Here is a 72,089-nt window from a genome sequence, read left to right as displayed (position 1 = left end):
GAGTTCAAATTATATTTTGTCACAAGGGGCCTGTCGCAAAAAGTCTAAGAAAGTTAAATGTGCCACGTTTTGGCGTGTACCTGGAGATGACATAATAAAGGCATTAAATATTTTCACTGTGGAAAGTACTGAAGTAGACAAGTTAGATGTAGCAGCTATTTCAAAAGTACTGTGGACTTAGAAAAAAACCCGATATACTGAAGACATTTGTTTTTTTAGAAGAGTTCAAGATAAAATTGAGTCAATTGCCACAATGTAAAAGTCCTAAAAACAGAGCAAATGAATGTGAATTTGGAACAACATTTTGAGTTGTTGATCAGGGGCAGAGTTGTATGCCACTGCTGTACTGCCAAGTTGTTTGCCTGCCATGGAAAAGTCATCTCAGATAAAGGAGCACTAGAATCATCGAGTAGAAAGGTCCTTTCATCAGATTTGCTGGTGCAGCAGTAACTCAGCTGCAGAATGGCCAATAGGGGTGAGGTGGCTAGTTGGCCGAGGTCTCTAGGACTCTAACTGTGTCTGGATTCCCTGACTCCTTTTCTACAATCTGGCAGTGGTTCTACAATTAGATGAAGGAGTGGTATTTTTCTTTTTCATTTATGTTAAATAGTGTCTGCTTTGTTTTGTGATAGTTCTGTATTTTGGTGTGTGGTATGATCTTTTTTTCCATCTTGACTTCAAAGTTGTTGTGGTGCTCTGCGCCTGCACTTGGTGAGGAGTGCTGTGCAGGTAGTTTCTACTATTGTATTGTATTTCTGAGATGGCAATGACAATTTGGCCATCTGAGTATTTGAAGAGGATAACTTGTGTTCTGTTTTGTGTGTTGTATTTACCCCATTTTTTGACACCCATTGCACACCCAACCTACCTCTCTCTGAATTGCCTTTCCAAGATTTCTCCTATTTTTTTCTCTTTTTTCATCTTTTTAGAGAATCAGGTCTGGGAGGCTGTCAAAAAGCATGGCCTGTTAAAGTCCATTGAGGCCTTCCTTGTGTGATTTTTGGGCTATACAAGAAATAAATTTTTGTTGCTGTTGTTTCACAAACATTCACTTACAAGGACGATTCGTTAGAGAACCAAACCTCACCTTGTCCAGAGCTAGCTGAAATCATTATACAACAAAGCAGAGGTTTCCATCCACAAGATTAACAACCAAAATAAACTAGTTAAACAGCAATAAGGGATAAACACACATTGAATGTAGTAGGTGTGGAAGGGACACATGCCAAAAAGGTGTCGGGTATTCAGTCAGACTTGCGGAGTGTGCAAACATCTTGCAAACATGTGCAAGACTCCCATTCAAAAGGGCAAGAAATGAAAGATTCATAGACTAGAGAATGTAAGTGCCAGGATTGATGACATGTTCATTAGCACGATTGAAGTAGTACAAAAGGAAAAGTATTATTGCAGTTAAACTAAATGGAGTGGAATCAAATAAGAACCAAACAGAAAATAAACAATAGGAAACTTCCATTTAAACAGGATACGAGTCAAAGCAAACGTGATATACAAGATAGTCTTGAAGATGTTAAAATCAAATACAACTTGCAAATCAGTTACAAATTCTGGCCACAAGATGTCACCAAAATGAAAGCAAACATCCATCCATCCATCCATCATCCAACCCGCTATATCCTAACTACAGGGTCACAGAGTCTGCTGGAGCCAATCCCAACTAACATAGGGCGCAAGGCAGGAAACAACTCCTGGGATAGGCACCAGCCCACCGCAGGGCACAAACACACATCAAGCACACACTAGGGACAATTTAGAATCGCCAATGCACCTAACCTGTATGTCTTTGGACTGTGGGAGGAAACTCCATGCAGGAGGACCCAGGAAGCGAACCCAGGTCTACTAGTTGTGAGGCAGCAGTGCTACCCACTGCGCCACCGTGCCACCCTGAAAGCAAACATTCAAATGTCAATGCAAAATATGCTGAACAATCTAGAATTTCAAATAATTATGCAAAGTGCATGTGCAATATTGGAATAGGATCTGAATTTGTGCCCAAGTACACATCACATAAAAATAGGTCCAAAAATAGCCCATTAGTCCATTCTCAGAGAAAGGTCACAATAGAAATGTAAGGAAAAATTAAAAAAAAGAACTGAAATGTTTGGAAAATATTTGCCTTATTGAGAAATAGGTTTGAACCTACAAAATGGGTAAATAGTAGTGTGAAGGAAAACATGATTACGATTTGTAGTGATCCTTAGAATGTAAACAGAGGTATCAAAAGGACATCATACTCTGAAAACTGTAGTAGCAGTAGTTGTTGAGATGGTGAACACAAAAATATTTACAGTTGTGGATTGAAATCAAGGATTTTGACAAATCTAGCTAGACCAAAAACCTATGCACATTTAATATCTCATAGAGGACAAACAAGTTTCAGAAACAATTTTTTGGAATTTTGTCAGCTCCTTAATTATGTCAAAAATGTCTGTCAAGGCATTTAAAAGGATTAGGAGGAATTGTGAATATCATGGATGATGTTCAATTATAGGGTGAGGACACAGAGTTCCCTGATTTCAAGTTAGAAGCATTGCTGACCAGGCTCAGAAATATACAGTACATCTAAAGCTGAACAAAGACAAATGCAAATTTGGACTGACAGAAATCTGACACACAAAGATAAAGGCAAAGCAATTCAGGAAATGTCAGAACCAGAAGAGAAGGTACAAAGATTCATGGAAATGGCGCAGTGTTCGGCAACATTTGTACCAAACCTCTCAAAAATTACAACTCCTCATAACCTGCTGAAGGGAGAAATAAAAATGTACTATGGAGCTGAATAAAGAGTGTTGAGATGTTGACATTACTGGTATGTAATGCGCAAATGTCAATGTTTTATGATGTGAGGAAACCAGTAACATTATAAGTAGATGCAAGCTCTGAAGATCAGCAGCCAGTAAATAGCTTTATGTGTCAAGGTTTCTTGCACAGTGTGAACAAAGCTACACTTACCTTGAAAAATAGCTCATGTTAATAGTATATGGCTGTGAAAGATTACAGTAGTACTTGTACGGTAAAATATTTCAAGTAGATTCAGATCACAAGCCAGCAGAGGTAATATTTTAGAAGTCATTGCAATTGGCACCAGCAGACCGCAAAAAAATTTAATGAAACTGCAGACATACAGCTTTCTAGTCAAGTACAATTTGGGTAAGGAAATGCACGTTGTTAATGTCCTGAGCAGAACAAATGCTAGAGAAAACCAAACAAATACTGAAGATGAGCTGGATATGAACTATATTGTTCATCAGTTCCCAATTTCTGCTGCAGAAGTTCAAAACAACTACTTGTCAGAATGAGGAGCTGAAACTTATTATTGATGCAGCACATAGAAGATTCATGATATCAAGTTCCCAAGAAAATACAACAACACTGGACTTGTGAAGGGAGTCATCTTTTTGTGGGCTCAGGACTAGTTATTCTAGGAATAATGAGGGGTGAGATGTTAGAAAAGATCCATCAAGTGCATGAAAGAGAACCACTTATGCCTTATCCAGTTCCAGAAAGAGCTTGAGCAAAAGTAAAAGCAGGTCTGTCTCATTGCCGTCATGCATAATATTTACTGTGTGTTGACTATTACTCCAAATACCCAGAGATCTCCACATCTAGTCCTACCACAAGCAAGAATGTGATTATGTCACTTCATATAATGGGAGACAGCTGGCGAATGAAGAAATGCACCAGTTCCCATCCAAATGGGAGTCCACACGTATACAGGTAATATAAAGCCCTGGGTAACTTACAGCCAAATGGTCAAGCTGAAAGAATAGTTCACACCACAAAGAATTTAATGAAAAAAGCACAAGAAGTAAGAATCTCACATAGCAAAACGTGAATACAGAAACACACATTTGGAGGAAGATGGCTGTTCACCTGCACAACTACTTATGGGTAGGAGATTAAAGACAAACCTATCTGTATCTAAGAGATTGTTAAGACCAAGAGTGTATACACACGTAAGAAACAGAAAGGCAACAACTCTATTACAATTGTGGAAACAGAAAATTACTCGAAATGAAAGTAGAAGAAAAAGTTAGGATAAGACAAGACAACAGGTGGAAACCAGCAGTCACTTGGTTTAAACATGATCAAAATCTTATATATTGCAGACACCACATGAACAAATATACCAAAAAACAAAAGGCATCTTTTAGAAACAAATTAAATGTAATTTCCAGGAAATCTGTAACTATCGAAGATTTAACTGATTTCCAACCTCCTACTGAGAAGGAACATGAACAAGAGAAACCAAACAGGTTAGGTTCCAGTATCATTCGCATTGAAATGACCCAACTGAAATGAATGCAAATACTCAAGGACTCATGAAAGGTCCAGATTTGGAAGACCTGTAACAGTTCCACTTAATTATTAAAATAAAATAACAATGTGTAATTTAGTGGATCAGATAATGTGAATAATTTCAAATGTGGGTTATGCATTAGTAAAAGGAGATATCATGTATTTTAAAGATCTTAGTGTACTGTATATGTTGATACCTACAGGACACAGTAGATGGTGATGTCACAATAATTGATGTTACGTCTAGTATGCTTTACATATATTACACCATGGTTTGTTCATTCGCCTCATGCAGAAGTGACTGTTGTAGGCTGTTCAAATTGTTAACATGCTAGTCTTCAGTTAATTCAGACCACGGTAACAGGGGCCATTTTTGATCCTTTGCCTGTAGCCTCAGGAGGGCCTGTCAGAACCTTTGCCTGTAGGTTAAGCTGCTCCAGAGTGGACATCAGAAACCAGTGAGCACTCCAAACTCTAGGTCTGACTTTGTTAAGAGTTTCTTTTTGGACTTATCATCTTTGGACCTACCCCACCCCAATTTCGAAATGAAGCTAAGGTCCACTCCAAACTTGCCTCCACAAACTAGACTAAATCAAGCTCTTCAAAGTCTTTGTTCTCCAACATGCCAAGCAGCATAGCACATCCAAAACAAATGATTCAGCTCAGTGAAATTACCAATTAGCTGCCATAAATAAATGTGCATATTAATACTTGTGAAAATGCCTAGTGAACCAATCATATAGCATGGGTGTCAAAGTCCAGGCCTGGAGGGCCACAGAGGCTGTAGGTTTCTATTCTAAGCCATTTCCTATTACTGACCAAGTTTCAACGATAATTCACTTCTTTTCACTTCAATTTAATAACCCTGTTTTTAAAGATTAAGTCCTCTGAAGTGATTCTCTTCTTCATTAAGTGAGGGCCAAACAGAAATGAGACGTGAAACGAGCCGACAGATGACCAGCTAAATTGTGGCTTCAAACTCTGACCAATTTCAGTCCAACCACTTTCTTAATGAGAAGCCAATTCTTGCTGTTAATTAAACCTGTTATTTAATTCCATAACTTGTTCCTGCTATCATTCTGCCACAGCAGACATCTCCAAAATTGTTGATCTTCTGTTTTTTTTCTAAGAACATCATCAAAAGTTTGACCTGAGAGATCAACTTTAATGAGACCTTCACCTTTCTTTATTTTCAGATATTGTGGTCATGTGGCCGCTTGTTTTGTGTCTCATTATTGTTTGGCTGCTAATTAAAGCAAAAGAAACTACTAAGGGGGCTGAGTCAAGGTAATTTAAAATTAAGGCAAAATAAGTTAATTAGAAGCAAAAACTGGTCACTAATTAAGAAGATGGTTAGAATGAAAACCTGCAGCTACTGTGGCTCTCCAGGTCCGGAGTTCAATACCCCTGATTTATAGGATTACATGAATGTTATAAAAGGAAATGATACTGAAGTTAGACATAGTTAGTCTTGTCCATTGTCAGACATGGATACCTGAGACAGCCTCTTTCAAGTGTCAGTGTCTTTTTATGTTATTTTAACCTTAGAATTTTTATTTATGTAATACAGTGCCTGCCCACTTGAGATTCAGGGCATAATATGCATTCAAAAAATCCGCCAAAACAGAGAAACAAGTCAAAGAGGATGACACGTTACAGTATGCAGCAGTCTTTAGCGGATCTGCAGAAGCATCTCAATCATGATGTCGGTAGTCGCTGTACTCTGACTCTGACGTCTGATGAAAGTAAAGCTAGTAAACCTTGTAACAGTGATTTCTCAGAAATGACTGTTAATGGTTAGACACCTGATCAACCTAAATAACTAGAAATTAAGAAAGTTAATAATACGTGGGGTTGATCAGCCCTAGGCCCCGCACACCCCTAAGACCACCTCTGCTGTACAAATTACATTCAACAAGAAATGTAGGACAAGACCTGCTCAGATAAACATTAAGTGCTTAGGGAACAAAACTGAAAAAAAGGAAAATGGTATTGAGAAATAATTGTGAGTATAATGAAAGAATTTAAGAGAATTATGAATGAAATAATAAGTGAACTCAATTCATTTGGTGCTTAACTTGATGTTCTGAAAGATATATTAACATCTCATGCAGAACAACTTGAACATTTGCTGGCCTCTATGGATGTAGTAATAGCAGCCCCTGAAAATGCAAATCCCTTCAGAATTAATTAACAGAATCAGGAATATGATAAGAAGGAGAAGCATTTGTTTCCTTGGTACAGTATATCAGAAGGCTCAGTGAATGTATTTCTTAGTTCTGTTAAATTTCTTTTTGACTTTTAACAAAAAGATTGGTGATGTAAAGAACTTAATGCTTACCTGAATGCAATTATCATAAACTTTAAATAGTCATATAACGTACTTTTGGAGAATGAAGGACAGTTATCCCATCCTAGAGAGAAGGTGGAAATCATTTAAGAGAATAATCAAATGTATATCTTTCAGAACTTTTCTTTTCAGCTAAATTAGGGCCTCTTCCAATTCAAGTTCAAGTACTTTATTGTCATTGTGTAACACAACGAAATTACTTTTTGTGACAGCCCCAATGTGCATTTAAAGAAAAGTCAAATAATTCCAAATATGTCGTATACAGTGTTAAGTGATCAAGTAACCAGAGCAAATTATTATTGCTCAAAGTACAGCAGCATAAATTGTTATTGCACCTGTTAATGAATAGTACATTGCATATTTTATATTGTAATACATTAGTATATTGCACATTACCAACATAGCTTATTGCACGTGTTCAATTAAAAATAATCTCAGACTGAGGAGATTCAGAGTTCAGAAAGTTTATGGCAGATGGGAAAAAGCTATTTTTTAGTCTGTTTGTGCGTACACGGATTAACCAAAAGCATCTTCCTGACGGGAGGAGCTCAAACAAAGAATTTCCAGGATGAGTTTTATCCTTGAGAATGTTTTTGGCCCTTCTCACACAGCGAGACTTATACAAGAGTTCGAGTGATGGCAGTTCAGTCCCAATAATGACCACTGCTGTTTTTACGACCCGTTGCAGCGCTTCTTTAGCAGCCTTGGTGCACCAGGCCATCATGCAGTTAGTTAAGATGCTCTTTATAGTGCATCTATAGAAATTAACCAGCAGCTTCTGGGGGTTGGGGGGTCAGCTTTCCTCAGCTTCCTGATAAAATAGAGGAGTTGTTGTGCTTTGCCTATTACAGCCAAGTTGTTGTCTGCCCAGGACAGGTCCTCTGAGATGGTGACTCCTAGAAACTTAAAGCTGGAAACTCTCTCCACAGCATCTGCGTTGATTGTTATCGGACAGTGATTGGTCTTTTTAGTGGTCCCAAAGTCGAGAATAGCTTCTTTGGTCTTTTTGGTATTTAAGACCAGGTTTTTGGTGTTGCAACATGTTGTCAGATTCTGAACCTCTTCCCTATATGCAGCTTCATTGTTGTCTGTTACAAGCCCAATTACAGTTGTATCACCTGCACATTTAACAATAATGTTTGATTGGTGGATGGGTTGACAGTCATGGGTGAAGAGTGCATTGAGAAGGGGACTTAGTACACATTCTTGCGGCACACCAGTGCTCAGGGTAAGGGTGGAGGATGTGTGTTTGCCCATCCTGACAGACTGGGGATGGTTGGTGAGAAATTGGGGGCGGTTAGTGAGAAAATCAGAGTAGTTTGCCCAGAGGGAACTGGGCAGTCTCGCGGCCTAGAACCCCTACAGATTTTATTTTTTTCTCCAGCAGTCCGGAGTTTTTTTTTTTTTTTTTCTGTCCCCCCTTGCCTTTGGACCTTACTCTTTTTCTATGTTAACTAATGTTGTCTTATTTTAATTTCTTATTTTGTCTTTTATTTTTATTTTTTCATTATGTAAAGCACTTTGAGCTACTTTTTTGTATGAAAATGTGCTATATAAATAAATGTTGTTGTTGTTGTTGTTGTAGATTGGAAACTGAATGCAGCTGGTATAAGGCACAGCCTGCTTTTCCTTGCCAACGAGAGTCATGCACACTGGCCTAAACACCTACATATTTAGTATTTCTGAAGAAGCCAAGAGAAAATTAAGCGACCTGTTCTCTGCTCTTTCCAAATCTTGAACAGTATCCGAAAATGAACTCATTTGGATTGGAAATTAATTTATTGGTGAAGCTTGCAAGGTTATAATTAATATATAATGATTTATATGTAGGATTTCTGATTAATGGAAAACAGAATTTAAATCAAACTTGGCAAATGTACTGTACACTTTGTCTATTCTTATTTATATACACTATTTCTATTTTTAATAAGCTTTATTAATAATAAAACTGGATAGTAATAAGGGTAAACACAAATTAATAAAATACAAAGGTTTATTTCCACAAAAGTGCTCTGAAAATAAGGCAAACTCTGCAGAGCACAAAGGGTAATCCAGGCGAATAAGTTCCCAACACACAAATCCAGAGCAAGGTCAAAAAACAAAGCAAACTGTTTGATAATCCAGTGATTCACAAAATCACAGGAAAAATCCATAAGTAAACTCACCACTCCCTGGCACACTCAAAATGGACCACCAGCAACTGTGAAAGACCCTCCTAATTTATGGGGTGGAGGGCAGTTTCTGGCTGATAACTGACAGGTGGTCTCGCTTCTTGGGAGGACTACTCACAAAATACATGGGAGTGGTGGCTCTGAGGTTAGAGTTCTGCACTGGCAATCGGAAGGTTGCCGGTTCGAATCCCATAGATAGATACTTTATTAATCCCAAGGGGAAATTCACAATTCAAAATGCCAATAGGGACTCTGCTCTGTTGGGCCCTTGAGCAAAGCCCTTAACCTGCAATTGCTGAGCGCTTTGAGTAGTGAGAAAAGCACTATATAAATGCAAAGAATTATTATTATAACACAGGCAACTTAAACACAAGATCAAAAACAAGGAACAATGCACATAATCAACAAAAGCAACATTAATATAAATAAATGACACAAAAATAAACAAAATAACATGAAATAAGACTTTGAACTACAGCCCTTAAACCAGGGTTCTCAAACTCCGGACCTGGAGGACCACAGTGGCTGCAAGTTTTCATTCTAACTGTTTTTCTTAATTAGTGATCTGGTTTTGCTGCTAATTAACTTCTTTTGAATTAATTTTAATTGATTTGCTCTTGAAGACTCAGACCCCTTAATTGTTTCTTTTTTCTTAATTAGCTGCCAAACAATAATGAGATACAAAATGAACCAAAAACATGACCAGAAAACTGTGTCCATCATACAATATCTGAAAATAAAGAAAGATGAAGGTCTCAGGAATGTTGATCTGCTCAGGTCCCCAAAACATTTTAATAGTGCTCTTAGAAAACAGAAAATCAACAATTTCAGAAATGTCTGCTATTACACAATGAGAGCAGCAACAAGCCATGGAATTAAACAACGGGTTTAATTAACAACAAGAATCAGAGCCTAATTAAGCAATTGGTTGGAGTGAAATTGGTTGGAGTTTGTGGCCCTGACTTAGTTGGTCTTCTGTTGGCTCACTCACTTCACATTTCATTTCTGTTTGGGTGCCATTTAAGGAAAGAAATAAAGAAATTCAGAGGAACAAATCTTAAAAAACAAGTCAATGAAAATTAATTCAAAAGAAGTTATTTAGCAGCAAAACAGGTCACTGATTAAGAAAAGGGTTAGAATGAAAACCTGGGGCCCTCCAGGGCCAGAGTTTGAGAACCCTGTCTTAAACCATGACTTATTCATTATTGCATTACTGGTCAAATGTTTCAATAATCTGTTACTCTCAGTATTCAGTTATTATTAACTAGTCCTAATTATGGACATAAATACATTTACTTCATGTTATTTTCTTTTACCATTTTTCCTTAAAAGTATGTTCTTTTTATTTGTTTATTAATTACCTCATTCTTCTTCTGCTTTATTTTTCTCTCTCGCATCATTCTACATTACTATTATAAGCATTAACTATGTTATACATTATTACTAGCATTAACATTACTATCAGCATTATGTGTTCTTGTGATGAACCATGACAGTTGACAACTGTAATTTCTGAAAATGTTTTTTTGTAATATATGCCTCCAGCACAAGCTCATTCTAGGCTGTCTCAATAGCCTCTGTGACTTCTGAAACTTGCTTAGTTCTTATAGACAGAAGAAAAATTAATTTCCACTAAATACTTTACAGTAATATTACCACATTTTTATTGATGTAAAAATTAACTGTCTATTAAAACCACATGAATAGCTTTCACCTCAACAAACCTTAAACAAATTAATTCATTAATTCATTATTGGTCATCTTTCCTCTCTTATACTCTAAACTCACCTACATTTACACCTGATTTGAAATATACCATCTCACTTATAGGCACATAATTAAACCAACAAAAAAAACCTCAATATCTAATTAGTACTGCACAAAAACCTTATTTATTTTTAAGGACATTAACATAAAATATCTTAATTCAGTTACCTGCACAATTTAAACAGCTGGCATACAGAAATACACAAAGACTTGTTTTTCTTTTTAAACCTTTTTACCTCCACTTAATCAAACATGGCTGCAGCCAAACTGTTTAAATCCTTGACACACACACAGCCCAGGTTTAGCAGATACATTGCAAGAAAGTAAGAAAGCAGTTTCCACATTTTTAAGAAGTATTTTAAACAAAGTTTTTTGTTTTTTTTTACATTTTTTTCCTCGTTAGTCATTCTGGTGTGTGTAATTACCATAGTGTGTGTGCATATATTTTTATTTATGTAATTATTGAGCTTCTGTAAAAATCCAAATTTCCCTCGGGAATAAATAAAGATCTGTCTATCTATCTATCTGTCTATCTATCTATTGTGGAAACTGGCCCGGACACAGACAGGCGGACACAGATGGTTCACCTAACACACGTTTATTTACACAATCCATATTTACAAAGTGGCGGCACGGTGGCGCAGTGGTAGCGCTGCTGCCTCGCAGTTAGGAGACCCGGGTTCGCTTCCCGGGTCTGCCCTGCGTGGAGTTTGCATGTTCTCCCCGTGTCTGCGTGGGTTTCCTCCGGGCGCTCCGGTTTCCTCCCACAGTCCAAAGACATGCAGGTTAGGTGGATTGGTGATTCTAAATTGGCCCTAGTGTGTGCTTGGTGTGTGGGTGTGTTTGTGTGTGTCCTACGGTGGGTTGGCACCCTGCCCGGGATTGGTTCCCTGCCTTGTGCCCTATGTTGGCTGGGATTGGCTCCAGCAGACCCCCGTGACCCTGTGTTCGGATTCAGCGGGTTGGAAAATGGATGGATGGATATTTACAAAGTGACAGCACACAACCCCAATACCCCCCCAAAGTCCAGGCCTTTCACAATGCCTCTCTTTCTCTGGTCTGCCTCCACTCCTCACTTCCCGAGCTCCGTCTTGCTTCCTCCCGACTCCAGCCATCAAATGGAGGGAGGCGGCCCCTTTTATACACACCCGGACATGCTCCAGGTGCCTCCCGATAAGCTTCCGCCAGCCCTTCCTTGTGTGGCGGAAGTACAGGCTGTGCACCCGGAAGCATTCCGGGTGTCCCTGGTCTTCTTCCCCCCAGCACTTCCGGGTGTGGCCAGGGCTCCATAGGCATTGGGGCGCCCCCTGGCGGTGACCACGGGCCCCTATAGGGTTGAGCTTCTATTCTCCGTTCCCGTGGTCCCCAAAGCCACCAGGGCGGTCGCCCCCTCGAGGTCTGGAGGAGGCGTAAGCCCTTCTCCGGTCCTTCCGGGCATCCCGGCTGGGTGCCACCCCCAGCCGCTTGCCACACTATCTATCTATCTATCTATCTATCTATCTATCTATCTATCTATCTATCTATCTATCTATCTATCTATCTATCTATCTAAACATAGAAGACTGTACAGCTTCAAATTCCAGTGATGGGTGGACAAAGTCCCATGAAGCTTTTGAGACTTCTTCCTAATTATGCCAAAAAAGATCTGATGTTTAGGTGCTTCAAAGAAGAGTGACATCTAGTGGTTTACCGAAATCGCAGGAGCCACAAGCTCGAGACAGCCAGCAGAAGAAGCTCGCATACCACCCCTTGTTGATTGCATAGTTTCACTCTGCCACATGCATTAAAGGCCTAAGAATGCTTTGTGGGCTCATTTTGATCATATGATAATCATGCTGTCATTAAAGTGTAGCAATAAAGGTGTATATTAGTATCAGCAAAAATGTTCTATGATAAAATAATGTTTGAATGTGTTGTCATTTTAAATGAAAGGCCTGTGTGTGTATGGAGCAGTCTGCTTTGCTCACGCTCAAGCACATCCACTAGGTAGTGCATGCATGCACTATAAAATTTTTTCGGCGCTTGCATACATCTCACTTCTCATGTCACGGCTCAACAACGTGCAAGTGAAGAATTTCAGCAACAGAGATGAAGGCTTGACATTTTCACTAAAAACATTCCCACACGTTTGATCAACTTTTTCCAATTCTGGTCTCTGTTTTTAATTAAATATTGTCTCTGTATAAAATGTGACCAGTATTTTCAAATTCCATTTTACTGCATATAAAAGTTTGAAGCACTTAGGCCACTTCTGGGGCCTCATGTATAAACGGTGCGTACGCACAGAAATGTTGCGTACGAACAATTCCACGCTCAAATCACGATGTATAAAACCTAAACTTGGCATAAAGCCACGCATATTTCCATGGTACCTCATACCCTGGCGTACGCAATTTCTCCGCTCGGTTTTGCAGACTGGCAGCACCCAGCATCAAAGCAGTGCTACTGTTCCTGTGTGGTCACCCTTTCTTTCTTAGACCCACATTCCTGACGCGGCTTTATAAATACACTGAAATTAACTGCATTTTGTTTATTAGTGTAATGCATCTGATTGTAATTAACCTGTAGCAATATAATGGTCCAGGGAATAGCCATAGTATTCCAAATACCATAACTGCTTTAGCATTGCTACGCTCACTGCATCTTCTTCTTCTTTCAGCTGCTCCCGTTAAGGGTTGCCACAGCGGATCATCTTTTTCCATATTACTCTCACTGCACCACTCAGAGTATTTATATCACTGTATCTGAGTGGGGAATCACAGCAGCAGCTGATCGGAAAGAGAATTATCGGTATACAGTTTCAAGCACACACTACCTCAGCCACAACGCGTCAAATCCTTTCCTGTACGGACCTCGCGTTTCAGAAACAGTTTCATCCCAAGAACTATAAACGCACTCAATCAGTCCATCAAGTGCTCCTTGTAGAACTGTTTGTACTTATAAGTACAATCACCTCACTGTAAACTTGCACTACAGTTATAATATTGCACAACCTGCGCCACTTTATAAAGCGCGTATTTACATATGATGACGATATCATTTTTAAGATGAAATGCAGCAAAATATGTTGATCATATTATACAGATAAAACTTTAACTGCATTTAAATAATCTGCATTGTTAATAATTAAACATGTGAGGACACGGTGCCGCAGCACTAGCTAGTTCAGGGGTTGTTCCTGCATTGCGTTGTATTCTTACTGGTGCTGACGCGACACTGGAAGGATAGACGGATAGAATAATTAAACATGTACTACGAAGATATTTCAATGTTCCTTAGTACGTTTGAAAGAGACAGCACTTCTGTAATAAATTATTTCATCGAAGGTCGCGCATGGCGCAGCAAGCCTCTTGCGTGAGACATGAACAAGCATTGTGCCACCGTGTTCCCATGTTTAATAACATGCTTTCATTCCTATCATCATGAAAAAGATATCACGTATACATCTCAGTATTTTAATTATTCAGAGAGCTGTAATATCACGAATGTGATGGATTCTGTGTCCTGTCGGAGAAAGAGAAAGAACGGAAGCACGTAGTGATTCACACACATAGAGCACATAGAAGATCAAACACAGAACAAAGCATTTAACATGCTACTTGAGAAACTAGTAAAATAAACAATTTTAAGATGAAGTTTATGATGTTCTACTTTAATGGCAAAATAAACTACGTGATTAAAGTGGAAATTTCGAGATTAAAGTTGACATTTCGTGCTTTTTTCCCACTGTGTGCCTATTTTTTTTTTTGTCTGTACCCTAATAAGTTTTCATATGACACTTAGATGGTGGGCTACGACTCGTCTTTTCACAGCGACTTTGATATGTGATTTCTTTTTTATTTCGGGCATTGTACGACTTTGTGAACTTGAGCTTTTGAGTTTCTCTGACACTCTGTCACTCGATCAACTTCCTTTTGTTGATTACACCACTGTTTAAACCAACAAATAGTATGTTCTTCCTTTGCCTCCACTTGGTTTTCGCTGAAATTCTTATATTTTCCCCTGTGCTTTTCCCATTGTCTTTTCACAGAAGGCTATTTATATTGATTTGCATATTCAAAGAGGCGTAATTCTGGGAGGAGTTGGGGCAGGACAGAAGGCGTGTGCACGTGCGTTACTTTTCACGCTGATTGGGATTTATGTAGCAGAAGAACGTGGAAGTTTGCCTAAGTACAGATTCCTGCATCTGGATTTTTCTGTGCGTACGCACATTCCCGCTTTTTTGCTTACGCCATGTTATAGTGTGAGTTCTACGCACGGCGTTATACAGTACATGAGGCCCCTGGTGTTTCAGTGATGAATGAAGCTTCAGATGTCATCAGTCACTGTTTTGACACAGTGTGCTTCACTAAAGTGATAGGAGCTTCAAAGCCTTGGTGTCAAATGTCCCATTCCTTTCAAATCATTTTTCCCATCTTTCATTTTTTGAAACTTAAAGGGCAAATTACTGACCAAACTGTAAAAACTGTATTGTGAACCTAATGCATTAAAACAAATGGATTCCATGATGTTATGATGATGTTTAAAACAATTAAGCAGTAATATTAGAGTTGGCTTTGGTTCATCACATCTTTTTTCGCAATTTATTTCATAATTATTGTACAGTATGTGAAAAAAGTGGACTTAGTAAGAATTAATTTAATTCAGCTTATTAAATATAATGGTTACCTTTGGCTGTAGCATGGGATTACCCTCTGTTTAGTGTCTGTTCTCTATTGTAATGTGCAAATCTGCGACTTGAGCATAAGGGAAAAAAGAGACAGAAATGAACTAGAACTTCAACAACATGCCTACATTTCGGAGAATCACACATGGACCCCTGCTTGGGATCACTATATCTCCATTCTGTAATGTCAGTTTAGCAAGTGGTGTTCTTTGAAGCTTGATGGAGCAGATGATTCCTACATATTAGTGGTGTTTGATTGCAATTTGTGCATGTATCTTGTTAATTTAGCATTGCATATTCTTCCTTTCCTTGTTTTGGTCGTGTCTTGGTATTCTCAGCACTATGAACTAATGACAGTCAAGGAATTTAGTGACCATTAAAGACGACATATTAATAAGAAAATAGGATTAAGAGAAGAAGTATTTTCATTGTCACTTCCGATAAAAAAATAGTATAGACAGAAAATTAAGTTCTGAAGAATCACTTGTCATTAGCTTAGAGAACTTGCTGTACATTCATCTTAAGGCAGCTGAAAACACATTTACTATCATTATGTTACAGATGCATGGTTTGTTCTGCTATGCTGTCACTTTAGAATGAATAATGTTATATTAAAATACACAATACTAGCTAGGACTTAAGAGGTTGTTGAGATATATGGCCTACTCATGAATCAAAATTATTGAATGTAAGTATATAGGAGGTATGACTTGCTTTTTGGGTAACACAAGAGGAAAAAACAAAAAGATGAATATTTTCTAATAGCCCAGAGAAAGATTAAGGTAATGTAATAAGTTCAAATTGCAGAGAAATTCTCAGCATTTATATGATTTTCTTCACATTCTCAAAGATAATAGCTAATTTATAAAGTTACAATGCATTTTTAAGGTTGCCTGTTAAAATTAAATTATTGCGTTAGTTGTTTGCCTGTTCTACTTGCTTTTAAAGAGATTTGGATATTTTCCAAGATGGTCAGGATACAGTTGGGTATTTCAGGTTGTTCTTCACTTGTGTCTTTCAACATTAGCTGCATCACAAGATCTTATTTTATCATATTTGTATTACGTTATAGTTTAACACATTTAGCAAAAATGCAAAAATGAGGGAAATAAGACATACAATGCAATAAAGTTGAATTTCAAAATAACATGCAATCCCTAGTTATATACAGCCAAAATGTATGCCTTTTTCACTCACAGATTCACAGGTTTGAAAGACTGGAAAAAGAAAATAAATTAAAAAATGCATAACAAAATTAATTGACATTTAGCAATTGTTTGTTTTCAACTGGGTTAATAAAAAATTAGTACAGTGCTTGACCACAAAAATATAAACAAACCAGTCCAGTTATATACTGAATGTTGCTTTCAGGATGCTTTCCACGTAAAGCTTAGTCAAAAATACGAAAATCAAACAGTATGATCTTTATCACTACTGAGCGAAGCAACTGTAATGTGTCAGGAAAAATTCTCTGTAGATAAAAAATTATTGTGAGTCACCATTAACAGTGAATTCAAGATGGATGTTCTTTATTGAGCCTGCCACACTCACTGCTCCTTGCAGACAGCGAGAGGAGTCATGACATCAATTTCAGCTTCCAATCACCGGGACCCACCTCATCCACCATTTAAACGGCTGCACCACCATCTTTAGCCAGTCTAGTCTAACTAGACTTGTATCTGAAAAGACATTTCTGCCAATGAACGTTAATCGTTTTATTATTTTGTTCATCAATTATATAGGGTTTGCCTACGGTTGCTCCAAATCTTTAGGCTCAATCTGTCTTTTTTGTTACAGTAGTTAAACAAATTAAAAGTATTTGTCACATTAATTTACCTCCATAGAGAAGCTTCTTATAATCTAAAATCTTAAAAACAAAATATATTCTGTTATGATTATCTCATTGTTTCATTAGTATCTTGTTCAGGATGCACTAGGTACAGAAAATGTTATATTTGTACAATGAATGAACATCTGACAGATTTTTACATGCTTAGTTTCAGAGCTATATGATGGGTAATGCACTATACAACCAATTTCATTGACATAAATATCTGATATATGATCTCATTTTGTAACAGCTTATTATTGTTATTGCTCAGTGAACCTGTTATCTAAAATTTAGTATATTGTATAAAATTACTCATTTTTATTATATGCATTCTGTTGATAGTGAATCAATTGATTATTATAATGAATTTATGACAGGTACAAATTCTGGAAAACATAGTGTTTTATTAAATAAATCTTCACTTCTGAGTAATATTTCCTGTAAAACTAAAGTGTGTCTCATTCTCAGTTTGGAAAATTGCCTTATTATCCTTTTCTGTGTACTATAACTGCCTTCATGAAGTGATTGAAGAAACGTTGACCTCTAGGAATATGTTGTCTTCATGAATTATTTGACAACATTCTTTTTCTTCAAGCCTTTATATTTTGACACAGTATTTTAAGTGAGTGTCCTGCGGTGGGTTGGCACCCTGCCCAGGATTGGTTCCTGCCTTGTGCCCTGTGTTGGCTGGGATTGGCTCCAGCAGACCCCTGTGACCCTGTGTTCGGATTCAGCGGGTTGGAAAATGGATGGATGGATTTTAAGTGAGTTCCAATAATGTTTTTGGCTTTGCGATTGTTATTTGATGTAGTACTCTGACTTAGTCTTTTATGAGGAATGAAAACAAATTAGCTTTTTTTATTAGGGCAGTGGTCCACTAGATAAGGCTTTCTTGTTTCTCCTTATCAACAAACTTTCTTGATTAGCCTTATTTTGTGTAAAGTGATAGCAAATAACAAATTAGGATGAGATTGCAAATTATTGTAGTCCACAATTAAGAGGTTAACTTTAGAATTTTATTGGATAAAAATAATAATAATAACAATGGCATGGCTTTGACATGCAGGTCTCAAGGGGGAAATCGAACACCTCATCACAGTGACTCAAGATGAGGCCATGAACATCCAAGAAGTATATCATAGGCACATTAGTCAACAGCAGATGGAGTCTGTGTGGTAAAGCTGAGGAGACTATCAGCCACATAGTGTCCAAATGCCGTATACAGGCCCTGAAGTAATATCTTGAATGTCACAACAAGGTCAGTATGTACGTGCAGTGGACACTATACCAACAATTGGGTGTTTTCCAAAGACAGACAAAGTGGTATGAGCATATAGCAGATGCGGTCATTGACCTCCCCAAGACTGTGTCATCATGTGGGTCAAGGACATTCCCATAGACCATGCCATCATCACCAATAGGCTGGATATCATGTTCCATGGTGGAAGGACAAGTTGTGTGTCTTCTTTGATGTGACAATCCCAGGTGACAACAACATCTTGAGCAGGGAGACATAGAAGGTCATCAAGTATAAATACCTAGAGTTCGAAGAACATCAGAACAAGAGAGGTTCCAGCGGTCATACCGGGTTCAACCAGGTTCAAAGAGCAGCTGGACAAACTCCCATGTAGACTCAGCGCAAAACAGATCCAGAAGATTGTACTCCTTGGCACAACCTGCATTCTTCCGTGAGACCTCAGCTAAACAGGAAGCAGACTTTGAAGTCTGAGAGGTCTGGATGACCTCTGGCAAATGCACAAGCATATCTTAGTGTGCTGACAGAAGCGTGGTGATAATAATATTAATTAATTATAATGTATATAAGATAAGATTGTTCACAATATAGTATAACTATAGTGTATAGATACACTTTTAACCGATGTATGTTTTTACAAATGTTGCATTTCTTGCCATTCAGAAACATTATTCCTGCTTTGGTGATTATCTTTGAGCTTCTATGGTCAACATTTATCATTGTGAACCTTCCCCAAATATTCCAAAATTTTGTACACCCCAAAGGCATGCCAAGTTAGAACTTAGAAACATTAGAAGTTTAAAAAACAAAAGGAGCCCATTATTCCATAAGGCTCATATGGTTAGCTAAAAAGCAAACTGTATCAATATATAATTCAAATACTTTTTAAATGTTATGAACTCCATGACTTGGTACTTTGTTCCAGATTCTCCCAAACCTTTTGATTTATGATTTCTGTGTTAAATGTGCTTCTACTTGATTTCCAACTTTGTCCTTGATTACATGACCACTAGCTGGGAGAATTCTTCTGAATCAGCTTTATTGATGCCTTTAAGAATTTTAAACGCCTGAGTTAGGTCCTCATGTAGTTAACGCTGCTCAAGACTAAAGAGTTTAATTAATTTAATTTTTCACTTATATTAAAATTATGTAGAACCTGTAAACGTTAGGAAACTAAAAAATCAGTTATGTTAAAAGAATTTAACAGGGACAGATGCTCCGTACAGGTTAACAAGACACATAAGGTGCCAGAGAGAATTCATAATGAAATAAAATAATTCATTTCAGGTTTCCTGCTTTGATAATACATCATATGAATTTCACTGTGGGATTGCAAGTATCACACCTATTATTCCAACATCCCGTTTGATTTATAGTAATATAGCTATAATTATACTGCTCTTTGAAAGCAAAAAAAGCTACTTTATTGATGCTTATATCCAATTATAGAATGACTTGTGAAATAAAAAATTCACGATTTGTGTTTGCTTTGAGAGTACGTTATTTTGACAGCCATCCCTGAGTTTTAATTATTTCGCCTTCAGTCACATACTTGAATGAGTGAGTTATAAATGATAACAAAGTTAATTTCTTTTAAAGGCTGCACCATTCACTACCTGAATAAAGGAAATGCAAGCTTTGTACTCATCTTTTTGTCATCCATTTCCTAACCAGTTTACCTGCACCTGTAGATATTTCACAAAAGTGATGAAATAAGCTTCTTCATATATTTATTCCAAAATAAAATGTATTTAGTTTGTGTTTCCACACACCCACATTATCTAGACATTCATGGGGTTCAGGTGACAATTAAAGCACGATGCAGACCATTCTGATGATACGATATCGAATGATACACATAGTTAGTGGATCTGTTAAAGGAGCATACTTCAGTTGTCACATACTAAATTTGTTTGTTTTTTGAAGCCAAAGTAATATTCATCAGTTTAACAAATAAAATGTGATAAATGTTGTGGGGTACATTTATCTGATTAGTACTGCAGAGAATAGTACACCATCTCTGGTTAGGAGTAATGACTGCAGGTGCTATGTGATCAGTTCATATTTATCACTAGTTCTTGTCGACATAGGTTAAGCTAAAACAAACTCTTATTACTTATATGCAGCACCCAGAAAAATCACAACAAATGGTGTTTTACAGGAAACAATGGATTAAGCTTCAATTGGTAAACTTGAATTCACAAAAGTAGCCTTAAAGGTAGAAATAAATGTATGAAAAAGAAGAATGGAGAGATTTGGAACATTAAAACAAGAGTTTGAAATTTAATTCATTTGACTTGTCCATTACTATTACCCTTCAGTAAGTGTTATTATCCAGCTAATCCTTCTTCCATATACTATGTCAAATAGGACACATTAGCAATAAAGAGTTGGGACACCACCTTGGTGGCCCCATATAATTGCAAGGCTTAACTCAAAAGAAAAATACGCAACAATTGCAGAAATGTCTTCACAGACACTAGTTCATAACAGAACTGACTCAAGATGGCCGATTTCTGGGTTATGAGTTGTTTCCTTAAGAGGCATTAGCTCTCTGGAAATGTGTTCTTTTGAATTGCGGTGTTTTAATTAACCTGAATTTACATAATTATAAATAAAAATGGTATTATCCCCACCCCTCATGCAATATGATGGTTACAAGATTACACGAGAAGCATAAAGGATAATCTAGCTCTTTATTGACGGGTTCACGTGGTATTACAAACAGGAAGCTTATGACAGACATATCAAGCATGTGGGTATCTTGATCTACTCAGTCTTGCCATCTTTCGTTTGCCACGCTGAAAGGATTTTACCCGGACAGAAGACATAATCTTCCGCCCGGCCTCGGACGGAAGACATAATCTTCCGCCCGGCAGCGTCAAAGTGTTGGTCGTAGGTCCATCCTTATATTGGGTTGCTCCATGTGCAGGCTCTTGGCTCCGGATCCAAACAAGAACAGGAAAGGACTCAAACCCCACCTTCAAAAATACAGGAATAGCACAATGCCTACATACAGTTCTCATTCTCCCAACAAGGAAAGTGTGCTGACAAAGGACAGAAATATACTAGTCTGTCTTTAGGCTGACTATTCAATTCTCCAGTTGTCTTTTGGCTCTCTAGTCCTGTGCTTGGCTCGGCAATTCTAAATGAAGATGCGGTGCCCCTGTGTACCATACTTGGTCAGCCTGTATGAATGAGTCCATAACAGTGGGCACAGAGAACAGTGACATTAAACTTAAATAACAAAACATAGTATAACATGAGTTCACGAGGAAGGAAGGGGAGTGTCCATGTGGCTGGACACGGAAGTGACATCATAGTTGGAGTGGCTGTCAATCTTCTGTTCTTCAGAGGGAAGAGAAGTCATTAGTATACAGTAGAGACGGCCAGCTTTGATCATGGAGAGCACCAGTAGCTGCAGGTTTTTGTTCCAACCGAGTTGCTTAATTAGAAGCCAATCCTCACCAATTACAGATATTATTTAATTTCATGGTTTGTTAGTGCTTTAATTCAACTATGTCAGTTTATTCTTAAATCATAGATTTTTTTCTTTTCTAATGATACATGTACCATCCAAGTGATTTGAAGCCTTAAATGGATGAATAATTTTCAATTCACTTTCTCTTTAGTTTCCTTCTGAGTACTTAATTAAACAGTGAATGATAAATGCACACAGATGGAAATGGAGACAAGCTAGATGTAGAACTGCTGGTTACTTTGTCATTTGTATCTTATTGCTAATAAGGAACAGTTCAAACAATGAATACAGCTGTTTAAAACTAAAATTAGCAATTAAGGGTTCAAAATCATAACAAGCAAGGGAACTGAAATGAACCAGAAAAATGTCACTCGAGCAATAAGTGCTTCATCAGCAATGCATGATTTCTCATGAAGCAATTGGGTTAAAACAAAAACCTGAAGCCACTGCAGCCCTCCAGGACTGACATTGCTCAGCCCTGATTTAAAGGGTTTGAGTCTTAAATAGCAAATAAATTAAATGGAGTTAATTAGTAGCACAATGATTAGAATGAAAACCTGTAGCTACTATGGCTCTCCAGGATCAGAGTTGGGCACCCCTGGTATACAGCTCCAATCCCTAGTCCACCAGGGCCCAGTTGTTCAAAAGTAATCCAATGGGATTTGGGATAACAGATTGGATTGAATCTTGAAAATGGGTTGTTCAAAGGGAAAAGAGGGATTCTGGACCCAAAGTTTGAATCAGGACCCAACAGTCTTTTGTGTTGTTCAAAAGATTGTGTATGAATTGGGACACATTTGATCCCAAAAATCAGGATAATCCTGATCCCAACACAGAGGTGGATTCAGTGTGGATTTCTGGCACACAATAAAATAAAACTTGAAAATTGATCAAAAAAGCTATGTTTGCAGGTGATGTATACATATATTTATATTTTGTACAATTGTTGAACTAAGACAGTGACAATAAATAAAGTAGGGAATAAGACATGAAACCTTTTGGTATAGTCAAAGGAAAAAAAACCCAGTGAAATATCAGTAATCAAACAAAATCTCAAAGCTCAAAAAGCTCTACTGTCCATTGTATTTTAATGAAAATGACAATTACTATTACTCAAGTCATCAGTCAGAAGTAATGTCGTACAATTGCATCCCTGATCACACGTCCAGTCTGGCCCTCATTTGGAGCAAACATTGGAGGTTGCTCTGGTTGCACTTCATCAGGCTCAGGTCCATCATATATGTCATCAAGAGGAACATTACGCCTGGTGGCAATGTTATGCAAGACAATACAGGCTAGTATTATATTGCATGCCACCTTGGGTTCCACCTTCAAGTAGTTAAGGCATGCAAAGCGCCTCTTCAGGACTCCATTTAAGCTCTCAATTGTGCATCTTGTTTTGCAATGTGCAGAGTTGAAGCCTGCCTGCTCAGGTGTGTTTGCAACTGGAAAAGGGGTCATCAGCCATGGTAGGAGTGGATAAGCACTGTCTCCCAATATTATGCCATTTGGTCGGTTGGACTGGAGCTTTCTGTATAGTGCGCTCTCCCTCAGGATACGTGCATCATGGACAGACCCTGGCCACTTGACAACACAGTTTGTGATGATGAGGTCAGCGTTGGCCACAAGTTGGACATTGATGCTGTGCCTCCCTTTTTGGTTCACATACTGCCACTCCCTCTCATGAGGCACTTGAATGTGCACATGAGTACAATCAATAGCACCAATAGTATTAGGCATGTTCCCCAAAAGAAAGAAACTTCACTTAGTTTGCGCCATCTGGTCATCCTTGGGAAATGAAACAAATTCATTGACCAGACTGGCCAATTCAACTGAGACAGCTTTCACCACATTACTAACAGTTGATTTGTCCACTCCCATATTATCACCAACAACCTGGTAGAAAGTCCCAGAGGCATAAAAGCGCAGTGCAATTAGGCACTGTTCCTCCACAGACAGAGCATGACTCCTTTTGGTTTTGTGCTGTAACTTTGGCCTGACAAGGTCTGCAATGTACTTGATATCATCCCTCCCAAAGCGAAAACGGACATACAGTTCCTCTGTAGTGTATTGCGCAAGTGGTTTGGCACGCTCAGCATACATTCTTTCACGGTATTTTCTCCTTCCCAACCTGTGGTAGCGATGAACAACACCTGCCATGCCAATGCCTCTGTAAACCTATGACCGAGGTGTGTAAGAAATTGGTGATTTTATTTGGTCACACACCAATTAAGCAACAACGAGCTGACTAGTTTATCATATGTTGAATTACCCCAATCAAGCACAGGGCCTATAAAATCAGTGTTAGCTATACAAAAGAGATGGAACCATGGACTCAAAAATGCCTAATTTCACAGTGGCAGAAAACCATGCACTGTTGGAGGGTGGTAGGTGCCATCATTCCTCCATAGTAGGACACTTCAGTTCATTAAAGGGGAGAGAAGTTGACCAAGAAATACAAACAGAACATTTGGGAGGACATCACCAAGAATGTGAAAACAAGTCATATTAAGATAGAAGAACCTTAAAGCCAAGGCAACAAAAGACCTTGCTGAGGCCAAAAACCCCACAACGGGTAACAAGCCTTTCAAGAGGGGTGAGTATACTGACATTGTCCTTGACATTATTGGTGGTGACAAATCAGAAGCTCTGCATGGAATTGATGGTGTTGAAATCGATGGTGAGCCCACAGTTACAGAGGAGGGTGGGCCTGGTCCTCCTAATGAAGAGGAAATATTTGTCCTCAATCTCAGTCAAGTGGTTGAGGAAGAAGGTGGATCCTCACAGATAGAGCCAGCTGTTGTGACAGAACCTTTAAAAAGAAAGCGTAAGCATTCTCCAAACCTGGATGGTGACGCATATGAGGTGCTTCTTACAAGAGAAACTGAAAGAGCAGAAGTGCAGATTCTTCTGGCAATGGAACAACTCCTCCTTACCCAACTACAACAAGCTAAAGTCAGACTGGAAATCCAACTCCTAAAAGCAGAAATTGAAAGAGCTGGTCTCTGTACCAATGAGGAACTGTAAATGTTCCTTATTTTGCTGACTATTGGACTTTTTTGTTTTACAATTATATAAAAATAACCACAGTGCATATGTGGGGAAATATTTTATTCTTTCAGTCATTCATTCATTTATTCTTGTGAGATTGAAATGGAATCTGGCTGTTTATAAATGAGATGGAAAAAATATTTGTTTATTGTGGTGTTTTCTGTTTCTTCCAAGTAACACACATGATGGCTATTTGGCTACTGGTATTTTTGGTCCACCTATTGTTCTTTACATAGCCAGTAGGTTACACTGTGGGTTCCATTTAAAGCACTACTAAACCGGATTTGGTAATCCTGAATATTTTGTATCTGGATAACAGTGATCCAGTCTAATGTTGCTTTGAAAAACCAGCATGAAAGTAAAATGAATGACCAAATCCTGGATAGCAAAACAAGGGATTTCAAAATCCAGATCCTTTTTATGCCGATTAAATAGTTTGAACAACTGGGCCCAGGTAATTACCTCACCAAAACACTTAAGCAGTCTCCCATATGCATGCATGTAACAACAAATGCAATATTAATCTCACAAAAGCAAATATCACAAACCTAACAAACTTGACTTTCTGGCTAATTTCATCTGAAAACCATATAGTTGGAAAAGTAGCTTTAAAGAACATTAGAACAATCTAGATGAGAACAGGCAATTCAGCCCAACAAAGCTTGTCATTCTTATCCACTTAATTCTTCTAAAAAAGCATCAAGTTTAGTTTTGAAAGGCCTTAAAGTCTTACAGGCTACAATGCTACTTGGTAGCTTATTTCAAGTGTCTATGGTTCTCTGTGTAAAGAAAAACTTCCTAATGTTGGTGTGAAACTTACCCTTAAGTGTAAGGGTTGAGTTTGTATAACAGAAAATATTCTGACCAGTATATGTGTCATTATAATATTTAGATTTTTATTTTTTAACATTGTTCTGCTAGACTTGATTGCAGCATTTGATACTATAGATCATGATATTCATATAAACCAGCTTAGCCAGTGGTTAGAGCTTTCAGGGATTGCCTTAGGCTGGTTTAAATTATATATAACTGGAAGGAAATTCTTTTGTCAGTTATGGCGAATGTGCATCAAAAATACATGATATTCTATATAGTGTACTGCAGGGATCAATTTTGGGACCATTATTATTTTCACTCTACATGCTTCCGTTAGGCCAGATAATTTAAAAAAGTAATGTAAATTACCACAGCTATGCTGATGACACACAGATCTATTTTTCCATTGTGTGTGATGACCATTGCCTTACTATAACAGAATGGATGAATATTAATTCATTAAATTAAACAAGGCAACAACAGAATTGTTAGTTATTGACAGCAATAAACAAAATGAGAATCTTAAAAACAAAATTAATCATCTGACCCTGTTAAGAAAAATTAATACATGCATTTGTATTTAGCTGAATAGATTACTGCAATGCTCTTAGGACTACCTAAAAAGGACATAATTCACTACAGCTTGTCCAGAATGCAGCAGCAAGAAATTTAACCAAAAGTAAAAATATGAGCATATATTCCCAATACTTGTATCTTTACATTAACTACCACATTAGATTTTAAAATACTTCTTCTTCGTATATATGTTGTCACAAAACAACTCTATATAATTGCAAAGGTTTTGGGGCAGCCACCCTTATATTATATTCTGGCTGTAAAAAGGTTGAAATAAAGCAAAGTTCAAAACAGAACTGAATATGTGAATGTAAGATGGCGGTTTTAAAGGCCCCAAGAGGAAATGATGTAATTTATGCCGGAAACAGAAGTGACATCATCATAAGCGCAGAGACAGGAAGTGACATCATCAGAGCTTCCAGAAACGCAAGTGACATCATCAGAGGCGCCGGTACCTTGCAGGCTTTCCCAGGAATGGTCTGCAAGGAACTGGGAGAGACAGTCAGCACATTTCGTCACCCCCAGTCTGATGTACAATTACAGTTACTCAAGCCCTTTAGCTGCATCCTATTCGCACGTGTGTGACAATGTCTTTAAACAATCTTGCCCCTATGTACATTTCAGAGTGCCTGTTTGATTATGTACCAAATTGCAGTGATAGATCTGCAAATTCTGGTTTGCTTGTTCTTGCTAGATCTCTGCATAAAACAACTGGTGAGGCAGCTTTCTGTTCTTATGCATCTAAAAATTGGAAGGATTTACCAATAGAAATATGCCAGGCTAAATTTGTGGAACATTTCAAAAAAATTCTAAAATCACTTTTTTTAAAAATCTGGCTTTCCAGTAATTATAATATAGTGATACACGTTTAGCTCTTCGATGTGTTAATAAGTACCCAACATAAATCCATTTCTTATTTTATGTTTTTTGTATCCTATCCTGAATGATGGCTCTATGTGCCACCCACATGTACTGAAAGTGCTCTATTCTGCAGTCACCTGGGGCCTCATGCATAACACTGTGCATAGAATTCACACTAAAACATGGCGTAAGGACAAAAGCGGAAATGTTCGTACACACAAAAAAATCCAGATGAATAAATCTGTGCGAACGCCATCTTCCACATTCTTCCGCTCCATAAATCCCGGTCAGCGTGAAAAGTAACACACGTTTATGTGCCTGCTGCCCCACCCCAACTCTTCCCAGAATCACACCTCTTTGAATATGCAAATGAATATAAATAGCCCTTAAACTCAGTGTTCTGTGAAAAGGCAATGGCAAAAGCACGGGGGAAAACGGAAGACTACCAAGTGGAGGCAAGGAAAAACGTACTATTTGTTGGTTTAAACAGTGGTATAAACAACAAAAGGAATTTGATTGAGTAACATAGAGTGTCGGAGAAACTCAAAAGCTCAAGTTCACAAAGTCGCACAGTGCCCGAAATAAAAAAGAATTTGTCAGATATCAAAGTTGCCGTGAAAAGGCGAGTCGTAGCCCACTGTCTGAGTGTCATATGAAAGCTTATTAGGGTACAGAGAAAAGAAAAAAAAATAGGGACACAGTGAGAAAAAAGCTCAAAATGTCAATTTTAGTCTCTAAATTTCCACTTTAATTACATAGTTTATTTTGTCACTAAAGTAGAAACTTCATCTTTAAATCGTTTAATTTACTAGTTTCTCAAATACCATCATAACCAAAGTAGCACGCTAAATGCTTTGTTTTGTATTTGATCTTCTATGTGTTTATGTGTGTGAATCACTACGTGCTTCTTAAACAGGCTTTCTCTTCCTCTAACAGGACACATAATCCATTACATTCATGATATTACAGCTCTCTGAATAATTAAAATACTGAGATGTATACTTGATATCATTTTCATGATGATAGGAGTTAAAGCAGGTTATTAAACATGGGAACACAGTGGCGCAGTGACAGTGACGAGCTGGCGCCCTGTCCAGAGACTGCCTCACGTAAGATGCTTGCTGTGCCATGCGTGTCCTTCAATGAAATAATTTATTGCAGCAGTACTGTCTCTTTCAAATGTACTAACCCCCAATTCCTGTCCTTCCTTTTCTTTCTCCAAGTAACCAGTCGCCACACAATTAGCTCTGTAATAGATGTTAAGCCATCTGTAAGCTTAGAATGCCGATTCTTCAAAACATTTAAGGAACATTGAAATATCTTCATAGTACATGTTTGATTATTCAATCCATCTATCCTTCCAGTGTTGCGCCAGCCCCAGCAAGAATACAGTGCGAGGCAGAAACAATCCCTGAACTAGGTAGCGCTGCAACACCGTGTCCTCACATGTTTAATTATTAAAAATATAGATTATTTAAATGATGTTAACATTTTATCTCTATAATGTAATAAACATATTTTGCTGCATTTCAACTTAAAAATGATATCGTCATCATATGTAAATACGCGCTTTATAAAGTGGCTCAGGTTGTGCAATATTATAACTATTGCAAGTTTACAGTGAGGTAATTATACTAATAAGTACAAACAGTTCTACAAGGATCACTTGATGGACTGATTAAGTGCATTTATAGTTCTTGGGATGAAACTGTTTCTGAACTGCGAGGTCAGTACAGGAAAGGCTCTGAAGCGTTTGTCGTATGAGAGCAGTTCAAATACCGCATAGCTGTTTCCAAGCAGCTGCTGTACACGCAGATACAGTGGGATAAATACTCTGAGTGGTGTATTGAGAGGAACCACACTAAAGCAGCTATGGTATTTGGAAAAGTTTGGCCATTCTGTGGATACATTATATTGTTACAGGTTAATTACAATCAGATGCCTTAAGCTAATAATCAATATGCGGTTAATTTCAGTTTAATTGATAAAGCCACGTCAGAGATGTGGATCTAAAAAAGAAAGGGAAACCACACTGGAACAAAAGCACTGCTTTGACACTGGGTGGCGCCAGTTTGCAAAACCAAGTGGAGAACCTTTGTACTCCAAGCATTCAGCGGCCGTGAAAATGTGCATGGCTTGACGGCAAGTTTAGGTTTTATACTTCGCGATTTGACCGTGGAAATGGGAGTACGCAACATTTTTGATTGTACGCAATGTTTATACATAAGGCCCCTGGGTTACTGAAGGAAATGAGGACTTGGATACCTTTGTCATTGACTGTGCCAACTGTATGAACTATGCCCAGTGAAGGGTGGGTGACCAGCTGGCCTAGGTCATTCTGACTTTCATGATGCAGAAAAAGATTACCATTAGACCTGACTATTTGATTTGCTCACTTCTGCGTTCCGACCATCACCCTCCAGAGTTTTGTTTTTCTATTATAGCCCACTGTAGGAATATTTTGTTTTCTTCTCAAATAATCACATTCAGGAATTAAGAACTCCATTTGCATCCTAAATCAACCAAAACTGCTAAGGACTGTTTTATTTACTTTTGTATCTTTTCATTAACTTTAATAAGATCAACCTGTTTCTACTCAATGAGTTGCCATGTACAAATGTCTAGGTAAAATGTAGATATATGCTGTATATATTTTTTTATATATTGTGGAAATATCACAAAAAAAAGAAACTCCACAAAAATAAGGTTTTGGGGACCGTCCCCATATATTGTCCTATGGACAAAAATAAAGCCAAAATAACGATGTAAATGATCAAAAGTACTGTATTGTAGCATTTGACAAAGTTTATGAGACAAGATGGCGTTTTTATACAAAATGAATTATGGGAACAGGAAATGGTTGGCAGGAACCGGAAGTGAAGTCATTCATAATGGTCGGATGTGACGTTATGGCAGCTATTTTGGAACCCGGAAATGGAGGTGATTATTATTCTTTGGTTTTCCTGTAGAGAGATGAAGAGATTCAAGTAAGTACCACGTGACAACCCCTCGTCTCGCGATATTTCACTCACCTTTAGGCTTTTTGACTGCCTCCTAATCGCACGTGTGTAACATGACCCCCCCTCAGAACCTGCACCGAGAGGTCGTGGGCACAGGAGAGAGCATCCGCGTTGGCCTGCAAGGAACCTTTACGATAAACAACACTAAAACGATAAAGTTGAAGGTCCAAAAACCACCTAGTGACACGGTAAAGGGACATACACTGTAGAGCAGCATGATCCATCACAAGAGTAAATTCCCGTCCCAATAGGTAGTACCTTAACTGTGTGATAGTCCAGTTAATCGCCAAGGGTTCTCGCTCCACCGCGGCATACCTGGTCTCCCTGTCCAGAAGTTTCCGGCTGAGATACATGATGGGGTGTACAGCACCGTTGACGCTTTGGCTCATCCGATGTCCGATGCATCGGTCTGGAGTATGAAAGGAAAAGAAAAATTAGGAGATTTCAAAACAGGTGCTGACGTAAGGGCCAATTTTAAGTCACTGAATGCATTATCAGCCTTATCATCCCATACCACTTTTAAAGGTGCTCTTTTCTTTGTTAAATTAGATAAGAGCATCGCAATTTCAGAGAAACGAGGTACAAAACTGTGATAGTATCCCGCTAAGCCCATAAATGCTTGAACCTGCCTCTTAGTCATCGGACGGGGCCAATTTATGATGGCATCAATTTTGGAACATTGTGGTTTAACAGTGCCCCACCCACCAGGTAGCCTAAATATTTGGCTTCTCTTAATCCAAAAAAACATTTTTTTGGATTAATGCGAAGTCCCGCTTGTGCCAGTGTGGAGAGCACTGTTTTAACCTGCAATACATGTTCCTTCCATGTGTCGGAATAAATGACTACGTCATCCAGGTAGGCAGCACTAAATGAATTGTGGGGCTGTAGCAATGTATCTACCAGACGTTGAAAAGTTGCTGGCGCCCCGTGCAAGCCAAAAGGAAGAACCGTGTTTTGCCAATGTCCACTTGGTGTACTAAAAAGCGTTTTTTTCTTTAGCGGATGCCATTAAGGGAATTTTCCAATACCCTTTAGTCTTGTCGAGAGTAGTTAGGAATTGAGCGTCAAATTTAGAGACCTGATTAAGTCATCAAAAGTCATTACAAAACCTCCACAACCCATCTGGTTTAGGAACTAAGACAATTGGACTAGACCAAGGGCTATAACTTTCTTTAATAAACCCTAATTCCAACATTCATCTAATTTCCAACTCCACTTCCACTTTCTTTGTCTCCAGGAGCCTATAAGGTCTTTCTCTGACAATTACCCCCGGGTCAGTAATAATGTCAAGCTCAATCAGAGCAGTCCGTCCTGGTAGCTTGTTTACAACTTCCGGTACTGACAGGATAGCCAGTTCTAGGTCCTGTTTTTGTTCCAGGGTCAAATCAGGTCCGAAATTAAGGCGAGAGTGTGACATGAATAGGGAACGAGGCTTGCCGGAGGAGGGATCAATTTCCCTGTCCTTCCACGGCTTCAGCAAATTTATATGATATACTTGCTCACTCAGTCGACGATTTGGTTGTTTAACCAAATAATCTACGAGTCCTTTTCTTTCCTTAATTTCGTAAGGGCCTTGCCAATGTGCCAACAATTTACAGTGGGAAGTTGGAACAAGCACCATTGCATGATCACCTGGGACTGTGTTGCTTGAGCTTTCTCCAAATTCTCTTTTAGTATAGGTCTAATTTTTTCCAATCTATTGCATAATTGCAATATATAATATATATATATATAATATATTCAAGTATATTTGAGGTAGGAAGGACCTCATCTTCCCAACCTTCTTTTAACATGTCCAATAGCCCACGGGGTTGTCTTCCATATAATAATTCAAACGGAGAAACACCGGTAGAGGCCTGTGAGACTCCCCGATAGGCAAACAATACGAGAGGAAGTAACTGATCCCAGTTTCTCCCATCCTCATTAACTACTTTACGTAACATCTGTTTTAATGTTTGAATAAATTATTCTACCAACTTGTCTGTTTAGGGGTGATAGACTGATGTTTTCAGATGTTTTATTCTGAGTAATTTAGCTATCTCCCTAAACGTCTCTGAAGTGAAAGGAGCCCCTTGGTCCATCACATGCTCTTTGGGGATCCTTACACGTGCGAATATTCCTACTAATTCCTGTGCAATGTTTTTCGAAGTAGCTGAGCACAAGGGAACAGCTTCTGGAAATCGAGTGGCATAGTCTACTAGAACTAAAATATATTTAAAGCCTTTTAACAAGGGTTCTAATGGTCCTACGAGGTCAATACTGACTCGTTCAAATGGTACATCAATAAGGGGAAGGGGAACAAGAGGAGCTCGGTCCCTCCTAGGAATCTGACGAAGTTGGTATTCGGGACACGAAGCGCAAAATCGTTGGACCTCCTCATTAATTCCCAGCCAATAAAATTGGAGCTTTATTCTCTCCAATGTTTTTTCAGAGTCCAAATGGGCTCCTAGAAGGTGAGCATGCGCTACTTCACACACTTGTCACTGATAAGTGCGCGGTACTAGCAGCAATGCTCTCACTTCACCCCCGTGTTCTGCCACTCATAACAATAGTTCATTTTTTATTACAAAGAAAGGCATCGGTGGCATGGGATCTAGGGTTGTATGATCCTCGGTAGAAAATATTGCATTCCTCGCAAATTTTAAGGAATCGTCGTTCCATTGCTTTCTTTTAAAAGAAGAAGGGGTAATTAGAAATTGGGCCGATAAATTTTGAATAGGGTCTCTATTGACCTCAGTGGGAGGCGCTTCTGCCACCACATCCTCTGCGTTAACTGTAATAGCTCCCGCAGAGGATGTACACGCCGTGGTGGCAGTCAGAGTAGAAGAACTCTCCATTATTAAGCCCAAATTCTTTCCAGGAGCAGTTACGTTTTTACCGCTGTTAATTTCTTTCCAATCTCTCCCTAATATGACAGGAAATGGGGGATCCGGTAGTACTGCCATGGTCATTTTAGTCATAACATGATCCACAGAAATCATACAGTTAGCAGTCTTATGATACCGGACATCCCCATTAATACATCTTAGGTTAGTTTTTATTTTAAGCCACTGTCGCGGTAAAACGAATTGGGAAGTAACAATGCAAATGTTACTACCGGAAACGAACATTGCCCTTACCTTCCGGCCATTTATAATAAATGCACCTGTATAAGGAAGAGACAAAGGGTTAATCACAGTGGCACAATACCTTTCTCCCTTTACCAGTGAGCAATCCATGGGCTCGTTAGTGCAATTTGGGGACAGACGATCAACCTCCCCACACTTGAAACAGCGGGGAAGGCTGAACTGTCTGTCCCTTTTTTATGGATGGCAGGCTCGGGATTTACAAGCCGCCTAGTGACGTTCAGCAACCTTGATCAAGGTGTCCATGTTTTCAAAGTTTTGCTTCCGGATTTGCTGAGCGATATTATCAGGGAGGGCATGAATGAAGGTCTCACATACAAGTAGCTCGGCCATCCTGTGGGAGTTGTTTATATCGGGCCTTAGCCAATGACAAACCTTACTCCATGCCTCGAATGCCTGTGTTCTTAAAGGCCGTTCGGGATCAAACTGCCACTCCATCCATTCCCTCGCCTGCTGTTCCGGAGATATGCTGTAGCGTTTAAACACCTCAGTTTTCAGAACTTCATAGTCTGTGGCCTGCTCCTCAGTTATATCGTAATAAGCCATCTGCGTTATCCCTTTCAGGTAGGGGGCCAGTAGGTACGCCCATTCCGACCTCGGCCATGTGTTCCGCTTTGCGGTTCACTCAAAAACCAAAAAATAAGTTTCTATATCATCGTTCTCCATTAAATATGTTAATTGGGTCTGTAATGACCAAGCGGCCTCCGTGCGTGCTGCGGCTGCAGTGCGAACCATGGACTCGGCTAGCTGTGTCCGAGTTTCACCCATCTGCACTTTTAAAGTACATAGCTCGCCCATGATCGTTGAAAGCACGGTGTTGAGGTCCTGCTCTTCTGTCATCTTCAAAAAAGCAAATCCTGCTGGCTATGCCAATTGTGGAAATATCATTATCACAAAAAATCACAAACAAATAGAAACTCCACAAAAATAAAGTTTTGGGGACCATCCCCGTATATTGTCCTATGGACAAAAATAAAGCCAAAATAGCGATGAAAATGATCAAAAGTACTGTAGTGTAGCATTTGACAAAGTTTATGAGACAAGATGCCGTTTTTATACAAAATGAATTATGGAAACAGGAAATGGTTGGCAGGAACCGGAAGTGAAGTCATTTGTAATGGCCGAATGTGATGTCATGTCAGGCCGCCGGAAGTGATGTTATGGTGGCCATTTTGTAACCCGGAAATGGAGGTGATTATTTTTCTTCAGTTTTCCTGTTGAGAGACGAAGAAGTTCAGGTAAGTACCACATGACAACCCTTCGTCTCACGATATTTCACTCACCTTTAGGCTTTTTGACTGCCTCCTAATCGCACGTGTGTGACAATATATATTAATTAGATCTGGTTGTTCTATTGTCATCCGTAATCAATAAATATTTTAATTAGAAAACATTTTTCTGATAAGATTGAAGGCTTGTTTTGAGCATTTGTGGTTAATTTTTGCTTAACAATACCTGCTTGATTTTATATTCAGTATACTTACATTTATTAGAAATTATCGAAGTATTAATTAATGTTAATAATTCAAGTAAATGTTGAAAAAAAGTTTTTGTTGATTAATCTATGGAAAGCACCTTGAGTTGTATGTAAATTTATGATAAGGTGCTATATAAATAAAATGAAATAAAACTGCCATCACATTGACAACTGCATCAAGAAATTATCCACTGTCTTCAGGTTGTGCAGTAGACAAAGTGGGGTTCACTAATAAATACGGTAGATGGAGCTTCATTGGAAAATTCTAAAACTTTACTTTTAATAATATTGTAACAGTGATTACTGACAAATTTCTACAATCTGGAGATGCTTTCTTAAGGTTTAGTCTAATGATGGAATTATATGGATGGAAAATGTAAGTATGTGTTTTCTAACCATCTTTACCTTCAAGAATCTATGCCTACTTGAATAAGAGTTACTGTATAATGACTTAAAAAGTTTAATGTAATACGAATACAAAAGAAGGAAAATGTCTTGGGGAAATCGGAAGTGGTGGAGCTTTCTTCTGAGTAACCCATTGCATTAAAAAGGATTATGTGTTGTCTTCCTCAGCAGGAATTACAGAAGGAGCGCAGCATTTCAAATTGTTTCAAGAAGTAGGAGTCTGTGCTGGAAGACCACTATAACTGAGGAAATCCCCTTTTATACATCACATAGAAAATGTACGCCTTTAATATTTAATGATAATCAGATCAGCAGAGAAGGAAGATGATGCCTAGTAGGGATACTCTCATAGTGTATTGGACAGTGTCCTGTGGAATTAGTTGATATTATTTTTAAAATGGACAATGTTTCCATTTGAAATGAACTGTGGAAGATATAAACTTTACTTGCAGTAAGGAGACCTGGGTTTGCTTTCTGGGTCCTCCCTGCGAAGAGTTTGCATTCTCCCTGTGTCTGCGTGGGTTTCCTCCGAGTGCTCTGGTTTTCTCCCACAGTCCAAAGACATCCAGGTTAGGTGCATTGGCGATCCTAAATTGTCCCTAGTGTGTGCTTGGTGTGTGTGTGTGTGTGCCCTGCAGTGGGCTGGCACCCTTCCCGGTATTTGTTCCTGCCTTGTGCCCTGCGTTGGCTGGGATTAGCTCCAGCAGACCCCCATGAACTTGTGTTAGGATATAGCAGGTTGGAGAATGACTGACTAACTGACATTTTTGTAGTATACTTAACAATTTACAATATATTAATAAAGGCTGTCGTTTTTTAACTCCGTTGGAATCACTATTTCTTTTACTGAATCAGCACACAATTTAGGTGTTATCTTTGACACTAGCATGTCATTTAAAACATGCATTACAACACTATTCAAAACAGTTTTTTTCCATCTTTAAAATGTTGGAAAATGGAGGTGTTTTTCAAATGTGCAGAATACTGAGAAATTAATTCATGAATTTATTTCTAGTAGGATTGACTGCTGCGCTCTGTTATTCACTGGGTGTTCTAATCATTCTTTATGCAGATTTTAGTTAATTCTGCTGTGGCAAATTTTATAATTCCAGTTCTCAAGTTCTTACTCTGGCTCCTGGTTAAGCTTGGGGCTGATTTCAAAATCCTCCTTTTAAAATGTAAAGCTATAAATATCCAAGACATTGCTTAGTTGTCTGAACTTATCATTACTTACTAACCAAGGTGCACATTGAAATCTCAAGATGGCAGCCTACTTATGATTCCAAGAATTAATAAAACAACAGTGGGTGGTTGAGCTTTTAGTTACAGGGCCCCAAAGCTGTGGAAAGATCTGCCTGCTAATTTAAAAAATACCCCTTTAGTCTCAGATTTTAAATCCAGGCTGACTCACTAGTTTATTGTAGCATACCCTGAATAGAGCTGCTGATTAACTGTACATACTGCATTTCTGTTTGTTAATCACTTGTATAGAAATATAAGTAATGCAATATTAATAAACTGTTACTAACCCTCCTCGATTCTATTTTTCTTCTCAGTATCTTAATATGGCACTTGGTGCCACTGCTGTACTTCCAAGCTGTTCTCTTTCTTAAGGAAAAGACATCAAAGATACTGGGAGCACTGGAATCATCAGATGGAAAGATTCCCTCATCAGATTGTACAACCAGCACTATCGAATTCCCTGAAGTGGATAGGCAGCTTATTGGTCAAGGTGTCCAGGATTTTGACTGTGTCTGACTTTGTCTTTGACTTTCAACTCAACTGTCTGTAGTTTATCATTTAATTAATGAAGAGATATTTTGGGGTTCTATTTATAATAATCCATTTCTATTTAGTTTTCTGTGTATTTTAACAAATCTGTCTCTTAATATGTACTAATTTTGTATTTAATAATTAGTGTTTTCTGTATTTAACTATACTGCTATATTTTACCTGAGAATTTGTTCACATTGCTGTGCATCTGCACTCAGTGAAGAGTGCTATATAATAATATGTTTTACTGCATTGTATTGTATAATAATTATGGATCTGTTTTAGTTATATTAGAACATCTGAAAAGTCTAGACAAGAACAGGACATTCAGCCCAACAAGGCTTGCCAGTCCTAACCACTTAATTCTTCTAAAATAACATCAACTCTAGTTTTGAAAGTATCTAATGTTCTACTGTCTACCACACTACTTGGTAGCTTATTCTATGTGTCCATGGTTGTCTGTGTAAGAAATACCTACTAATATTTGTGTGAAATTTACTGTTAACAAGTTTCCAACTATGTCTCCGTGTTCTTGATGAACTCATTTTAAAATAACAGCATTGATACACTGTACTAATTCCCTTCATAATTGTAAACACTTCAATCATGTCTCTTCTTAATTTTCTTTTGCTTAAACTGAAAAGGCTCAGCTCTTTTAATCTTAGTTTATAATTAACCCCCTGTAGCCCTGGAATCAGCCTAGTTACTCTTATCTGGACTTTTTCCATTGCTTCTATGTCCTCTTTGTAACCTGGAGACCAAAACTGTAGACAGTTCTCAAGATGAGGTCTCACCAGTGAGTTGTAAAGCTTAAATATAACCTCCTTGGACTTATATGCTGCACATTGTGCTATATAACCTAACATTCTGTTAGCTTTCTTAATGGCTTTTAAACACTCTCTGGCAGTTCATAGTGTTGAATCCACTAAGACTCCTAAATCCTTCTCATAAGGTCTACTTTTGATTTTCAGACCTCCCATTGTTAATTCAAACATGACATTTTTACTTCCTATATGTAATATTTTACATTTACTTACATTAAATTTCATCTTCCAGCCTGTATGCTGTCCAAGTCCTTCTGTAAGGAGTCAATGGATTGTAGATTATCTGCCAATCCGCCTGCAAACTTAATTAGCTTGTTATTTATATTCCTATCCAAATCATTTACATATTGTAAAAATAGCAGCGTCCCTGGCACTGATCCTTGTGGAACACCATTTGTAACATTGGCCAAGCCTGATGAGGTTCTTGACATCATAACCCTCTGTTTCCCGGATCTGAGATAATTTCACACCCATCTACACGCTACATCCTTTACTCCCACGACTTTTAATTTGATCCCCAACCTCTCATGTGGCACTTTATCAAATACTTTCTAAAAGTCAAGATAAATAATATATGCTCCACATATCCTTTGGTTGCTTCCTCATAGAATTCCAGCATGTTAGTAAAAAATTACCTCCCTCACCTGAACCAATGCAGACTGTTCAGTAACACTCCTGTTTTTGCCAAGTTTTGCTTAATTTTACCCTTAATAATTTCTTCCATTTAATTTTACCTGCAGTGCACGTTAAGCTTACTGGCCTATAGCTGCTTGAATTTGCCCAGTCACCCTTTTTATATAATAGATGATATTTGCAATTTATTTGCCATTTTCCATATGTTTAAATAATGGATGGAAGGAGATTAAGGATGGTTGATTAGCCTGACAAAACTTATTGTTTATATTTATATACTAGCAATGGTACCTGTCAATTTAAAAATATTTTCTATCTCTTGTCCTACATATTACTTCAGTGCCTTTCCTCTGTACATCTCTTCATTGGTGGTCCCTCTCTTGAGTACATTCCTGTAAATGCCTGCTTCTCAGACTCTGTCATTGCTTTTGAGGCAACTTTCTCACTTCCTGTCCGGTTTTGTAATTTTCATCTTTAAAGGCGACTCTATCAGTGTGCTCCTTTACTCATCCTTGTGCGTTTCACACTCACACTTTCTCTTTCATTATGTCACGAAAGCCACCCAGACCTTCAGATTGTTCTGAGGGTCTGAGAAACTGGTCACAAACACCTTAGTGTTTTACTATATGTACAGTATATAGAGTCGATAGTTTTTGGCTGTACTTAGTCCAGAATGGGTTAAGGTCAGGTGGTTAGCAAGCTCATCACAATGTTCTAGTAATGTTTTAGTACTTTTATTTAATTAATTCCTAGGGAAGCATAATGCACAAAATGTATCGTGTTTGGTTGGAAAAATCTTAAAACAAATTACTTGAAATGTACTATTTATGATTTGAGTTATAAACATTTGCCTTCAAAAAGCATGCTAAGATTTAAGCCTTAAACAAATGGGGAAAAATTATACTTTTCATCTTTCCTCAATGGATTTCAAAGCTAGTGAATCCTAAAAATCTGCTGAACAAGACATGTCACTTTGTGTAAGCTGTTTTCCTGTTGTGTGAAATGACAATCAGGTTCATTTGTATAGTGCCATTCTCCAGTGTACCAAAGTCATTTATAAAAAGATAAAGGCCTCTACAAAAGAACATACCTACAACTTTGTTTAACACTAGAATTACCAGAGCCTACGAAAAAACTCGTAAATCCGTCCCACCTTAAATCGCGTCTTAAAGCCGTTTGCACCTCTCCGCCAGAGTCCTTTGTCATCTAAATGTGCTGATAAACAAAAACTACTAGCAGCCAGCTATTCCATCCCCCCACCGACTTAGAATGAACTTCTCTCCTAGCTCAAGCCTTGCCTTGATTTGATTACCTGGGATTGAAGTGGAGTTTTACAGTGGAAATAATTCTAGCGTTATTTGGAATACACGCATTTCATGTGTGTTCCATTTCTATAGTAGGCTGTGCAAACACATTTTTAAAACAGAAACGTTTTTCATATTCTAATAGTAAATGACAAAATGTAGGCATAAACTATATAATGTATGAAGCCTGAAGTCCATATATCAAAGAAACACTTTCACAAAAGGTACAAATAAGAGAACACGTGCGCTTTTCTTCAAAAAAAATATAACTGCACAAAAAAAAAGCCACGTTAGCATGCCACATTGACACTCTTACCACAACCGCCACGGTGGCGTAATGGTATCAGCTCCTGACTGGTGATCAGAGGGTGGCGAGTTCGATCCCGCACGGCTCCACTTCGAGAAATGAACTGCTCTCATTCTTACAATTTTAGAATAACAACATAAATTTGATTTCAGTCTGTAACAGCCGGTGTAACTTATGATACTGGTAAAGGTTAGCTTTTTTTTTTTTTTTTTTTTTTTAATTCACTTTTCATTCTCGCGCTATAGGTCTGCAGTGTATCACGATGCATACTACCGCCCCCCCCCCTTCCCCCCCAAAAGGGTTCTGACACACAAACGCTGGCGAAGCTGCCTTCTTCGTATCTCACCGTCACTTGAAATCAGCAGTTCTTAGCTGCTTATCAATCCATACAACCCCATCTGACACAGCTGTTTTCACATAAATAAAAGTGTACTTTTATTCAAGACTATAACCGAAGAATAAAGAAAGCAAGTTACAGTTGGTGGTTGATACGACAGCGTGCGTGGTGCAATGCTAAGAACTGCTGATTTCCGATCCGTGCTGTATAAAATCATCACATTCAAATATTAAAAGTTCCCACACACCCAAGGTCCGCCATTCCTACATTTACGACATGTGTACTTGTTGCAGTGTACACACCTCTCTGTGCTATGGTTCCTATTACAGTGAATGAGCACCTGACACTGTACTTTCTTCTCTGGGGGAAGCTGAGGTCTTAGAATGAAAAGTGAATTAAAAAAAAAAAAAAAGAAAAAAAAGCTAACCTTTACCAGTATCATAAGTTACACCGGCTGTTACAGACTGAAATCAAATTTATGTTGTTATTCTAAAATTGTAAGAATGAGAGCAGTTCATTTCTCGAAGTGGAGCCGTGCGGGATCGAACTCGCCACCCTCTGATCCCCAGTCAGGAGCTGATACCATTATGCCACCGCAGCGGTTGTGGTAAGAGTGTCAATGTGGCATGCTAACGTGGCTTTTTTTTTTGTGCAGTTATATTTTTTTTGAAGAAAAGCGCACGTGTTCTCTTATTTGTACCTTTTGTGAAAGTGTTTCTTTGATATATGGACTTCAGGCTTCATACGTTATATAGTTTATGCCTACATTTTGTCATTTACTATTAGAATATGAAAAACGTTTCTGTTTTAAAAATGTGTTTGCACAGCCTACTATAGAAATGGAACACACGTGAAATGCGTGTATTCCAAATAACGCTAGAATTATTTCCACTGTAAAACTCCACTTCAATCCCAGGTAATCAAATCAAGGCAAGGCTTGAGCTAGGAGAGAAGTTCATTCTAAGTCGGTGGGGGGATGGAATAGCTGGCTGCTAGTAGTTTTTGTTTATCAGCACATTTAGATGACAAAGGACTCTGGCGGAGAGGTGCAAACGGATTTAAGACGCGATTTAAGGTGGGACGGATTTACGAGTTTTTTCGTAGGCTCTGGTAATTCTAGTGTTAAGGGCCACCTTATGCATCTCCTGGGAATTTTCCTCTGCATGTATCAAAATACAGCAGATATATCCAATTGCAACTGCACAGAATGGCTGTCAACAAACATTTTTCCTTTTGTTAACAAGACAAAGATGTCCCTTGGGTGTTAAATCTGGGGCCTTCCCACTCCATATTTTTTTAATGATGCTGCATGAACATTTTCCTTTTATATACTGTTGAGAGAAGCATGTGTTAAAAAAAGGTTTAATGGAGTGTTTGTCTGGCTTATATGTTGAAATATTAATATCAGATTTAAATTCATATTTCATAATTTTAGACTTAATATCTACAATATAGGGAAAAGTTGCAGGTGTCTATAACCTATACTGGGAGATAGTAGGTACACTGTAGCAGATATATTAGATGGTATGCTAAGCAAAAGTTGAGGCTTAATAAATAAAGGCTTTATTGTTTTGTGCTTGTGGTACCCTGTGTAGTTGGAGTTGGCACCATGCTACACTCTGGGCCCTTGTAGTTCATGAACCAACCAGATTGACGGTAAGTGGATTGGAAGACATGGTCATCTGAAAATAAATGGTGAAAAAAAGTGTTTTTTATTTACAGATGCTCCCACAAAAACAGAAAAAATGTGCAAAAATGAAAATCTAAAATCAGTAAGAGTGTCATTAATTCAAATTTACTCAATTATGACACACAAAGAAAAACAAAAATGTCATCCAATAAATATATACAAAAAAACAAAACAGTTCCCCTTGCTTTCTCCTAATAACAAAATCAGATAAGGGAGGAAAACAATACAACTGTACAAATAAAGATGAATAAATGTTATGTGCCAAAGTGAAAAAGAAAATTCTTCTTCTGTTTGCCCCTTGCAAAGCAAAAGTTATTCAGAGGTAAGGAAGCAAATCAAAAGACTTTTTATAATACTAATAACAAACAAAACAACATTGTCAAAGTCTCCTGTTCTCAATTCTAGGGCTTTGCCTTTTTCCTCACCTGTATTCTTGACAATGCCATTGCTCTGAAGGTTGCCAGACACTCAACCCAGTCAATTAGGATGACCTCTAGTGTCCATCCACCAGTTTTATATGTCAAGATGGATTGTGACGTCCAATCCCCATCGACGTCTCATTGTTTCTCCACCCGCACTGCACTTCCCGGTCTCCCAGAACTTGCTTACTAAGTGCAGCATCTGGCAGCGCACTTCCCCATAAGCAACTATTCTCCAAGAATTGGACGTGCGCACCGCAAGCAAGTGATTCCATATTGCTGTGAAGCCGCATCCATTCCAGAGATACAATGTACCTCCTATTCCTTCAAAGTAAGTGTGCCACTTTCATAACTGCTATTTAAAACAATAATTGGGCTATAAACAGCTTAAACTGTGGCAGGTTTCTAATCACCTTAATACATGGGGCACCTCACCACAATGTTTAATAGAGGTGAGGTTGAAAAAAAATGGGAGAAGAAACTCTTAAAGTGAATACAAATAACAAATCATAGTCTGTATAGAGAACCTACTTTGTAAACATGACTTGATTTGACATATATTTATTAATATTAAGAAGAGTAGGGGGCACTCATATATTGACTTTGCCCCCAAAATAAGGCTAATGAAGCTGTCACCAATGGATGGGACATTGTGAGCATACAACTGGACAACTGATAGGCTGATTATGAGACACAAGTAACTTGAGATTTTTTCATGGAGTTTTTTTATAGTCAGGTCATTAAGTATTTGGACAGTGACACAATTATACAATACTAGCCAACCCGCGGCGTAGCATACGCCGCATAATTATGTATTGATGGGTGAACACTTCCTGAACGACACAGTTGTCCAAATGGGGTGGGTTTGTGGATATCACTGTGAGTGAATGAAAAGATGGACCTCTGGAGAGAGCAACATACAATTGTCCATGACTGAAAGGGGGATCGTCTGTGACAATAGAGGCCACTCTGGTGAAAGTTACTTCGTCGGTAGGGATAAGTTTCAGCACTTGTTCATTAAGGTGTAGCGAGTCTTCGTTGTTGACGCTTAATATAGCTTGCATACTGAGTTGTTCCGGAGTCACAGTTGAGAAAGACTTTTTTAATGTCTTTTAAGCACAGGGAAAAAAATTAACATGTGAAACATCCGTAATGTAATAAGCCACCAAGAAAAGTAACACTTGCATTAATGCATGCTACGATCCGATCGCTGTAAACAGAAGTGAAAACAAAATTGAGCCCGGTGCATTCTTTAACTGCCTTGTAGCGCAGTGGTAGTGTTGCTGCTTTGCAGTAAGGAGACTGTGGAAGATTTTGGGTTCGCTTCCCAGTTTCTCCCTGTGTGAATAGCGCTTTGAATACTGAAAACACCGGTATATCAATGTAATGAAGTATTATTATTCTTATGCATCCAGCACTCGCTCTCTCTCGCGCGCGCCTGTATGTGTGTGTGTGTCGCTCGCTCGCTGCACGTATTCCTGCAGGCATACCAGTAAGTGAATGAAAAGATGGAACTCTGGAGAGAGCAACATACAACTGTCCGTGACTGAAAACTGGTTTTGGCAGATACATGCACATCTTTTTGAAAGTTTGGCCCTGTGCCTTATTAATTGTCATCGCAAAGGCAAATCTAACAGGAAATTGTTTTCGTGTTAAAGTAAAAGGCAAATTATCCGTGACAAACTGTTTAACACGCTGCATACCAACCCGCGGCGTAGTATACGGCGCATAATCACGCCGCTTTTTTAATGTTTTTTAAGCAGAGGGAAAAAATGAACATTTGCAAAATCCGTAACGCTGCTTTCCATCCATCCATCCATCCATTGTCTCCTGCTTATCCGAGGTCGGGTCGCGGGGGCAGCAGCTTGAGCAGAGATGCCCAGACTTCCCTCTCCCCGGCCACTTCTTCTAGCTCTTCCGGGAGAATCCCAAGGCGTTCCCAGGCCAGTCGAGAGACATAGTCCCTCCATCGTGTCCTGGGTCTTCCCTGGGGCCTCCTCCCGGTTGGACGTGCCTGGAACACCTCACCAGGGAGGCGTCCAGGAGGCATCCTGATCAGATGCCCGAGCCACCTCATCTGACTCCTCTCGATGCGGAGGAGCAGCGGCTCTACTCTGAGCCCCTCCCGGATGACTGAGCTTCTCACCCTATCTTTAAGGGAAAGCCCAGACCAGACACCCTGCTTGTATTCGCGATCTCGTTCTTTCGGTCACTACCCATAGCTCATGACCATAGGTGAGGGTAGGAACATAGATCGACTGGTAAATTGAGAGCTTCGCCTTGCGGCTCAGCTCCTTTTTCACCACGACAGACCGATGCAACGCCCGCATTACTGCGGATGCCGCACCGATCCGCCTGTCGATCTCACGCTCCATTCTTCCCTCACTCGTGAACAAGACCCCGAGATACTTGAACTCCTCCACTTGGGGCAGGATCTCGCTACCAACCCTGAGAGGGCACTCCACCCTTTTCCGGTTGAGGACCATGGTCTCGGATTTGGAGGTGCTGATTCTCATCCCAGCCGCTTCACACTCGGCTGCGAACCGATCCAGAGAGAGCTGAAGATCATGGCCTGATGAAGCAAACAGGACAACATCATCTGCAAAAAGCAGTGACCCAATCCTGAGCCCACCAAACCGGACCCCCTCAACACCCTGGCTGCACCTAGAAATTCTGTCCATAAAAGTTATAAAACGCTGCTTTCAGTAAGTACAATGCACACACATTTAATTTGTCGGCCACTTTTTGCTAGCCGTCTTTTCTGGTTTGGGCTGCTTTTGCAGTGTTACCGCATGTGCATATTAAATCTTGAAATCCTTCGAGTAATTAATTAACTAACTAACACCCACCCACCCAGCTTGTGAGAAAAAAATGTGCCCGTTCTTTCATCATTTTGTTGCAGCCTATCAAAGACTTGCTGATCATGTTTTCTAGACTCAATATACATTGGCTTTTCACTCAGCGCGGGGGCGCGCATTCATCTCAGATTATTACATCCTGCTAGACTAATCTGCTACACGGCTGCGTTTGAAAAACCAACTTATCCCTGATGAGTTTCACCGGTATTAATGATTAGGAATCTGGTTGGAACAAAACCCTGCATCCACAGGGGTTCACCAGGACCGAGTTTGGGAAACACTGCTGAACACAGACGAAACCGACTCAGGTGAGGAGTTGGGGCGGGCAAAGTGGTTGTAGCTATTGATTATTCAGTGTTGTTTGCCTGGGTGTCTGATCTGCTCGACAGGATCATAAATAAAAGGAAAACAATGTGAAGGCAATGTCACAGGTGATCCTGTGGTATAGCGGGTCCACAGCTCCCCTTCAAAAGGCCATTTTTAAATAAATAATCATCGCACTCACAGCGTAGCGAGGGGTGTGGAAATGTGGCTGAAACGGTTTCCGGGTGGAGTCGTGCTGCGGGCATTTCTCCCCTGTGCAGTGTGCGAGCGAGTGAGGAGAGAGAGAAAGCTGGTACATTAGAGTGAGCGAGAGCAGGCTCGAAGGAAATGTGTTCCTGTGGTATAGCGGGTCCATAGCTCCCCTTCAAAAGGCAATTTTTAATCAGGTGACTGACAGTAGTGGAGTCAGGCACAGAGAAGGTCAGCTGATGAGAGAGCATCTTGACTGTTGCAGGGCCTGCATCGTTGAAGCAGGTGAGACGCTAATGAAAAAGAGGCACAGGGCTTATTGGTTTTTAAAGACTGCTTCCTTCATTGTGTTTTAACCTCAGTTTTAAAGGATTGCACGGCTCTCTCTCTCGGGCTACCCGTGTGTGCCTCTGTCTCTCTCTGGCGCTACCTGTGTGTGTGCGCGGCTCTCTCTCTGGCGCTACCTGTGTGTGTGCGCGGCTCTCTCTCTCGCGTTGCCTGTGTGTATGCCTCTGTCTCTCTCTGGCGCTGCCTGTGTGTGTGTGCGGCTCTCTCTCTCACGCTGCCTGTGTGTGTGCCTCTGTCTCTCTCTGGCGCTGCCTGTGTGTGTGCGCGGCTCTCTCTCTCACGCTGCCTGTGTGTGTGCCTCTGTCTCTCTCTGGCGCTGCCTCTGTGTGAACCAAGGTTCCACTGAGGTTGACTAATGAAAAGTCAACGTGGCTCAGAGCTGCATGTAGACTGTGGCACAGACAAGCAGAAATTACGGCATGTTTTCCGAGTCGTCGCGTCCGAGTTGGTGGGCGTGGCTCTGCGAGTTTTCGTCGTATCCAATGGTCTAAGAGTTGGTGGGCGTGGCTCCTTCCTGCGTGTGCCATTGGCGTCTTACTTGTCGGCGGTTTAGTGAATCCACGCCCCTTCTGGCGTGCTTTCTATGGGTGGCTACTTGTCGGCGGCTTAGTGAATTATATATATAGATAATACAATTTATTTTTTGTATAGCCCAATATCACACAAGAAGTGCAGCAATGGGCTTTAACAGGCCCTGCCTCTTGACAGCCCCCCAGCCTTGACTCTCTAAGAAGATAAGAAAAAACTCCCAAAAAAACCCTTGTAGGGAAAAAATGGAAGAAACCTTGGGAAAGGCAGTTCAAAGAGAGACCCCTTTCCAGGTAGGTTGGGCGTGCAGTGGGTGTCAAAAAGAAAGGGGTCAATACAATACAGTACAATACACAGAACATAACAAATCCTCAATACAGTATAAAATCATCATAATGTTGTCAATTATCATAATGTTGGCTCTGTACACCACCACAATCGATCTGAAATAAAACAATCATTATGTGATTGAAGTGTAGACTTTCAGCTTTAATTTAAGGGGTTCACCAAAAATATTGTATGAGCTGTTTCGGAATGACAGCCTAAATGAATGTATATTATGTACTATTGAACTACTTTAACTCTTTTAGGGCTAATTTTTTTTTGTTTCTTTTCTCCCAGGGCTGAATATTTTTCCAAAAACTAATTTTTTTTAAAAAAAGAACACAAAGCAATTGAAATCAACAAAAAATATTTACTTTTGACAAATGTTACTGTCTTGCATGTTGTATGAGCCTGCATACTCTATGATTTCACATACATATCACATACATTTTACACAGCAAATTCCTGCAAAGTCTGATCTCGCTCAAAGCAGCCAGTTTCAGTCATTGCCACATTGCACTGCTTACAATATGTGTTGCTTTGGTGCCTACTTTTCAATTGTCTGTTGCTGCACTTTCTCACATATATTGTTAGTGTGTACTATAGAGAGACAAGTCACCCGTTTGCCATCGTGCCATGCCACTGCCACCAAGTTTTCTGCCCGCATGAAAACCGTATTGTCACCTCTTTTCATCTTCAGCCTGTCTGGCTTCAACTGTGAAGCCATGTGTATCCTGTTCACCCTCACTGTGCCACAAGCTCCAATTCCTCTGCTCTGTAGCTCCATGAACAATTCTGGGCATGTATAAAAATTGTCCAAATGTACACAACATGACCCAAATGTTCATAGCCCTGAAGCAGCTCCAGCACAACCTGACTTGTCAAGGGACAGTTCTCTCTTTGAAAGAAATACTTTCCTGTATATGTGATTACTTTCAGGCAGAAACCAGTGTTTGCTTCTGCCAGTACAAAATCCTTTATGCCATACTTTGTGGGCTTTTCTGGCATATATTTGCAGAAAAAAAGGTGTCCCTTTTATTTTATCATAGGTTCATGCACAGACAAATCACAGCCAGGCTGATAAAATTGTTTCTATGTTGGTTCCACAATGTCAAGCAGGGGCTGAACTTTATGCATGGCATTATAGCCTGGCTCACCCCATGGGATTTGCTTCTGTTTATTACAGAAGTGAATAAAACTTTGCAGCATCACGTACCTATCATCACGCTGCATAACCTGTCCAAAGCCACCTGGGGACAGAGCACGTTTGGACCAATGCTCCCTGAAGTTATATCACCATTTCTGTCTCATCTCTATTTGTAATGCCACAGCGCGCTTCATCTCGTCTTTTGTTGTGGGTTTCCACTTTGAAAAATGAGAATGCGATGCAAGCGCAGTCTGCGATTCAAAAAATTTCTCTGCCTACCTGTTTATCTCGTCTGACAGTAGCTGAAAAGCAGCATCAGGAGAGAGCAGCCTGAAGTAGTTCAGCAGCTGGTGATCTGTCGTGTCTAACAGCAATCCATGCCGTCTTGTGAAGTCTGGTAGCAAGTTCGGCTCCCACGGATCAATGTCTGGGTATTCCTCCCACGCGAACCTTGCCGTAGATGCATCGGCTGCACGAATGCGCTCAGCTGGCAGCGGATCAGCTGGTGCGGCATCGGCTGGTGTCCGATCAGCTGATGCCGGCTTCTCACTCTCTTGTTTGATCTCCTGATCACTGTCAATAAAATCTGATTCTGAAAAATCAGAGTCCGACTCCGCGATAATGTGCAGACATTGTCTGTCGAGTGTTTTCTTTTCTGCACTCGCTTCGCTCCCTTGTGACATGTCGATGCCATCTTGCCATTGTTTACATTTCGCAACTCACGCACACGCAAGGATTAGTTGCCGAGTCAACGAGTCTAGCATTCCTCCAAGCACAGAGGGAATGCCTGCGACGTGACAGTGAGTTTTGTCGCCATTAACAGCTGATTGTCGCCCTCTATCCCTGGATGTCAACTTTTGTCGACATTCGCCCTCAACCCCTCCTGTCGACAAAAGTCGACATCTGCCCTAAAAGTGTTAAATAAATGAATACATAAAATGGTAGGTAAGTAAATATATATAAACTACGGTCTGAACAAAAAGTAAATTAAAAAGAAAAAAACATCTGACTTGGCAGTCACGTTCACAGTGAGGTGTTATGCGGATGTATTTCTGTGGTATAAAGGAGCCCCAGTAGTATTTCTTGACATACTTCTGCTAAATAATTTGTTGACTGAAAATCCTCACTGTTAGTGTGTCAGAGAGAGGATGTGCAGCATTGCTCATAGTGACGCTAGGTTTTCTTTTATTTCTGTCTTTCACTGCTACCTCCAGGGGGTCCACAGTGCATCCTATAACTGAGCTTGCCCTTTTAATTAGGTTGTTGATTTGGTGGGCCTCTCTTGAAGTGATGTTACCAGCCCAGCACACCACAGCATAGAAAATCACACCAACCATAACAAAGTTATAGAAAACATAAAGGATATCACTTCTCACATTAAAGGAACGCAGCCTTGTAAGGAAAGATGGCCTGCTCTACCCTTTTTTATATAGTTCCTCTGATGAGTCCAACCCCAAGTACTTGTAGGAGTACACCACCTCTACATCAGTTCCTTGAATAGTGACCAGACATAGAGTTTCTTTCTTGTGGCGAAAGTCAATAACCAGTTCCTTGGTTTTGCTGATATTAAGATGCAGACAATTCTCTTTATATCAAGAAACAAAGTCCTCCATCTGACTCCCATATTCTGTGTCATTCTCTTTATCAATACATCTCATAAGTGCAAAGTCATTTGAGAATTTCTGCAAGTGACATGACCTGGTGTCACTGTATATTTGAAGTCTGAGGTGTACAGAGTTAAGAGAAAAGGATACAGGACTGCTTTTTGCAGTGCTACAGTGTTGCTCACATCTGTATAACAAACACAGTCATTGAGTCTCACAAACTGTGGTCTGCCTGACAGGTAGTCCATTATCCAGGACACCATAGGCTCATCCACATACATATCTCTGTGTCTACCCTTTAACAGGGATGGCTAGATGGTATTGAAGGCACTGGAAAAATCAAAAAACATAATCTACACAGTGCTGCCAGCTTTGCCCAGGACAGTAAAAGCCTTGTGAAGAAGATAGATAATTGCATCCTCTTCTCCAATCTTTATCCGAGAAACAAACTGCATTGGGTCCAGGTAGTCTACTACAAGAGGACTCATATAGTCCAGGACCAGTATCTCACATCTTTTCATGATGTGACACTTGCCACTGGTCTTTTTTCATTACATGAAGATCTGCCTGCCTTCTTTGGAACATGAACAATGCATGATGTTTTCCACTGGTGACAGAAGACACTACAAAGATGGTCAGCAAAGGCCTTAAGAATTTGACGACTGACTCCATCTGGTCCTGCAGCTTTTCTTGTGTGTAGTTTCCTCAGTTGTCTCCTTATTTGGTCTTTAGTTACGGACATTCCACATTGATAGTCAGAGATGGACTTGTCAATAGCCATTCCAGTTGACGTGGTAGAAGGTGGCAGTGGAGGGAAAATCTATTAAAAAATTGGTTCAGGGCATTAGCTTTTTCCACATCCCCTTCTGGCACATGTGCCATTGATTGCTTGAGTCCAGTAATTATACCAAGTCCATTCCAGACATCTTTCATGTTATTCTGAGTGAGTTTGTTTTTGTTTTGTAAGCTTCCCTTCCTTCACTCAGCTTTACTTAGTCTCTAATTGACTTTGCATCAATTACTCATTTACTCTTATCTAACAAGACCTTTTGGTTTTCATGACACTTATAAAACATCATTATTTAGGTTACTAGCAAAATACCTGCGCTTCGCAGTGGCGAAGTACTGCTTTAAAATTTTAAATAATAAACTGAGGGAAAATGTACCCATAATTATTTGATAAGGATCTCTTTGTATACCACGTTGTCAGTTCGCCCCTCCGGTTGTAATATGACCAAGCTGTGCGCTGAGCTTACTCTTGAGCATGCAACGTATAGTTGGCCATGTGAAAAGCAATCTTGCCTCAAATCAATGCCAACCTTTTCTAGGGTCTGTCCCTGAGACTTATTAATTGTCATTGTGAAGCAGAGCCTTACTGGAAATTGGAGGTGTTTGAATTGAAATGGGAGATCAGAGGGTATAACGGGGATGTGAGGAATAAAAACTCTCTCCCCTGAGTCACCGCCAGTAAAAATAGTTGCCTCAATTAGGTTCTTTTGCAAGCATGTGACCTGAAGTCTCGTGCCATTACAAAGTTTCGGTGGCTGTAAGTTTCTCAGTAACATTATTGGTGCCCCAACCTTCAAAATTAGATTATACTCAGGAGTGCCTGGAGGATTCAGAGTGTGGACCGAGCTGCAGGCTATGGACGTATATATGTACGTAAGTAGGATTCAGTTAGCGTTGGGAACCCGCGTACCAAATTTCTTGAAGATGGGCCCATTAAGTAACAAAGACCATTGGAAAGTTCAATATGGCGGCCGACAGTGGTGTCATACCACCGAAATAAGTATGTACATCGGTTTCGATTAGCGCAGGGAAGCTGCCTACCAAATTTCGTGAAGATGGGGCCATAAATAAGAAAGTTTAACATGGCGGATGTTGTCGACTGTTATGACTGTTACGTGTAGAATTTCGAAATGAAACCTGCGTAACTTTTGTAAGTAATCTGTAAGGAATGAGCCTGACAAATTTCAGCCTTCTACCTACACGGGAAGTTGGAGAGTTAGTGATGAGTGAGTCAGTGAGGGTTTTGCCTTTTATTAGTATAGATGTATATGTGTATGTATAAATGTGTGTGTATGTATATATATATATGTATATGTGTATATATATATATATATATGTATATATATGTACATATATATGTATATGTATGTATATATATATGTATATGTATGTATATCTATATATATGTATATGTATATATACTGTATATATATGTATATGTGTATATATGTATATGTATATATATATATATATATGTATGTGTATATATGTATACAGTATGTATGTATATATATCGGTGGCACAGTGGTAGCGCTGCTGCCTCGCAGTAAGGAGACCCGGGTTCACTTCCCGGGTCCTCCCTGCGTGGAGTTTGCATGTTCTCCCCATGTCTGCGTGGGTTTCCTCTGGGCACTCCGGTTTCCTCCCATACTCCAAAGACATGCAGGTTAGGTCGATTGGCGATTCTAAATTGGCCCTAGTGTGTGCTTGGTGTGTGGGTGTTTGTGTGTGTGTCCTGCAGTGGGTTGGCGCCCTGCCCGGGATTGGTTCCCTGCCTTGCGCCCTGTGTTGGCTGGGATTGGCTCCAGCAGACCCCCGTGACCCTGTGTTCAGATTCAGCGGGATGAAACAGACTTCGGTGAGGTTGAATTTTTTATCAGCGTTTAAACTGTCATAGACATGAATTACAGTACCATCATAATAGGTACACACCCAGTGAGTCACTCGTTCAGTAGCTGCAGAAGGTAATATTTGAATATGTTTTGCATTTTGTGGAATGGGCATTATAGGTATGTCAGGAGTCCACATTAGCTAAACCTCTTGAGGTTGGAAAATTGTATGCGCAGCTAAAATTTCGTTGAATTTGCTCATGTGATCTGTTGATAAATAATCATTATTTACCAACTCATTCATTGCAAAATCTGACAGTGGTAAGATCACTCCTTCCATAACACTAAACACAAACACTAAGTAGACACTAACACTAAAAAACGGCAACACCGCCGGGAAGAACACTAAATGAGATAAAGTAAAAGTCTACTAAACTTCTTTATTATAACTGCTTTATTATAGTAGGTGAGGGGACGCTGGCGCACGCTTGTTGTTGCTCCTCCCTGTTAACAACACTTTTCGCAAAATTCGCCTTAATTCTGCACTTTCTTACGCTTGTTTTATTTCGTTTATTGTACGTATAGTTCATGGATACAGCTGACTCGAATTGCATGGATTTGGCTTAATATTTACAGATTTTATGGACTCCACTTTACTGGGAACTGAGTCTGCGGTGCACGGGACGAGACCTATGAACATTTCTTTGTACCTGGCGATCTAGCACCTCGGGATGATCTGTCTCCGTGATTATATTCACTATACTGATCTGCTCCCGTTTCATCTTACAGTACCCTACGACTGGGAACTGATCTGATGTTCATACTAACTTGGTTTATGGCTTATGGCTCCGGGGCAATCACGCCTGAAATTACCAAGTGTTACTGTTTATAGCTGTGTATTGGAACATCCAAATCCTGCTTCCTCCTCCTGCTACCAAACACTAAGAAACACTAAGTAGAAACACTAAAGTAGAAAGTAGAAACACTAAAGGAAAAAATACTATTCAGTACGTACTGCGTCTACTAAACAGTAAATCAGTAAAGGAGAAAGGACTGCAAGACCACGTCAGCTGCGGAGCTCAGCTCGGAGCGAAATGAAGTGAATGAAATGAGGTGAATGGGAGGGGAGATGATCACGTGACTCCAACACCCGCCTTAACTCTCCATCCCTCCACAAACACACAAACACAGTCACACGGATCCCAACTCTCCTTTACATATATAGATTCATCTCTGTGATACAGTGGTGTGAAAAACTATTTGCCCCCTTCCTGATTTCTTATTCTTTTGCATGTTTGTCACACAAAATGTTTCTGATCATCAAACACATTTAACCATTAGTCAAATATAACACAAGTAAACACAAAATGCAGTTTGTAAATGGTGGTTTTTATTATTTAGGGAGAAAAAAAAATCCAAACCTACATGGCCCTGTGTGAAAAAGTAATTGCCCCCTGAACCTAATAACTGGTTGGGCCACCCTTAGCAGCAATAACTGCAATCAAGCGTTTGCGATAACTTGCAATGAGTCTTTTACAGCGCTCTGGAGGAATTTTGGCCCACTCATCTTTGCAAAATTGTTGTAATTCAGCTTTATTTGAGGGTTTTCTAGCATGAACCGCCTTTATAAGGTCATGCCATAGCATCTCAATTGGATTCAGGTCAGGACTTTGACTAGGCCACTCCAAAGTCTTCATTTTGTTTTTCTTCAGCCATTCAGAGGTGGATTTGCTGGTGTGTTTTGGGTCATTGTCCTGTTGCAGCACCCAAGATCGCTTCAGCTTGAGTTGACGAACAGATGGCCGGACATTCTCCTTCAGGATTTTTTGGTAGACAGTAGAATTCATGGTTCCATCTATCACAGCAAGCCTTCCAGGTCCTGAAGCAGCAAAACAACCCCAGACCATCACACTACCACCACCATATTTTACTGTTGGTATGATGTTCTTTTTCTGAAATGCTGTGTTCCTTTTACGCCAGATGTAACGGGACATTTGCCTTCCAAAAAGTTCAACTTTTGACTCATCAGTCCACAAGGTATTTTCCCAAAAGTCTTGGCAATCATTGAGATGTTTCTTAGCAAATTTGAGACGAGCCCTAATGTTCTGTTTGCTTAACAGTGGTTTGCATCTTGGAAATCTGCCATGCAGGCCGTTTTTGCCCAGTCTCTTTCTTATGGTGGAGTCATGAACACTGACCTTAATTGAGGCAAGTGAGGCCTGCAGTTCTTTAGACGTTGTCCTGGGGTCTTTTGTGACCTCTCGGATGAGTTGTCTCTGCGCTCTTGGGGAAATTTTGGTCGGCCGGCCACTCCTGGGAAGGTTCACCACTGTTCCATGTTTTTGCCATTTGTGGATAATGGCTCTCACTGTGGTTCGCTGGAGTCCCAAAGCTTTAGAAATGGCTTTATAACCTTTACCAGACTGATAGATCTCAATTACTTCTGTTCTCATTTGTTCCTGAATTTTTTTGGATCTTGGCATGATGTCTAGCTTTTGAGGTGCTTTTGGTCTACTTCTCTGTGTCAGGCAGCTCCTATTTAAGTGATTTCTTGATTGAAACAGGTGTGGCAGTAATCAGGCCTGGGGGTGGCTACGGAAATTGAACTCAGGTGTGATACACCACAATTAGGTTATTTTTTAACAAGGGGGCAATTACTTTTTCACACAGGGCCATGTAGGTTTGGATTTTTTTTCTCCCTAAATAATAAAAACCATCATTTAAAAACTGCATTTTGTGTTTACTTGTGTTATATTTGACTAATGGTTAAATGTGTTTGATGATCAGAAACATTTTGTGTGACAAACATGCAAAAGAATAAGAAATCAGGAAGGGGGCAAATAGTTTTTCACACCACTGTATGTGACATATTGACATGATGGTATAATTACATGTTAATTACTTGTTAATATGAAGGATTTGCAGGTTTATACTTAATATGGAATATCAAGACAAATGTGTCTCAGTTAAGCTATCTTATATAATGCCAAAGTGAAGGTGTGTTAGTAGGATACATTGCAGAGATGAATAACATCATAATTTACTGATGCTTTGTAAGTGTTATGAAGGTCCAAAGAAGTGTATGTTAAGTTTTTGTTAGATAATAGTAAATGAGTAATAAATGTATTTTTGTAGTACCTAAAGTAAAGTGTTACCACATTTTTTGCTGATTAATCTCTAGCAACTGTACAGCAACACTTTGAAACGACCCCAGTCATGAAGCTGGTTGAGTGCTTAGAAGCATGCCTTTTGTATCCATTGATGGTCAAAGTATCTCATGATGGTGGTCATATCTGCTCCAATGAAACCTATAAAGCTATGTCTGAGATTCATATTCTCAAGCTAATGGGGTTTTTGTCCTTGTTTTTGGTCTAGGTTTGTGTCCACACATTTTTATAAGTCCAACAGTAACCCAGTTTCCCTTGTGTCTCATTAGCTCTAGCCAATTTATCTCATTTTTCTCTTTATGCCTCATCAGTGTTCTTTCTATGCCCTGGGTCCTCCAAGCAAGTAGCACAAATGTGTTATTGTTATTGACTAGTCCTCAGAAATGAGTGTTACAGATTTCTTACCTTGACTTTCCTGAGATCTTGCATTTCTTCAAGACCTCAGTCCAATGCCATCTCCAATTATAATCACAATTACTCTAGATGCCACACTGTCACGACTGCATCCTCTGACCAAGCTTGTTAAATCCATTGTGTTTTCAAGCTGAGAATCTTGAACTGAGGTAGTAAATCTGAGGGAAAGTGTTGTTTTATTTTTCTTTCTGAGGTTGACAGCAGAAAAAATACTTGTATTGTTGTCTATTCTCTAATGTTCTCTAGCAGTTCATTGTTTTGGGGCCTTATTAGCAATGTTCTTAAATTTCAAGGATATAAACATGTAATTGAATGGTATGCCAGTGCTTTTACTGACCCACTATTGGATAAATGCCCTCTGCTTCAAGGCTTCCATGTATGCACCGGTACTCTTTTGGCTATGTAATTTTATGAATGCTGCGGTGGGCTGGTGCCCTGCCCAGGGTTTGTTTCCTGCCTTGCGCCCTGTGTTGGCTGGGATTGGCTCCAGCAGACCCCCGTGACCCTGTAGTTAGGATATAGTGGGTTGGATAATTAATGGATGGGATGGATTTTATGAATGATTTGATCTTAATGGGTTGCTTCCGTATATTATACTCTTGGCAAGGAAATATTCCTTTTTCTTTTCTTGTTTCTAAACTTAGTCACTTACTTTATTCTCCCTCCTTCTCAGGCCACAAATGTGCTACTCTAATTTTTTTCTCCCAGCTACGGTTTCATGTTGGAGGTTTAATATTTCCTCCTTCAGAAAATCAATTTAAGTGAATATATAATTTCAAATCTAGAGGACTTACATCTACTTATTTGGCCGATGCCTTTACTTATAACATTTATGATACAATTGCTTACATTTCTTTTTGGTTTTTCAATTGGAGCACAGGCAGGTCAAGTGATTTGCTCATGGTCACACAGTGTCAGTAGCAGGGTTTGAACCCACAACCCCTGGGATAGAAGTTCAAAGTCTTAACCACTACGCCACACTGCATCCTTTACTGGCTTGCTGTGAAGGGCTTTCTGACTCTGTTGCATGTGGCTTTATTCAGTAGGCATTTCAATCAACCATTGAATAGGAGTCTCATCTTAAGAGATTCAAGGCCGCAAAGCACACAATTCCAAGAACAGATCCAAATTAAATTCAGTTCTGTCATGCCATGTTGGGTTTTTGGGCATGTTGCTGCATTTCAGGTGTTCATCCTCTGCAGCTCCAAAATATAGTTTCTTTGCAACTGTTATGGCTATTAAAACAAAATTGTCACCAATTACCTACTGTTCCAATGAGATTAATAATTTTTTCAATCAATATTATTCTCAGCTCTTTGTGGCCGGTGGTAGCCCACTCCTTCATGCTGTCAATTCACTTCTCAACTGCTTAATTTAGCAGTTTTCACCTCATATAAGTATGGCTTTGATAACTCTTCTACCCAAACACTTACTGCCCAGATGAAATCCACCACTAAGCTGCTTGCAAATTTCATAACTCACTGGCTACTGTCAGTGACTTAAAAGTGAATACAGACTAATAAAGTAAGGTAAATATAAAGATTAATTTCCTTTAATTGTGTTAGTTACATAATTTTCCTCCTCAGCCTCCAGATATTGGTCTGAGGTTATATTTCTAATATATTTATTCTTGTATAACGATAAACCCTCCCCTCAGTCAGACACACAATTATGTTGATTTCATCAAGGTTAAATGGAAGGGTCTCTCTTCCAGATCATTGTATAACTTGGCATTATCTTCAGAACGATGTGGATGGCTTCAAACAAACTATTACTGCACTGCCCCCTGTTCTCATTCCACTCCTTGATTTCCTTCCAGTAAGATAAAAGCATTTGCCAGTATGGTTAGCCCCATAATTTCGTATTCTGTTGAAGTGGTGCAACTTGAAAAATTTTTAGATGTTTCTTTCAGATGGCATATGTGCATTGAATTCTATCTTTCTTGAAGCATTCTGAATTGTCATCTTCTCCCATCTGGAAATGTTCATTCTATAATCTCTTACATTTTACACTTTTCACTGCATTGATGAATTGCGCATTCATTTCCACAATTTAGATTTAATGCAATCCAGTTAGTAAAGGTATGTGCAGGGGTTCATCTGGGAGGCATCTTTCTTTCCTTATTATTGTCACCTTTTTTAAATTTCTCTTTAGATTCTCCTGTTGATTAGTAGAGGCTCCTATCATGGCTGACATTTCTGATTCCCATTGGACCTTCTGGTCTAAGAAACAATCTTTCTCTTTGTTCCTACTCAGGGAAAATGTATGTTGGAATGGAGTGAGAAAAGTGTTGAATTATTGCTATTTCTGTTTATTATGATATTACATTATTTTTCTGGCCACACAATTTACATTCATTTGAATGTAAATATTATTTTGCTTCTTTTTTGTAAATTAAAAATTTTGTAACAAAAAATGTAATGGCATGGTTGTATCAGAAACGAAAATATAATATTACTTTAAATATATTACTGTATTTATATTATAAACCACATAACACATGCATTATCTTAGGACATATGCATATTAGAAAACACTTAGTTAAATAGAGTTCTTCATTTATTTTTTAAACCTTGTTCCAAGCACTCAATAGCTTATTTTCTCACTCAGACAAGAGTCTTCTGTTAATATATGTTAATGTGTGAATTTCTTTTAGTAGTGTCCGGGGGCGTTTTAGGGGAGTAGCCATTTGCATAGTCAATTCCTTGCCAGCATATTGCTTGCAGCCAAATTAGTCTAAGCATGCATTTCAAGTCTCCTATTTGAATTATACCATGAAGAACTCAGCGAGTGCAATATCTTAATCTGTATGATGAAACATATGCTCCATCATCTTTTAAAGGATGAGTTATTAAATGCAATTTCACTTTTTTAATTAAATCAAATTGTCATGTGCATCACAGTAATTGTTTTCTCAAAATGTTCTCACACTTTTGGCTTATATACACCCCATGGATGAATAAATGCTTAGGCCATTTTAATCACAGGAGTGTGACCTTCCAATAAATTCTCAGTCAGCGATTAACAAAGAATCACATTAGGCCACTTCAAGCTGACAACATCACACCATTATCTGTGTGTGGAGAGCACGAATGCTCGTGCAGGAACATCAATAATGCTCTTCTTATGGTGGTCTGTTGTTAAAGATCCTATAAACAGCAAATTTCAGTAGAATTCACTGAGCACTCATTCCATCATGCTTTGTAGAGTCACATACAGGAAAGTCTCTCTGAAATTGTTGGTCAGTACCTTTATGGTTCTACACACATTGAAGATGTTATAAAAACGAGCCAGCACCTTTTTAGGCTTAAAAGCCCATGTCTGCCTGTCTGTCTGTCTGTCCATCCATATGAAACGACTTAGGCGCCACCGGACCAATTTTGTTAAGACTTATTCTTCAATTAAATTTGTTGAGATGGTTCAATTTTTGTTCAGATGTCTCAAGCAGATCGCACTGCACGAAGTTTTAAAATTTCAGAAAAATAGCACTGACAAATTTACAAACTCAACCATCTTAAAATGTGCAACTTCAAGCAGGAATTTGTTTACTGTTTCGGTTTTACCTTGAGAGCGGCTGCTTGAATTTGTATATTGTGTATATTTTCCTCTTTTACTCATCTCATAGCTGCTTGGGTGCCTAATGCAAGTCTGTGAAACACTGAGGGAGTGTACACAAACAGCTTCCACAGCAGTGGTCTTTTCCTGCTGGTTTTGGTCAGTTAATTAATAGCACAAAAAAGTCACTTCACTAGAAATAAATAGAAGGGGAAAGAAATGATTGTAAACACATATAAGACTGTGTTGATTGAACAATATTATAGATAGTTGTAGAATTCTTTATTGTCATTATGCATACACATAACGAAATTTTTTGTTGGTAGGACTCAGCTTCAAGGCAGAATACTTAAAATACATAATACACTATAAATAATAAAATAAACATCATAAGTATAAAAGACAGCAGCAATTAAACATCATCAAGTCCAGACTTTTCCTGAGGTAGTACGCCTGCAGAGACCAGTGATCTGTGTGCGTAGGTCTGCAGGGGAGGATTACGAGGGAAAGTGCGTGTGCATGTCTACATGGGGGCAGGTTAGGGGTAGATGTAGATATATGTGTGTGTATCAGCAGGGGCAGATGGACATCACAGTTCTGGGGAAAAAGCTGTCTTTCAGTCTGTTGGTACGTGTTTTTATGTTTCTGTACCGCTTTCCCAAAGGCAGTGGTACAAACAGTCCATTTCCTGGATGGATGAGATCCGCAGGTATACATTTGGCACTCTTCTGCACCCTTCCAGCATATACAGAGTCCAGGTCTAGGAGAGGACTTCCTACGATCCCCTGTGCTGTTCTCACCACCCGTGCCAAGTCCTTCCTGTCCTGTGCTGTGCAGCTGCCGTACCACACTGTCATACTGTGACAGAGAATGCTTTCTATAGCGGATCTGTAGAAGTTTGTGAGCAGCCAAGAGGAGAATCCAGCACGTCTCATCTTCCTGAGGAAGAAGAGTCTTTGTTGGGCCTTCTTTACCAGGTGAGATGTGTTCAAAGACCAGGTCAGATCCGATGTAATGTGGATACCCAAGAACTTGATATTGTCCACACACATTACAGCCTCTTCATGTATGAATATAGGAGCATGTTCTGTTCTTCTGGACCTCCTATAGTCCACAATTACCTCTTTGGTCTTGCTGGTGTTCAATATGAGATTGTTGCCTGAGCACCATAGTGCTAGGTGTTGTATCTCCTCTCTGTAATGAGTCTCATCATTGTCTGATATAAGACCCACCACGGTCGTATCATCCGCAAATTTCACAACCATATTTGTGGCATGGATGACAGAGCAATCGTGCATAAATAACGTGAAGAGTGCTGGGCTGAGCACACAATCCTGTGGCATGCCTTTGTTCACAACCAGTGTGGCTGGTGTACGATCTCCAATTCTAACCACCTGAGGCCTGTTGGTGAGAAAGCCCCTGATCCAGAGACACAACGATGTGGACAGACCCAGATTATGAAGCTTTTGTACCAGCTTGTCTGGGATTACGGTGTTAAACGCTGAACTAAAATCAACAAATAGCATCCTAACATAAGTGTTAGGGCACTGCAGATGAGTCAGGGCTGTGTGAAGTACTATTGAGACAGCATCCTCTGTCGATCTGTTCCTCCTGTAGGCGAACTGATGGTTGTCAAATCCAGCAGGGATGGCATCCTTGATGTACTTTAGGAGGATTCTCTCAAAGCACTTCATTATTACTGGGGTCAGAGCCACAGGGTGGGAATCATTAAGGCAGGTGACTGCTGATTTTTTAGGCACTGGCATAAAAGCGGAGGATTTGAGGCAGACAGGGACCATTGCAAGTTGTAGAGACTGGTTGAAAATGTCCAGAAAGACTCCTGCCAATTGATCAGCACATATTTTCAGTGTCTTACCCGACACCCTGTCCGGTCCTGCAGCTTTGTTGGTGTTGATCCTCCTCAGGGTGGACCTCACTTGGTGTAGTTGCAGGACTATAGGCTGATGCTGCACCTCCAGCCAAGGGAGATGTACAGTCTCCCTACTGCTAGATGCATCAAAGCATGCAAAGAAACTGTTCAAGGTGTCAGGGAGGACAGAAAAAACAAAAAAAAAACTCCAGACAGCTGGAGAAAAAATAAAATCTGCAGGGATTCCAGGCCATGAGACCGCCCAGCCCCCTCTAGGCATTCTACCTAACATAAATGACCTCAATCAGTCCTCACTGCATTCAGGGTTCTCATGGAAGGACTTGATGATGACAGTCATGTGGACTTCATGTATAAACGGTGTGTACGCACAGAAATGTTGTGTAAGAACGTTTCCACGTTCAAATCGCGATGTATAAAACCTACACTTGGCGTAAAGCCATGCAGTTTTCCACGGTACCTCATACCCTGTTGTACGCAAGTTCTCCGTTAGGTTTTGCAGACTGGCGGCACCCAGTGTCAAAGCAGTGCTACTGTTCCTGTGTGGTTATCCTTTCTTAGATCCACATCCACGACAGCGGCTCAAGTGCTCCTTGTAGAACTGTTTGTACTTGCAAGTTACCGTGAGGTAATTGTACTTATGATACAGTTATAATATTGCACAACCTGAGCCACTTTATAAAGCGCGCATTTACATATGATCACGATATCATTTTTAAGATGAAATGCAGCAAAATATGTTGATTATATTATACAGATAAAACTTCATCTACACAGTGCCGCAGCGCTAGCGAGCTTGAGCTTCGTTCACGGTTTGTTCCTGCCTTGCGCTGTTTTCATGCTGTGGCTGGCGCGACACTGGAAGGATAGATGGATAGAATAATTAAACATTACGAAGATATTTCGATGTTCCTTAAAAGTTTTGAACAATCGGCATTCTAAGCTTACAGATGGCTTAACGTCTATTACAGAGCTGATTGTGTGGCGATTGGGTATTTGGAGAAAGAAAAGTAAGGACAGGAATTGGAGGTTAGTACGTTTAAAAAAGACAGTACTTCTGTAATACAGCATTTCATTGAAGGTCACGCATGGCACAGCAAGCATCTTGCTGTAAGACATGAACAATCACTGCGCCACCGTGTTCCCATGTTTAATAACATGCTTTAACTCATATCATCATGAAAATGATATCGTGTATACTTCTCAGTATTTTAATTACTCAGAGAGCTGTAATATTACGAAAGTAATGGATTCTGTGTCCTGTCGGAGGAAGAGCACGTAGTGATTCAGGCACATAGAGCACATATAAGATCAAATACAAAACAAAGCATTTAACGTGCTACTTTAGTTACGATGGGATTTGAGAAACTAGTAAATTAAACGATTTTAAGATGAAGTTTATGATGTTCTACTTTAATGACAAAATAAACCACGTGATTAAGTGGAAATTTCGAGATTAAAGTTGACATTTTGTGCTTTTGTCACACTGTGTGCCTTTTTTTTCACTGCACCCTAATAAGCTTTCATATGACACTCAGACGTTGGGCTACGAGTTGCCTTTTCACGCTGACTTTGATATGTGACAACTTTTTTATTTTGGGCACTGTGTTTCTCCGACACGCTATGTCACTTGATCAACTTCCTTTTGTTGCTTATATAACTGTTTAAACCAACAAATAGTACGTTTTTCTTTGCCTCCATTTGGTATTCGCTGAAATTCTTCTATTTTTCCTCGTACTTTTGCCATTGCCTTTTCACAGAATGCTGGGCTTAAGGGCTATTTATATTGATTTGCATATTCAAAGAGGTGTAATTCTGGGAGGAGTTGGAGTGGGACAGCAAGTGCATGCACGTGCGTTTATTTCCACGCTGAGCGGGATTTATGTAGCGGAAGAATGTAGAAGTTGGCGAACGCACAGATTCCTGCATCTGGATTTTTCTGTGCGTAAGCACATTTCGGCTTTCGTGCTTACATCATGTTATAGTGCGAATTCTACGCACGCCGTTATGCATGAGGCCCCTGGTCTTTAATTCATTAATGGAGGGATATCATGGTGCTTTGATCAGGTGGTGGTGGCGCAGGTCGCCACCACAGAAAACCGGAAAAAGAACAGAAGAGAGAGTAGGGGTTAGTACGGATTTTGGAGCCACCAAGAATAGTAATGATAATTAATTGAATATACAGAGCATCAGGATTAAACTAAAATGAAGTTATGAGAAAGCCAAGTTAAAGTAATGTGTTTTCAGCAGTGTTTTAAAGTGTTCCACTGTATTAGCCTGGCGAATTCCTATTGGCAAACTAGCTCTTGGAATTCTAAGCAGACACTCATTTGAAGATCTAAGGTTACGATTTGGAATGTAAGGTGTAAGACAGTCCGAAATATAAGATGGAGCGAGATTATTTAAGGCTTTATAAACCATAAGCAGTATTTTAAAGTCAATTCTGAATGACACAGGTAACCAATGTAGTGATATCAAAACTGGAAGGATGTGCTCGGATTTTCTTTTCCTAGTTAAGATTTTAGCAGCTGCATTCTGCACTGGTTGCAATCGATTGATGTCTTTTTTGGGTAGTCCTGAGAGGAGTGCATTACAATAATCTAGTCGACTGAAAACAAAAGTGTGAACTAATTTCTCAGCATCTTTCAATGATATAAGAGGTCTAACTTTTGCTATATTTCTTAAGTGAAAAAGTGCTGTCCTAGTGATCTGATTAATGATGTGATTTAAAATTCAGATCACAGTCAACAGTTACCCCTAAATTCTTTACCTCCTTCTTAACTTTTCATCCTAATGCATCAAGTTTATTTCTAATAACCTCATTATATTCATTATTGCCAATCAGTAAAATTTCAGTTTTCTCTTTATTTAGTTTGAGAAAATTACTACTCATCCATTCAGAAACACAAGTGAGACATTGTGTCAATGAATCAACAGAGTCGGGGTTGTCAGGTGCTATTGATAAATACAGCTGCGTGTCATCAGCATAGCTGTGGTAGCTCACGTTACACCCCAAGATAATCTGACCTAACGGAAGCATGTAAATCAAAAAGAGCAGCGGACCCAGGATAGATCCTTGTGGAACACCATATAGAATATCATGTGTCATAGAAGTATAATTACCACAACTAACAAAGAATTTTCTACCTGCCAGGTAGGATTCAAACCAATTTAAGACACTGCCAGAGAGGCCCACCCATTGACTAAGGCGATTTCTAAGAATATTGTGATCAATGGTATCAAATGCGGCACTCAGATCTAAGAGGATGAGAACAGATAAACGGCCTCTGTCTGCTTTTACCCGCAAGTCATTTACTACTTTAACGAGTGCAGTTTCTGTACTGTGATTTGTTCTGAAACCCGAGTAAAACTTATCAAGAATAGCATGTTTATTCAAGTGATCATTTAGCTGCATAATGACTGCCTTCTCTAAAATTTTACTTAAGAAAGGCATATTAGAAATAGGTCTAAAATTTTCAAAAGCAGAGGAGTCAAGATTATTTTTCTTGAGCAGGGATTTAACTACAGCAGTCTTAAGACAGTCTGGGAAGATCCCCGTATCTAATGACGAGTTTACTATGTCAAGAATACTATCAATTATCAATTGATACTTCTTTGAAAAAACTTGTTGGTATTGGGTCAAGGACGCAGGTGGATGGTCTCAGTGGAGAAATTATTTTATATAAATCAGGCAAATCTGTCCGGGGGAAAGAATTAAATTTTTTTAAAATGGAGTATCTGGGTTTAAGAGGTTCAGTATTGGGGAGATGTACTATATTATTTATAATATCATTAATTTTTTGATTAATAAAATACAGCAAAAGCCTCACAAGTTTCACTGGAAGTATTTTGGAGGCGTTCCATTGAGTGACCTGGATTTAGCAGACGATCAATCGTAGAGAATAAGACTCTGGGATTACTAGCATTGTTATTTATAATTCTAGAGAAATAACACCGTCTCTCAAGACAGACTATGTTGTTGTATTCTGTTATTTTAACCTTCATTATCTCATAGTGGATAGTTAGTTTAGTTTTTCTCCATTTACGCTCAGCTCTCCGGCATGTTCTCTTTAAATCAGACACTTTTTGGGTCTTCCATGATATAACAATGCTGGAAGATTTTTTAACTGTCTTTTCAGGTGCTACTATGTCAGCAGCAGCTCTCACCTTAGTATTAAAATTTTCCACCTTACTATTTACATTATTCTCATATTGTAGTAAGCACTATAAATGGACTGGTTGCTTAGAATGTTTGTACATTTTGAAGCTGCCGATGAATCAAAGAAGTGTTTTTTAACAATATGCTTCTTGTGAATATTTTCTATCATTATTTCTATATTAAATAATAACAGAAAATGGTCAGATAGACTAATATCAACGATCTGCTGCATTGTGTGTAGGCTGACTAACATGCTGTCTCAAATTAAAGGAGTCCAGGAGGTTCATAAATTCTTTTACTTTCGGGTCACACTGATTATCAATATGAAAGTTAAAGTCACCAACTATTAGGAACGTGTCATAGTTCGTAATTATAATTGATACCAAGTCTGAGAATTCCTCAAAGAATTGTATTTAGGAGGTCTATACATGGATAACACTAGAAACTGAGAAACTTCATAAATAACAACAGCAAGATACTCAAAAGGTTCCAAAAATAAAGATTCAGTATGTCTAACATGTTCACAGTTTACACTTCTGCATGTTGCTATACACCTCAGTCATCTATCCATTATTAAACTCTCTTAATCCAGTTTATGGCTGAGGTAGTCAAACTGGTGTATAAATAATTTTATATTCTGTTAATGTTTTTGTATTTTTATTGATATGTTTTATATTTATTCTATCTGAAAGTTATTATTAATAGCATTACTCTTCCAAAAAAAAAAAAAATTCTGAGGATTAAGAGACCAAAAATGAAAAAGCAGCATACTGAATTCACAAAAGGATAAATAGATAATACAATAAGACTTTTAAATAGAAATATAATCAATGAAAAACAACATGGACAATGGGCGAATGACTAAGTCATAATTACTCCTTCACTGTGCCACCCATAATAAAATATTAGGAATAAAGAAAGAAAAAAGCCATTGTATTATACTCTATTAGAAACAGACTAATATATTGTATTTCTCTAACAAATAAAACCAGCTCACTATAATGCTTGTCACTTAATCTTTTCACCAAAAGCTTTTTCTATGCCATTTGTTTTATAGCAACTTCATAACTCCAGTGACTTGATATATGCCTTAAAGTTTATGCAAAAATAGGCATATAAAAGTAGCTAAGAAACATGATTGTATATTACAATATATTAAAATGTGCCTGTGTTCACAATAAATGATTAATTCAAATAATTGTCAGTATGCTTAGACTAGAAATAGTACATGTACAAAGAAAAATGGATATGCTTTGTATTCGTTTCATACTAATTTAAACTTTTAATTCTTTTGTACACTGCCTATAAAAATTTTTCACCCCATTGAAAGTTTTCAGATTTTTTTGTTATACAACATTGAATCACGGTGGGTTTCATTTGGCTTTTTTGACAATGAAAAAAAAGACTCTTCAGTGTCAAAGCAAAAACAAATCTCTGCAAAGTGATCTAAGTTAATTATAAACATAAAACACCAAATAAATGATAAGAATTCACCCCTTCTGATACGACACACCTAAATCATCATCTGTGAAGCCACTTGGTTTTAGAAGTCACATAACTGGTTCAATGGAGGTCACCTGTCTGGGGTTTAACTTGATTGCACCTTAAACGCACCTTACCTGGAAGGTCCAACTTTTGGTGAAACAGTATTGTGGTCTAACCTGTAGAATGAAGACAAAAGAACACTCCAAGCAACTCCATGAAAAGGTGATTGAAAATGACAAATCAGGGGTTGGAGACAAGTAAACTTAGAAGCCACTGAATATTCCTTGAAGTCCCATTAAATCAATTATTGAGAAACAGTAAGAGTATAACCCAGCTGTAAATCTGCCTAAAATAGGCCTTCCACACAGCCTGAGTGATCTTGCAGGAAGAAGGCTACCGTGGGAGGCCACCAAGAGAAGTATAGTAATTCTGAAGAAGACACAAGATACATTGGCTGAGATCGGAGTGTATAACAGGCTCACCATTTGGAGCTTTATGAGCAAGCGCCAAAAAGAAAGCTACTGCACATCATCTCAGCTAGAGCTTGCTAAAAGGAATATGGGACACTAAAGTCAGCGGGAAGCTAGCAGGTGAAACCAAAATTAAGCTTTTTCACCATCAGAGTAAATGCTATGTTTGATGTTAACCAAACACTTCACATTATCAAAAGCACACCATCCCTACTGTGAAGCATGGTGATGGCGGCATTGTGCTGTGGGGATGCTTCTATGCAGCAGGGTACAGGGTAAAATGAATGCAGCAAAATTCAGAGAAATCCTTGAAGAAAAACCAGACGCAATATGTAAGAAACCTTCCCTTGGGAATAGATTTGTTTTCCAGCAAGACAATGACTCCAAGCATAAAGCCAAAGCTGCAACAATGTCAATTTCCTGAAGTCCAAATAGTACGTTCTCTTGAGAATTTGTGACAGTATTTGAAAAAGTTGATTCAGCCACAATCCCCATGCAACCTCACAATTAATGGTTAAAAATTGAAGTGTCCAGATAGGCAGATTAGCAGCTGTCACACATGAGACTGGCAAGTGCATTATATGCAGATTGATTTAAGTTTATACAGTGAAAAAGAAAAAGGAGATATACTTATTCTGCACTTAAGCCCTAGTTATACTTACTTTATAAAATTTGAACACAGACCGCAATGCAAAAGCATACAGTATGTGCTGTCAGTGACCAAAACACATTTACTGCCTCCACTAATCAGTAGGAAGCAGTGTTTGGTTAATGTTGCATCTCCCTAACAGTTTCATAGCAGAGAAAGTGATTTGCTTACAGTACGTGATTGTTCTGCAAAAGATGGTTATGCTCATTTGTGACTCTGCTGATGGAAGCTTTAAGAGGAAACAAGAAGAAGGTGGAGTGCCCATGTTTTCTTAAATACTGCTTTGTTTTGTCCACTGTTATTTGGAATTTCCTTCCGTGAATTTGTCGTCATCTGAGAATCTTTGTGGTCTTGGAGAGAAGAGCTATACATGCACCTATATCACCTCATTTCTACCACCAGCCCCTAATTAAAATTTGCCAGTTTTGATACCCAGCATGTCCAAGCTGTGTGAGAGGGTGCATCTCCACGTCTGACATAATTTTTGCCACTTGGCTGTCTTGACCAGCTCAAACCTGTCAAGTATAAACTAGGCTTTACAGTTCCATTCTTTCCCCAGGCCAATGGAGGTTTTACCTGAAACCCCTTCCAGAATCTACTCCATCTGGTCTGAGAAATCTCAGAAGTAAATATCAGTTGATTACAGAATTCTCACTATGATGCTTTGCTGGAACACAAAGCACCTTTTTGAAGAGAAGATCAATGTATTCTTCCATTTTCACTCACTACTGTTTTTTGTTTCTTTTTCTTCAGACTCACCATTAAAGGGCGTTACCTGGCTAGGACTCAAGCTCTTTTTTCAGCAAATTTTGATTCTATTTGGACAGCATTTTCAGTATAGCTGTTGGTTAGGGTATTCTTTGAAATCAATGAATTACACATCACTTGCAGACTCATGGGGCCAGAGTATATCCTTTTCTACTAATAACTTCATGATTTTCAGGATCTTAGATAAACCAGGATAAACAAAGACATTATCTGGAGGCATTTTAAACTTGATCAATATTAAAGATGTGCATCAAGTCCTCATTGATAAAAATGTTTTGTTGGTATCATTGTTTCCTGCTAGAACTCTCCTACATAAACAAATCACATTTTTTTCCTGAAAAGACTTTGTATTTCATACCAGTAAAACATTTGTTGGTTAGGAGCTTCTGCTGTACAAAGTACATCTCTGATGACAAATGGATTATTGTGAATGATATTTTTGAGTGATATAGGTAATACATACTGAATCCTACTACTATCTGATGATGTCCACTATGTGATCATTCTACCACTTCTCTACAGTCTGTTCTTTAAAGTCCAGAAGTGGCAAACCTGGAACAAGATCTGTGATTCTATCCAAGCTCCACCTATCATCTTGCCTCTTCTAGTTACCAGAGTACATAAACTCCACAGCTCCTCCTTCACGATAACAAAAGAATCTCAATCTAATTACTACACCATTGGTATTGCCAGTTTTGCTTTCTGATCTTTCTGCTTTAATTAGTAAAATGAAACTCTCATCATGTCATGTCTGAATCCTTGCCTATGTCATTGCTGCTTCAAGATTTTGACTGTACTGGTCCACATGTGTTGAGCATTATAAATTGCTCTCTGCAGTTTGGCATAGTTCCATCGCACTTTAAGCATGCTGTAATCCAGCCACTGTTGAAGAAATCAAATTTGGATCCTTCGATATTGGATAATTATAGGCCTATGTCCAAGTTTCTTGATCCATTTTAATCTGGTTTTTGGAAACAGCATTCTACAGAAACAACTCTCCTGAAAGGTTTTAGCAGCCTATTAATGGCTGCTGATGCAGGGGAGTATTCTGTATTAGAAGTGCTAGACCTTAGTGCAGCCTTTGACACAGTGGACCATCAGATTTTAATTAATTGGTTAGAACAGTCAGTAGGGGTCTCTGGTTCTGTATTGGACTAGTTCTCCTCATATCTAACTAATAAGAGTTTGTCAGTTTAGGTTGCAGACTTTACGTCTGTTACTGCTCCTCTAACTTGTGGAGTGCCACAGGGTTCAGTTTTCGGACCGATACTGTTTACCTTATGCATTCTTCCTTTGTCTGTTTAAAGTGCATTTCATATCACCTTTATTTGGATGATGTACAGCTTTTTATATCTTCATAACCTAATCAAACTGAAAAACTGTCCATTTTGGTTGACAGCTTGCCACAGATTAGCAATTGGCTTTATGATAACTACTTGCAGTTGAACTCAGGAAAGACCGAGGTTCTAATTGTTGCTCTCCCTAACCTTCATTCTGAGATTAGTCTCAAGATGGCTTCTCTCTCTCCAATTGCCAAGTCGAACTTACATAATGTGGTGGTTAATTTTGATCAGCCTTTAAGCATAGATTCACAAGTAAGGTCTGTTGGCCGCTCCTGTTCCTTTCATTTAAGAAACCTTTCTAAATTGAGGTCTGTATTCTCAAGAACAGAATTGGAGATGCTAGTACATGCTTTTAACTCCTCATGTCTTCACTATTGTAATGCCCCATATACTGGTCTGAATAAATCTTCCCTTTCTCAGCTACAGTTAGTCCAAAATGGAGCTGCTATGCTTTTAACTCAATCTAGTCGAAGGGTGCATATCAGTCCCATTTTGTATATATTGCATTGACTGCATTTGCTAGGGATCTGCACCAGCAATCAGAAGGTTGCTGGTTTGAATCCCATAAATGCCAGAAGCGATTCCTCTCTGTTGGGCCCTTAACCTGCAATTGCTCTGTCCTGGGTATGACGTTAACCTGCATCCAGCCCTGGAAGCAGGTCTTCTGTCTTGCAGGGAAAACTCTCGGGGTTGTCGGCAAGATTGGCACTCCAGTCACTGTAAAAAAAATTCACATTGTTCCATTTTAACAAGTGTGGGCTGAGGTTTTACCTGATTCACAACTGCACTTAGGTCCGAATTTGGGCTCCAGTGGTGGGTGTGGTAATGCACTGTAAAAGTGCAGGCTCCCTACCTATGCTTGGATGGCACTTTTATGTGTTTTTTTGTTTACAAGTAAATTTTACTTAATTAATTTCCCGGCTGAGATGTCTCAGCTTCCGTCTCATTGCACTGAGTTGTCATATGACCTCTAGTTGCCAGCTGGTTACACAGCATGGAGACAGCCTGGGGCAGATCATTTCCATCCATAACTAGGCCCAAAGTGTATGAAACAGTGATGTGTGTTAAACCGCTTTTGATTTTAGACCAGTCTTGTTCTATGATTCACCCGGAATCATTGTAACTGATTAGAAAAGTGTGGGACCTATAGCACCGAGTTTCTCCCCATGAATACAGAAAAGGCTGGTCTTTTCTTTAAGCCATTGTTTTGGTAACACAAATCTGCAAGTGGCAATTGAAATATTGTTACCAGAATCATTAAGTGCTGTTACATTACACCCATTCACCACCGCCACTCCCGTTCAAGGATAAGACAAAGTGTTAGCGACTGCGCAATACTTACTCTCTTTCCCCAACTGCAATCCATTTGTTCACCACACTTGTAGCAGCAGGGAACAGGACTGCGCTTGACTTTAGGTTTGACTGCAGGCTCGGTATTGTGGCTGCGGGACTACTGATGGGAAATACATCCTGTCTGGATTTGGAGAGCGGGCTTTTCTGCACACTCGGATTAGTAAGCCACGTGGTGATGATCCAGTGTTTCTACCAAGGTATCCATGTTTTTATATGCCTAGCAATGGACCAGCTGAGCAAGAGAGTAGGGCATTTAATAAGAGATCACAAGCAACTTGTTCAACAACCTGTTTGGAGTTGTTTACTTCTGGCCTTAGCCCGAGTCCTGCCTTGTCCCGGATGTCATATGCCCATGGGTGGGATGCCCGCTTGGGGTCAAACCGCCATTCTTTGCAAATCCTTGCCTGCTGGTCTGTGCTTAAAAGATCTCTTCTTTTAGAAT

At 39.2% G+C, this 72,089-nt stretch overlaps 1 protein-coding gene across 1 annotated transcript; it reads right to left on the bottom strand.

The window, feature by feature from the left end:
- Nucleotides 1-22,963: 22,963 nt before the first annotated feature.
- On the bottom strand, nucleotides 22,964-23,591 carry LOC127527079 (putative nuclease HARBI1). The gene has a single exon (XM_051924696.1). The coding sequence runs from the start codon at nucleotides 23,576-23,578 to the stop codon at nucleotides 22,964-22,966; it is 615 nt and encodes a 204-aa protein (XP_051780656.1). The 5' UTR covers nucleotides 23,579-23,591.
- Between the last annotated feature and the right edge of the window lie 48,498 nt (nucleotides 23,592-72,089).

This window comes from Erpetoichthys calabaricus, chromosome 3 (genome assembly GCF_900747795.2).
Source record: "Erpetoichthys calabaricus chromosome 3, fErpCal1.3, whole genome shotgun sequence".
Lineage (NCBI taxonomy): Eukaryota > Metazoa > Chordata > Cladistia > Polypteriformes > Polypteridae > Erpetoichthys > Erpetoichthys calabaricus.
This window is presented reverse-complemented; position numbering and strand designations above follow the sequence as displayed.

Bases quoted from the DNA above. Each gene is read 5' to 3' on its own strand.
- LOC127527079 (XM_051924696.1), bottom strand. From the start codon at position 23,578: ATGCCTAATACTATTGGTGCTATTGATTGTACTCATGTGCACATTCAA.